Source organism: Salvelinus namaycush, chromosome 15 (genome assembly GCF_016432855.1).
Source record: "Salvelinus namaycush isolate Seneca chromosome 15, SaNama_1.0, whole genome shotgun sequence".
NCBI classification, from domain to species: domain Eukaryota; kingdom Metazoa; phylum Chordata; class Actinopteri; order Salmoniformes; family Salmonidae; genus Salvelinus; species Salvelinus namaycush.
In genome coordinates this window covers 30,524,833-30,596,921 of record NC_052321.1, presented here as the reverse complement: position 1 = coordinate 30,596,921, position 72,089 = coordinate 30,524,833, and the positions used below count along the sequence as shown (strand labels likewise).

General features: G+C 43.0%; 1 protein-coding gene across 1 annotated transcript; it reads right to left on the bottom strand.

The window, feature by feature from the left end:
* Window positions 1–17,840: 17,840 nt before the first annotated feature.
* Window positions 17,841–68,185, bottom strand: LOC120060040 (leucine-rich repeat and fibronectin type-III domain-containing protein 5-like). The gene is made up of 4 exons (XM_039009103.1): window positions 66,798–68,185; window positions 61,024–61,885; window positions 18,244–18,290; window positions 17,841–18,036 (listed from the first exon to the last, which is right to left on the bottom strand). Exons 1-4 carry the CDS (start codon window positions 68,183–68,185, stop codon window positions 17,841–17,843), a joined length of 2,493 nt encoding a protein of 830 aa, XP_038865031.1.
* Window positions 68,186–72,089: the final 3,904 nt, after the last annotated feature.

The following is a 72,089-nucleotide window of genomic DNA, read 5'->3' as shown; positions in this document are numbered from 1 at the left end:
GCACTAGGCTACTTGATCTGTGTCAGTGTGCATGAGTGTGTCTTTGGGTTTCTTCCTACCTCAATTGCACCACTGTCCTTTGCATCACTCGGACCAGCAGAACCAGAACTTTTAGGAAATAAGTCAGCTAATTTCAGACATTTAGCAGCATCAGCCTCAAGCCCTTTTTTTTGGTCTCTCTACCTTTGTCGGCATCACCTTTCTGTTTTTTTTATGATCCATGATCTTCTGTTCTGACTGGATGGCTGATAGAGAGTCAGAGCGGGCCTCAATCTCTTTGTTGATGCAAGTTTGATTTTGAATGTGAATTTGGACCACGTCAGATCAGCCAATCAGAAAACCGGGCCAGCCCATCTTGGTAAGGGGGGTTGGCCGTTGCCCACTGGCCAGTCAAATGCTCATTATAGATTATTATGACAACAGAGAAATTGTGCAAAAGTCATACAAAAACAGGTCCATGAGCAGCCGGATGTCATTTTTTTATATATGTTAATATTATTATTATTTTTAAATTTGACCAGCCCACCCCAATAAAAAATTGGCCGTCCCTTTTGGCATTTGCCAGAATTTCCAGACAGCCACTTCGCCCATTGAACTCTGCACACAGTGTCAGTGAGAGTGAACCTGATTCTCTTTGTAATGGGATCCTTCACTGGTGAAACATGAACAAATGAAAACACAATACCTCTTGCCTCGTATCTTTACAAGGCATGATTATACACAAGATCTTTAGATATTTAATCATAGCTGGTAAGGCATAAAGAGAGAGAGAGAGAGAGCAGCTAGTGTAGTGTATAAATCAGGATAAATGCGAGCTGCGAAGACACAATAAAGGACAGCATCAAGCTGTTATAATGTTATGCATATCATTTTGTTTAATGGTGGAGGCAAGCCAGGTATTTAAATTGTTTGCATTTTAATGGCTTCGTAGCATTGGCCAAAACAATGAGCTGGGACTGGGATTAGTGTTAGATGGGTATATTATACAGTGCTGTCCTCTGGGGAGCCATTCAGCCCAACGTTATTTGTTACGCATGGCAGATGATTGAGGAAAGTTAAAATACAGAGATAAGTAAATATGGGTCGTTTTATCCTTCAAATTAAGTTTGGTTCGGGGGCCTCCTGTTCTTTCTTATATAATCTGTAGAAATACACAATCTGTTAACGGCTACTGTGAAAAACCATTAAGCCATTACTGTCCCACCTTAGTCATTATTGTAGAAATTAATGCCAGCATATTAATCCATAGAAATATTCTACATATTTAGAGTAATAATCGAAAATGCAATGCAAAGGAAATCCATGGGTGGCTGTACTACATAGTGGCAGTATATGTCAGGAGACATGAGCTACATAGCTACCGTGAAAATGGTCTTACAGAGTCATACATTAATGACCTCTGGAATGGGTAAATGGTTGAACAATAGCCGTATTTGCCAACATTACATACTTAAACCACATAAACTCCCACATTAAGCCGTGGTTTGTCCAGATAGGGTGACAATGACAATGGACTGCCACCGCGATAGATTTGATAACTGTGATAGTGTAGTTAAGCGCAAAACAGCCTCAGCAGGTGACATTACAGTTTTTTACGATTGCTGACACACTACAATTTAACTTTTCCCACAATTAGCAAAACCTTACACTCAAGGAGCAAAACACAAGGCTAGATTTGCACAACTGTAAGCACATTGTCAGCTTCACACTATTTGCAAAACATTAAACACAGTGATTTGCAAAACACTAAACACACTTGTATACATCAGACACAGAAGTATATCATGATGTCACTTCCTTGCAATTCAAAAGCACTGACTGTCAAATTACCACACCTATGAGCCAATCTGTTAAACACAGCCATCAGGTGCACAAACACATGATTGCTAAATTGTAGACACACCAATCAGGTTTAAGCACTATAAAAATGCAGGAGGTAGGTTCACCTGCCTTCAACCAAAATGGAAGGAGTCAGAAGAAGAGTGAGGGTGAGAGGAGGAGTACACAGAGAAGGAGGTAGAGGAAGAGGCAGAGGCCGAGTCAGAGTCAGAGTCAGAGGTCGAGGAAGACCTGAAGCAGGAGGAGAATGTGCACAAAGAAGAAGAGGACCAAACTTATCAAATGACATTCGTGCAACACTAGTGGACCATGTTGTGAACCACGGATTGACGCTGAGGGAGGCTGGACTGAGAGTTCAGCCAAATCTTAGCAGATATACAGTGGCATCTGTCATAACGTCACTTTTCGACAGGAAAACAGGTAAAAGAAGATCTGTCTACAGTTACAGTAATCAGCCGCTTATTGTATGCACCATATCCGCACTTGTGATACCCCTTCCTGTGACATTGTACAGTAAGTTACATGTATTATTCTCTACATAGGATTGAGGGTCGGGAACGACAAGGAGGAAGGGGGCCCATATTCACGCAAGAACAAGAGAGAGATAATAGACATGGTTTTGGCCAATAATGCTATCAGGCTCAGAGAACTACAAGCCAACATTATCGGTGACCCTGCCATTTTCAATAATGTCCATCAGGTCTCTCAGTCAACACTGGCACGCATCCTGAAAAGACATCAGGTTCAAATGAAACAACTTTATCGAGTGCCTTTTGAGCGGAATTCAGAGAGGGTCAAACGGCTGCGGCATGAGTATGTGGAGGTTTGTATTGTTCACTTTAGCACTGTGATGTTGCATACTGCACACATTACTTTTTAACATTGACTGTATACTAGACCTATCCTGAACTACACAATCTTGTCTTTCACTGTATTTCAGGGAGTTTTGCAGATGGATGCTGAGGAAATCCTGCATGAATTCATATACTGTATACTAATGAGGCAGGGTTCAACCTCACAAAAGCAAAAAGGCGAGGCAGAAATATCATTGGCCACAGGGCTATAATCAATGTCACAGGGCAACGTGGGGGTAACATCACCCTTTGCGCTGCCATTTCACAGCATGGGGTTGTCCTCCATCATGCCAAAATGGGCCTTTACAACACACCTCACATTCTCGCATTTTTGGACCGATTGCACCACATCGTCACAGTAGGTAATGAAATGCACCAGATGCAATACACGGTCTTCTGGGACAATGTGTCATTCCACCGCTCTGCTTTGGTCCAGAACTGGTTTCAACACCATCCACAGTTGACAGTACTATACCTTCCACCATACTCTCTAAACCCTATCGAAGAGTTTTTCTCTGCATGGCGGTGGAAGGTTTACGATCTCCAGCCCCAGGCTCAGGTACCCCTCATTCAGGCCATGGAGGACGCCTGTGACCAAGTCGACGGCGCAGCTGTGCAAGGATGGATTCGACATTCAAGACGGTTCTTCCCGCGTTGTCTTGCTAATGACGATATTGCTTGTGATGTTGATGAAATTCTCTGGCCAGATCCAGCTAGGCGAAGAGATAATGTATAGTATGTTTACTGTAGTATTTTCTGTACAATATTGTCAGTTTTTTTCAGATAATGTTTTATGTTTGTTGTTGTTATTTACTGTAATTGTAACCTGTACTGGATACAGTATTTTAAGTTTGTCTGTTGTTTGCTGAGCTAACAGTGTTATGCACACTACTGTAGTAGCATGAAAACTGGGACATGTTTTGTTGTGATTCTCCATGTTGACATGTTGACTGATTTGGGTATATGGAGAGAAATAAATTATATTTTCCTCAGTCTGCAGCGTTGGTCTTGTGTAGTGTTTGTATAGTTGCACTTTCTCTGTGTACTTCATTTACACTACTCTAATCACTGACAATTAGACTTGCTAAAAGTGTTTTAGGTTAGCAACAGCAGTGTGTAACTGGTTCAAAAAGATTGAAGTCATATTAATGTGTGTGTTTCGTATGGTAACAAAATATCATTTTTATGAAGTCGTGTATAGTTTTGACAAAAGTGTTCCATTTTGCAAATGATCTGAAGTGTTGTGCTACTTTGGTGTAGGGTTGGGCTAATTGTGTGTAGTGTTTTGACAAACCGGGCCCTGTTTTCAAAATTGTGCTTAAACAATTGAAAAAAACTGTAATAGGCTTGTTCTGTGACAAAAGTCTGAGGTTTATTGGATTACTATTTGCCTAGTTTCTCTGGCTAGTCACTGTCCGAGCCAGTGGCCTAATTCACACCAGTAACAGTGATGGGGTTGCCTGTGTGTGTGTGTGTGTGTGTGTGTGTGTGTGTGTGTGTGTGTCATTCCATAGAAACGACATCTTTGTCAACATTACAGAAATTTGATCATGTGGAGATAATTATACCATTTAATATGGAATTACAGTTCATTAAATACCAAAGCGCAAATCTAAATAATGCATAAAGCAGCACCTAAAAATGATTCAAAAAGTATACATAGCCTTTGTTAGTCAAAAGTTAATGTGTTAGATGGGCACCATTTTTTTTGCATCCACAGCCGACTGACCAGGCAGGCCACCTCGGACACTAATTAATTAAGCTCTGAATTCATTACTTATTCATGTATGCTATATCAGTGAATGGTAAGCAGCCCTTACCTTTGTCATCCCCGCTTAATTATTTAATATCCATTAATTTGCCTCCCCTGGTTTTTGTCGGACACATGCATATTATCTAGGGTGTGCTGACAGGTGCCATTCTCTCCCGCTGTATAGTAGAACAGAACTGCCCTAACCCAAAGTGTAAAATAAACATGCACAGATAATATCAAACGGGTAATGCAGGTATTAGTATTAATGCCAGTTACCTATTCAAATATGGATGTGATTCAGTATCAGCAATGACATTTATGACAACTTCCAGCTCTCGTCCGAGTCTCGTGTGCTTACCGACCTTCAACAAGATAGAGAGGTAAGGATAGCAGGGGCCAAGGGGGTGACACACTGAAGTAGGAGTCAGTGGAGGAGGGCACCCTTTTGATATCAAGAGCAGACAAGGCTTTTTAAATGTTCTTTAACAGTATAGGACTTCAGGGCATATGTTACAAACACTAGAAAAAAAATAAAAAAGTTTAGGAGTCTGAAAACAAACACTGCCCAGCTTACTGAATCCATCTCCTACCTGCTGGTTGCTGACTCTGTGGCTAAATACAACACTGCCTTGGCCTCCATACTGGATGAAGTTGCCCCTTTGAAAACCTGCCTGGTATCTTTCTCCAAATGTTCTCCTTGGCACTAAGGAGCTACGCTCTCTCAAAGCAACTGGCCATCGTCTAGAACAACAGTATAAGAAAACTGGGCTAACTGTACATGCACATACTGTATGTGTGACAATACAGAGGCGGATGCAAGATGCAAGCAACGATGGTTTAATGAATACAGTTTACAGCAGCAACAGGACAGACAGACTGTACTCAGACGGAATCCGACCCAGGGACTAACGTGTATCTTCCTTGATAGCGTGCAGAGAAATCCAGGGTAGTGTGTCCGGATGGGTAGGAAGGAGCACAGAAGATAATCCACACAGGGGCGACGAGAGAATGAGCACGAACACACGACACAACCTCAGGGAAGAAAACAACGATCTGACAACAAGAAACACAGGTTACAGAACATATAAAGGGGAAGATAATTAATTCCAGCTGGCGCAGACAATCAGGCCAAGATTGGGAACCACGCCCACACAAACACAGGAGAGAGAGAGAGAGAGAGAGAGAGAGAAAGAGAGAGAGAGAGTGAGGCAGTGGATTCATGAACCGTGACAATACCCCCCCCCCCTAGGAACGCCTCTTGGCGTTCCCAGACAAATTTACCTGTCGATTGAAATCATCGATAAGGGAGTGATCCAGAATGTCCCTAGCGGGTACCCAACTTCTCTCCTCCGGACCGTAACCCTCCCAGTCTACCAGGTACTGGAATCCGCGTCCCCTCCTTCTCGAGTTCAAAATCCGATTGACAGAAAAGGTGGTCTCCCCATCAACAAGTCGTGGCGGCGGGGGAACCGGGACCGGCGGGTTAATGCGTGCCTGAAACACCGGTTTTATCTTGGACACATGGAAGGTAGGATGAATTCTCCTATACGCCGGAGGAAGCTTGAGCCGGACCGCCACCGGACTAATGATCCTGGTGACCTTGAACGGCCCGATAAATTTGGTGGCAAGCTTGTTAGAAACGGATCGGAGTGGAATGTTCTTCGTGGAAAGCCACACTCTTTCTCCAACGACGTATACCGGAGGCTTCGACCGGTGGCGATCGGCCTTAGCCTTGGTGCGCGCCCCCACCCGGAGGAGAGTCTCACGGGCTCTGCTCCATACGTGACGGCACCTCTGGATGAAAGCGTGAGCGGAGGGAACAGTGACCTCGGACTCTGTACTGGGAAAGATAGGTGGCTGGTAACCTAAACTACACTCAAACGGAGAGAGACCCGTGGCTGCCACTGGCAACGAATTGTGAGCGTACTCAACCATAGAGAGTTGTTGACTCCAGGAAGAGGGGTTCTTAGAAACCAAACATCGCAACACTCTCTCCAAATCTTGGTTGGCCCTCTCCGTTTGACCGTTGCTCTGGGGATGAAACCCTGAAGAAAGACTGACACTTGCTCCCAGTAACCTACAAAACTCCTGCCAAAACTTGGACACAAATTGGGGCCCCCGGTCAGAAACTACGTCCATCGGCAGGCCATGTAAGCGAAAGACATGATCCACGACCGTTACCGCTGTTTCCTTGGCAGATGGTAATTTAGGCAAGGGAATAAAATGAGCCGCCTTCGAGAACCGGTCCACCACGTTCAAAACAACCGTCTTGCCCTGGGAGGGCGGGAGACCGGTAACAAAATCTAGCGCGATGTGGGACCAGGGTCTCGAAGGGACCGACAGCGGTTGGAGTAACCCATCTGGGGGTCGATTAGAACTCTTCCCAGTGGCACAAACCGAGCAAGCCAAGACAAAACTGTGAATGTCACGAGCCATCAGCGGCCACCAAAAGCGTTGCTTCACTAAAAAGCTAGTACGGCTGACTCCTGGATGACACGCTACGTTGGAGCAATGCCCCCACCGAATAACATCGGACCGACACCCCTCCGGCACAAACAACCGATTAGGTGGGCAACCGGGCGGAGGCTCTACTCCTTCTAAGGCCGTTTTGACCCTCGATTCAACCTCCCATGTGAGAGTGGAGACCACTAAGGTCCCGGGTAGGATGCACTCGGGAGTGGATGGACGTTCGGAATGGTCAAAAATGCGAGAAAGGGAATCGGGTTTGACATTCTTGGAACCCGGGCGATACGAGAGAGAGAAGTCAAAACGTCCGAAAAAGAGTGCCCACCGCGCCTGCCTGGAGTTGAGTCGCTTGGCGGTTCTGATATATTCCAAATTCTTGTGATCGGTCCAAACTATAAAAGGTACCCCCGAACCCTCTAACCAATGGCGCCACTCCTCCAGTGCTAACTTCACTGCCAACAACTCTCTGTTGCCAATGTCGTAGTTGCGTTCCGCAGGTGATAACCGATGGGAAAGGAACGCGCAAGGGTGCATCTTGTCGTCCGAAGAGGAACGTTGGGAAAGTACCGCACCTACCCCCACCTCTGAAGCGTCCACCTCCACCACGAACTGACGCGAGGGATCGGGAGCTATGAGGATGGGAGCCGAAACAAAGCGGCTCTTGAGTTTGGTGAATGCAGCCTCGGCTGCATCGGACCACCTGAACGTCACTCTGGGGGAGGTTAAGGCGGTAAGAGAAGCGACTATCTGGCTAAAGTTGCGAACAAAACGCCGGTAGAAATTGGCGAATCCCAGAAACCTCTGTAGGGCCTTACGGGAATCTGGGCTTGGCCAATCCACCACAGCCTTAACCTTGTCAGGATCCATGCGAATACCTTCAGTCGAGACGATGTAACCTAGGAATGGAACGGATTGTGCATGGAAAATGCATTTTTCCGCCTTGACAAAAAGTCCATTCTCCAACAACCTCTGAAGCACTCGTCTGACGTGCTGAACGTGTTCCTGGAGAGAAGAAGAAAAAATCAGTATGTCATCCAGGTAAACATATATGAACTGATCAATCATATCTCTCAGCACGTCATTGACGAGTGCCTGGAAAACCGCTGGGGAGTTGGATAACCCAAAAGGCATGACCAAATACTCGAAGTGCCCTCTGGGGGTGTTAAACGCGGTCTTCCATTCGTCCCCCCTCCTTCTGCGAACCAAATGATAAGCATTACGTAAATCCAACTTAGTGAACACGGATGCTCCCTGTAACCTTTCAAAGGCTGAGGACATCAACGGTAAGGGATAGGTATTCTTCACTGTGATGTTATTCAACCCACGGTAATCAATGCAAGGACGCAGAGATCCGTCCTTCTTCCCCACAAAGAAGAACCCCGCCCCCGCTGGAGAAGAGGAAGGACGAATGAATCCAGATGCCAGAGAATCAGAGATGTATCTCTCCATAGCCTCTCTCTCAGGAACAGAGAGTGAATATAACTTGCCTTTAGGCGGAGACTCACCTGGCAGTAATTCTATTGCACAGTCATAGGGACGATGCGGAGGAAGAGAAGCAGCACGGGACTTACTGAACACCTCCTTCAGGTCGAGGTATTCAACGGGCACGTTAGACAAATCCACTGCCTCCTCTAGAAACACAGAATCAGACACAGATGAACAAGCAGACACTAAACAGGACTCAAGACATTTGTTACTCCACATGGATATAGAGTTATGACCCCAGTCAACTCTGGGGTTGTGTTGGGTGAGCCAAGGGTGGCCGAGAACTAATGGTGCAAGGGGTGAGTCCATGAGTAGAAATGATAGTGTCTCAGTGTGATTGCCAGAAGTGATGAGTGTGATAGGTTCAGTGGTGTGAGAAATGTTGGGGAGTTCTTGACCATTGAGAGCGTTGACGGATATCTTGTGCGTGAGTGAGGTGACAGGAATCTGGAGTTTGTGAGCGAGCTTGAAGTCCATGAAATTACCCTCTGCTCCTGAGTCCAGTAAAGCTTGGGTGTCGTGCGTGTGGGTGGCCCATCTTAGTCTTACCGGGAGGAGAGTAGATGATGAGGTCTTCTCTGTGGTGACACCACCCGATAGTAGCCTCATACTTACTACCGGGCCTGATCTTTTACCGGACAGGAGTGGATAAAGTGACCCGCTCTACCACAGTAGAGACAAAGTCCTTGGGATCTCCGCCTCTCCCTCTCCTCCCGGGAGAGGCGAGCTCTCCCCCCCTGCATGGGTTCGTGAGCGGAGGCTGAACTGGCCGTGTTCCCGCTGCTGGCATGCCAACCCTCCGTGTCGTTATACGGTCTGTTAGGGCATGCTCGGCGGCCAATACGACTCAGACGAGCGTCGACCCTCAATGCTAGTTCCACTAGTCCATTTAAACTCCTGGGAAGGTCCAGAACATAAATCTCCTTCTGGATCCGGTCCTCCAGCCCATGCAGGAACATGTCCCACTGCGCCTCCTCGTTCCACTGACATTCTGCGGCCAGAGTGCGGAATTGAATGGAGTATTCCGATACTGAACGGTCTCCTTGGCGAAGGTCAGCGAGTAGTCTGGCCGCCTCCCTACCCGCCACGGCCCGATCGAAGACCCTTCTCATCTCCTCGGAGAGTGTCTGGAAAGAGGTGCAGCATGGGTCCTGGTTCGCCCACACCGCCGATCCCCAAAGGGCCGCTTTGCCTGATAGCAGTGTGAGTACGAATGCTACCTTAGACTGTTCACGGTTGAAAGTCCGTGGCTGCAACGAGAAATGCATGGAACATCTCGTCAGAAAAGCTCTGCAATAGTCAGGATCACCTGAATAACCCTCTGGTGTCGGTAGCCGTGGCTCTAGCTGGGAATCCGGCTCTGGCGGGGCGGGTTGAACTGCCGGTGTAGGTGGCGCAGTGAGACCCCCCAGATGTTGTAATTGTTGGGTCAGCTGGGATACCTGCGTCGCAATGGCTTGTACTGCCCGACCTGTGCTGGAGATGTTCTCCTCTTGTTGATCCATTCTCGTGATACTGCGGGAAATGAATTCGGTCAGACTCGTTGAACTCGCTGCATCCATGGTCTGGTCAGATCGTTCTGTGACAATACAGAGGCGGATGCAAGATGCAAGCAACGATGGTTTAATGAATACAGTTTACAGCAGCAACAGGACAGACAGACTGTACTCAGACGGAATCCGACCCAGGGACTAACGTGTATCTTCCTTGATAGCGTGCAGAGAAATCCAGGGTAGTGTGTCCGGATGGGTAGGAAGGAGCACAGAAGATAATCCACACAGGGGCGACGAGAGAATGAGCACGAACACACGACACAACCTCAGGGAAGAAAACAACGATCTGACAACAAGAAACACAGGTTACAGAACATATAAAGGGGAAGATAATTAATTCCAGCTGGCGCAGACAATCAGGCCAAGATTGGGAACCACGCCCACACAAACACAGGAGAGAGAGAGAGAGAGAGAGAGAGAGAAAGAGAGAGAGAAAAGAGAGAGTGAGGCAGTGGATTCATGAACCGTGACAGTATGAAGAGCAACCTCAGCAAGAATAAAAAACGGCGTTTAGGGTGCCGTTGCTGACGTATGACGTAAAGGTAACGTAAGGGTAATGGCGGACTGAAGGGATTTATGTAGAGCACCTCAAGATAAAACATAATATTCGAAATATCTGCTAAATTAGACTAAAATATTAGCACTACTTAATCTGGTGAGTGATAACCTTCAATCTGGACAATAACACAAAACAAATCCTAAAACTAGAGACATTTATCGACAAATATTACGAAAACAGGCAACAACCAAACATGACGGAGAGTAAGACAGGGGAACCGATTACAAAACGAAAACGTGACTCTTCTACAGACACTGATGATTTAATATTCTCACCACCGGGAATGGTAAAGGTCGAAACCGATCTGTTAAAATCAATAAATGACAAACTGGGTATACTTGAATTAGTTAGTAAGGATATAAAAGAGTTGAAGGCAAGCCTAGAGATGAGTGATGAAAAAGCTGCGACATTGGAGAAGCAAACACACGCGCTAAAAGGGACAGTCAATAAGATTGAAACCGAAATGAATGGAATTAAAAAGGAGAACACCGTTCTGAAGGAAACCTTACTGGACATACAAACTAGATCCATGAGAGAGAATTTGGTACTTACAGGTATCCAAGAAAAAGAAGGAGAAGTTCCTGAATCTATAGTTAGAGAGTTCCTCCTTACAGCGCTTCAGATTCCACGCGAAGTTATCGACAAAATCCAACTTGAACGCGTTCACCGCTTCGGACAGAGAGGGCAAAGGTACGAACGCCCAATCGTTGCCAAATTTGCTTCATTTAAAGATAAAATAATGGTTAAAAGCCTGGGTAAAAGACTTGCTGGGACCAAAATTGGCATGAATGATCAGTTTCCGAAGGAAATTGCAGAACGGCGCAAAGTTCTGTATCCAATTTTCAAAGAAAATAGATTAAAAGCGAAACGAGTAGCTCTCGTCGTTGATAAACTATATATTGATAACCAGTTGTTCAGAGACACAAAGACTACTCCATGGTTATTTTAAAAATTACAAAGTTCTCATAGACGAGGGAAATAAACACAATTCAAGCCCGGTTACTGATTGTAACAATACAATAAAAAATATAGCTTTTCTATAAATCTTCACATATAACTAATTGAACACACAAGCACTAATTCAACATAGTGAAGATAAAAACTAAGTAAACAGAAGGCACAGTATGTGTGGATGGTATGGTTTGTGTTTATTTTTTATTTTATTTGTTATGTTTGGAGAGTTGAGTGAGTGAGTAATGAAATGGTTGCATATCCCAGAGCCAATGTATTGCTGTGAGCCGGGTATGAGAGGGCTTTCAATGTTGTTCAGATGATGGATATACTTTTATAATGAATTATACGTCTTATTTATTTATTGTCATATCATGGAGAACTACATTTTTTATTTATTTTTTTATAAATTATATCTAATTATTTATTATCCTATTTTAATGGTACGGTCCATGGCACTATACCCTAGACACCCACCTGAATGACCCAGATACTAAGGAGAAGTCCCTAACTGTTTTATGTGCCCGCTGTAAGCGGTCTGTATGCAGCTAAAATGAGGTCAGAGACCAAGAGCAGCACTGCCCCCTCAAGATTCTGAGCCTGCTTGGCAGGGTTGGTCCTGCAAAGCCAAAGCCCCATAAAGGGAGAGCATAATATACAAGGAAATTCTCAAAGCTGCTAATGAGAACCTTGACGACCTTGTACCTAGCCGGTGGGGATTCCGGTGGGGTGCCCCCACCCAGGCAGTGGCAGTGCTGGCAACACTAGCTGCAGTAACCCATGGGGAGGGGGTCACACTCGGACATTCAGAGAGGGGGTATATTATTGTGGCCCTGGCGGCACAAAATCAAAGTCGGACTGCATGGAGATGCGTGGGGACATGGTCATGACGGGTGGCCGTATTGTGGGTGTTTCAGGAATAAGGTGTACATTTGACCTCCATTATCTAGGATATGACAATGGTAAATAAATCTCTCAATTTTTGCTAATTTTTTGTGCGGTCTTGCAGGCCTTCTCATGCAGCTGCAACTGCAAGTGCATTTGTAAATCATGACCCATCTTGAGTTGGGCTCTGGGATGGTGCAATTGTTGAGAAAGTGAGCTTATGGTTGTGTGGGGGTAAGGGCTGAGTGTGTGTGGGTGTATGTGTGTATCCCACAACTGTTGCGAAGGAAGAAGTAAAAGATGTTAGGGACAATAGAGGATGATCCACAGATATATATAATACAAATCGAGGTGAGGGCAATGGAAATGCATATGGCAATTGATCTTCTTCAATTCGGTAAATGGCACTGTATGCTCTTTTCAAAGAATGGATCCCAGTCGGTTCAGGGCTATGGGATACAGGGGGTCGAGGGTGGTCTGCCGGGCATTGGGATGACAAGCCATCTCGAGATGAGGCCTTTTAGCGGGTGGAATAGTAGGGACCAATTGGAGGTTTACTTAGTAGAAATGCAAATATCATGGTACAACTATATAGACACTCAATCATTAGGTTACTTTTTAATAGTACGTTTACAAAAATATATTCTGATTAAAAGAATGAAAGGTGTGTCTCATTATGGTAAGTGGTGAAATAAGTATAGCCAGTTACAATTGTAATGGCTTAGCAGATAATAAGAAAAGACGATCAGTATTTACCTGGCTAAAAGAGAAGGATTATAATATCTATTGTTTACAGGAAACCCATTCAACAGTTTTAGATGAAGTTTTGTGGAAAAAGAACTGGGGGGGCAAAATATATTTCTCCCATGGGCAAAGAAATTCAAAAGGGGTGATGGTTTTAATTAACAATAATTTTGATCCAAATGTGCAAATTGTCCAAACAGATCCTCAAGGTAGATGGATTATTTTAAATATGTTATTGGACAATAAACAAATATGGCTTGTTAACCTATACGGTCCGAATAATGATGATCCAAGCTTCTTTGAAAATATATATAAGAATTTATCAACTCTACAAGCAACACTAGACTCTATTATTATAGTGGGAGATTTTAATACGGTCTTAAATACCTCTATAGACCGGAAAGGAATTCACACTACAAACTATCACCCTCAGGCACTTAAGGAAATCATGAATGTCATGGATATATTGGAATTAGTGGATATATGGAGACTTAAATACCCTGATTTAGTGAGATATACATGGCGGAGGCTGAATCAAGCTAGTCGTCTTGACTACTTTCTTATACCATTCTCTCTGGCACCAAAAGTTAAAAAAGTGTTGATAGGGGACAGAATGCGGTCGGATCATCACATAATTGGCATATATATTTCTCTTACAGAATTTCCACGTGGGCGAGGATATTGGAAATTTAATCAAAGTCTACTAGATGATAAATTGTTTAGAACTAGGACAGAAGATTTTATAACTGACTTTTTCAGACATAACATAGGTACAGCAGATCCCCTTATTGTATGGGACACTTTTAAGTGTGCCTTTAGAGGCCATGCAATTCAGTACTCATCTATAAAACAAAGGGAATTTAGATCAAAAGAGTCCATATTAACAAAGGAAATTGAAGGACTAACAGTACAGTTAGATAGCAATAAAAACGGTACCATAGAGGCACAGAATAAGTTAGAGGAAAAACAAAAAGAAATGGAGGAACTTATTCAAGAAAGATCCAGTGTAATATATTATAAAAATAAAGCGAACTGGATGGAATATGGGGAAAAATGCACCAAATTCTTTTTCAATCTTCAATATAGAAATGCTACCAAAAAAAATGTATTAAAACTTGTTACAAATGATGGAGTCACGCATGATTCACCAAATGATATTTTGAAAGAGGAAGTAAAGTACTTTAAGAATATGTTTTCGTTTCAGGCTCCTCCATCTCCACTAACTGAAACTAATTGTATGGATTTTTTTCCTATTAATAATGTAAAATTAACATCTGTACAGAAAGACTCATGTGAAGGCCAAATTACAGAGGAGGAACTGCTTGATGCAATTGGGGCCTTTAAGGATGGGAAAACTCCAGGGCTGGATGGCATACCAGTGGAAGTATACAAAACTTTTTTTGATATACTCAAAGGACCATTATTAGCTTGTTTTAACCACTCCTATATAAATGGTAGATTATCAGACACGCAACAAGAAGGTCTGATATCGTTATTACTGAAACAGGACCCAAGTGGTATATATAAAGATCCAGTCCAATTAAAAAATTGGAGACCTCTTACACTTCAGTGTTGTGATGCAAAAATCCTAGCAAAATGCTTGGCGCATAGAATAAAAAAAGTTTTGTCAGATATTATTCATCCTAATCAGACAGGTTTTTTACATGGACGATACATTGGAGATAATATAAGGCAAGTACTGGAAACAATAGAACACTATGAAATATCGGGGACACCAGGTCTGGTTTTCATAGCTGATTTTGAAAAGGCTTTTGATAAAGTACGACTGGAGTTTATATATAAATGCCTAGAATATTTCAATTTTGGGGAATCTCTTATAAAATGGGTTAAAATTATGTATAGTAACCCTAGGTGTAAAATAGTAAATAATGGCTACATCTCAGAAAGTTTTAAACTATCTAGAGGAGTAAAACAAGGTTGTCCACTATCGGCATATCTATTTATTATTGCCATCGAAATGTTAGCTGTTAAAATTAGATCAAACATTAATATTAATGGATTAGAAATCCGTGGCTTAAAAACTAAGGTGTCATTGTACGCTGATGATTCATGTTTTCTTTTAAAACCACAACTAGAGTCTCTCCACGGCCTCATAGAGGATCTAGATACCTTTGCTATCCTCTCTGGATTAAAACCAAATTATGATAAATGTACCATATTACGTATTGGATCACTAAAAAATACACATTTTATATTGCCATGTAGTTTACCAATTAAATGGTCTGACGGAGATGTGGACATACTCGGTATAAAAATCCCAAAAGAAAGAAATGATCTCACTCCAATAAATTTTTATAGAAAGTTAGCAAAAATAGATAAGATCTTGCTACCATGGAAAGGAAAATACTTGTCTATTTGTGGAAAAATCACCCTGATTAACTCTTTAGTCATATCACAGTTTACCTATTTGCTTATGGTTTTGCCTACACCTAGTGACCTGCTTTTTAAATTATATGAACAAAAAATATTCCATTTTATTTGGAACGGCAAGCCAGATAAAATTAAAAGGGCCTATTTATATAACGAATATGAATTCGGAGGGCAGAAATTATTAAATATTAAAGCATTAGACCTCTCACTAAAGGCATCAGTCATACAAAAGTTATACTTAAATCCAAACTGGTTCTCTAGTAAATTGGTACGAATGTCTCATCCTATGTTCAAGAAGGGCCTTTTTCCCTTTATTCAGATTACACCTGCTCACTTTCGGTTGTTTGAAAAGGAAATAATCTCCAAAATATCCTTATTTTTTAAACAAGCCTTAGAAAGTTGGTTGCAATTTCAGTTTAATCCACCTGAAAGGACGGAACAAATAGTACAACAAATATTGTGGTTAAATTCAAATATAGTAATTGATAAAAAAACTGTATTTATCGAAGAAATGTTTAAAAAAGGTATAATTTTTGTGAATGATATCATAAATAGGACTGGTGGAGTTATGTCACACATGCAGCTAACACAGACATATGGAAATGTCTGCTCTACCCAAAATTACAACCAATTAATTGCAGCATTACCACAAAAATGGAAGAGGCAAGTAGAAGGGGAAAAAAGTAAGGAACTTGTATGTCGGCCCTGTATTAAAGAACATAAATGGTTAAAGAAAAGTGTGATAAATAAAAACATATACCAATTTCATTTAAGGACCAAAAAACTGACAGCTGTGCCATATAAATTGCAAAATAGTTGGGAAGAGATTTTCGATGTACCCATTCCATGGCACATGGTTTATGAATTGATACGCAAAACAACGCCGGATTCAAAACTTCGAATTTTTCAATTTAAATTACTGTACAAAATTCTTGCAACTAATAGAATGTTATATATATGGGGTATACAATCTTCCCAGCTCTGCAGATTCTGTTGTGAGGAGGCAGAGTCATTAGATCATTTATTTTGGTATTGTCCATATGTAGCTCGTTTTTGGTCACAGGTCCAGGAATGGCTGAAGAATTGCAACATTTGCCTAGAACTAACGCTACAGATAGCAATACTGGGGGATTTGAAAAGCCATAGTCAATCAATCAATAATATAATAATTATTTTAGCAAAAATGTTTATTTTTAATTTACAATCTGTAGAAGCTATGAGAATAGGAAGGTTCAAATCTTTTGTGAAGCATCACAGCACAGTTGAAAAATATATGGCAAATAAAAATCCGAAATGGATGATGTTGGAAGATAGATGGGAAGGGTTGAGTGGAACTGAAGGGTGGGACTAATAACAAGATAAACAATGTAGGGCATACGGGATCTGTGAAATGTGTATAGGTGCGGAGCTTTTGTGAAATAGCACAGTTACAAGTGGAAATAAAATTGGATGGACAACAGAAATAGAGGAAGGACTAAGAACAAACAAGAGAGAACTATTATAAAGTAGTCTGTGTCTGTAAAATAGGTATAAGATGTATAAATTGAAGGTAAAAGCAGAAGTGTTTATTAGTTTACTCCAATTGGGGGAGCGGTGGTAGGGTTGCGGGGAATAATAATAAAGGTATATTCTTTAAAAAAGTATGTATGTCTATATAGGTATGTGTATGTATATATGTATATATGTATGCATGCGTGTATGGATATATATATTTACCCAAAAAAATATGGGGGATTGGAAATGATGCAGACAATTACATTGGAAGCAACATTCTTTCCGCAATATTAAGCTGATCCACCCCAAAAAAAAAAAAAAAAAAAAAAAACGGGCCATTATAGCAGCTCGGACATTATATTATTCCCAACTGATCAGCAACGGCAGAAACTTCCGGGAGCTGTTCTCAACTGTGAGCTCCTCCGACCTGTGAACAATTCTGCTACCTCAGCATCCCCAGAACGATGCAAGCAATACCTATTCTTCTTCCAAAGCAAAATTGAAAACATCAATTACACCATCTTGTCCTCTCCAGCCCCGGTAGTTGACCTACCCAGTCCTACATTCCCCACTTTCACCACAGACAGTGCAGCATATGTAACCAAACTGGTTAGGGCAATGATGCCCACCACTCGCTCACTTGACTCTATCCGCACCTCCATTGTCAAGACCTGCTTACCTTCTCTGGTGCCTTTCTTCACAGAACATCAACAGGTCCCTCATCAGTTGATGTGTCCCTCTTCAGCTCAAACTGGCTGCAGTCACACCAGTACTTAAAATTGAACTCCAAAACCATTTGGCCACTAACAACCTACTTGAGCCCTTCTGGTCAGGTTTCAGAGCTAGACACAGCACAGACTGCCCTGCTAACGGTCACCAATGACCTCATGAATGCAGACTCTGGGGCTGCCAGCATCCTCATACTGCTGGACCTCAGCGCAGCATTCGACTCGGTCAGCCACGGCATCCTGCTGGGCCACATAGAGAAGCTGCTGGTCCTGCCAGTCCTGGACTGGTTCAGGTCCTATCTCACTAATCACTGCCAGTTTGAAGCCATTAGTCCTAGTAGGTCAGAGACAGTTGTGGAGACAGGGGTCCCTCAAGGTTCGGTCCTGGGGCCACTACTGTTTTGTATCTACATGCTGCCACTGGGAAACATCTTGAGGAAACACGGACTGGCCTTTTACTTTAATTCTGATGACACTCAGCTGTATGTCTCCATAAACACTGATACTGTCAATGCCACTGCGACTGCACACTGTCAGCTACCTGCAGGACATCGAAGCCTGGATGTAGTTGAGTTTCCTACAGTTAAACTGCAAAAAGATAGAGGACCTCCTGATTGGCACTCGCAACATTCAAAACAACACCAGCAGCTACAGTCTCAATATTGATGGTGTCAAGGTCCTCCCCTCCAGTGAGGTTCGCAATCTGGGTGTGATATTTAATAGTCAGCTCTCGTTTGAAGCCCATATTAAGATTAGACCAAAGTCTAATTTTTCCATCAATGAAACATTATCAGGTTATGACCTATGCTATCACAACCTACAGCTGAGGCCTTTATTTAATCCCATCTGGACTATTGTAATGGCCTGTTTGTTGGTGCATCTGCCAAGTTCTTAAACAGGCTACAACATGTCCAGAACTGTGCTGCACATGTCCTTACCCACACCTCCCCCGCAAGCATATCACTCCATTGCTGTTCAACATCCACTGGCTCCCTATATGCTCTTGCATTGACTTCAAAATCCTGGTTCACACATACCAAGCAATCCACCATACTGGACCCTCCTGCCCCACACGCACCCTTTGCCCCGTCTCCCTTCAGCAGCCCCGCAGCAGACTGACAGCTATTGGTGACATGGCTTTCAGTTGCGTGGCTCTGTGGATGTGGAACACACTTCCAGACACTGTCAGGGCTGCAGAGTCTCTGTCCTCTAAGGCACAGCTCAAGATTGTGCTGTTCAGAAAAGCTTTCAAGGACCCTTTCTAATTCTGATCTCCGGATCTGATGACACCTGTAAATGGATTTGTTTAATGTCTCTGTTCTATGTTCTGTGTTTGATTGTTTTTATTATTATAATAAACAAATAAAAAAAATTGAATTGCACCTTTAGTGTAAGAAAAGCTCTTTATACATTTTATTCATTATTTTTATTAAAAACGTACACAAGACAAGGCCCCCAAAAAATACAAACAAAAAACACACAGTTTGTCTCTCATGGCTTAAGCCTAGTCGTTGCGTTACGGGTCAATTTGAGGTATGGACTCGGCCGCCGGCCACTTCAATGGATACTGAACATGCAGAGGGGAGGAAGCAGAGCAAGGGTAAGTAGTAGGTCATTCTCACGGAATCATTCAGTCTTACTCACAAGGTAATAATTTATCCCTATCTGGGATGTGGCTTGAGTTGCAAAAGTCACATCTCTATGTCATAGCACATTGGTTGGTCTGGTTCGGCTCTGCGCTCTCGGTCTGGGTCCAGGCGGTAGCAGTGGAGGCGGGGTCAGCAGCAGCTCTGTGGCAGTCGTGTTTCCCCAGTAGCAGCTCTGCAGAATTAAGCTCTCAGCTCCGCTGTCAGCATTGGCTCGTTAAGGTGATTGCGCACAGGTGCGCCAGTCCATGGGTTGGCATGTCTCGAAGGAGACCAGACAAAAAGGAATAACTAAATAAATAAATTAGTGAAACACAAAGAAAGAGAACAGCAAACCAAAAGGATCATGCGTAATACAAATTAAGCACACATTAATTAAGGTTACTGCCACTCAAACCAAGTATATTACACAAAAACGCTGATCTTTATGAAGGGCAAAAATAAACTGACTGGAACCTCCCAACATTAAAACATAGTTTAAGTTAAAAGTCATACTTGATTAACATTCAAGTCATTTACTGTAAGTGACTGGCATCTGAATGTTTTTACTTTTTTTATGAACATGGATTGAATACAGTCGGCGACAGGATACATCCCTGTGTTCCAAATGGCACCATATTTCTTATATGTGCACAAATTTTTAATAGGGATAGAGTTCCATTTGGGATGGAGCCTCTGTAAACTGTTGTCTTTACCGGCTGCCTTACCACCTATTATCAGGTCACACTGTCAATACTGCTATATACACTAACCTACTGTGGAAATGGAGAAAAATATTAAACATATTCCCTGCAGCGTAAAACTATCATGTAATAATGTGATAGAGTGTGGATGTGATTATGTTTCTAGTCAGGGAGCTATCCAGCCAAGTATCTCCCCTTTGCCAGGCATGGGTGCAGCCAAACGATAACGGTCTGGAGCCTGAAGGAGGCTTTGTTTGCTTTCTCAGTCTGTTTGTTTGTTTCTGCTGCTGCTGCCTGTCTGCCCAGCGCACCAAACAGGAGATCACTTTTTATTTCATTTTCATCCGCATGTGTGGAAGTACTTCACAGCACAGACACTCTTATCTAGCCGGTCTCTCAATCACAGGAGAACTGAACGCAGAACACAGAATACTGTCTGTCACTACTAGTCATCAAACCGAATTCCATATTATAACACTCACTGATACTGTTTACATTGACATTAGAGGGAAATATTTGATTCCCACCAATAAATTAACATTAACATTTAAATCTGGTCTTGGAAATACCACCATTTCAAATTTACAATGTATTAATGCAATAATGCATACTTGCATGTAATCAAATATTCACAATAAGATACATCTAAAATTTGCATTAAAAGGATCAACATTAGAAAAAAGCAAAAGGCAAAATCATGTTTTCATTTAATTGGGTACCAAAATAAATAATTTTGTGGCTACTAATTCTTAAACACCTAAGTCGTTGGGAGCAGGGGGGGTTGGGGGGTTCTAAGCTGATATATGGAATTGTTTTAAGGTCATACCATGGATCATTTAGCTATTTTAGAATTTTAGGACCCATTTAGGTATAACAACAACAACAAAAAACGATAAAATATAGAATTTGGCCTTTACGACTATAGCCCATAGAAACACATTGAATAACACATTCAAAAAATGTATCATAAGGAATACGGTTTTGAAGTGTCTGTCCTACATGTTGAAGATAAAAGAATGCTCATGGAATCCACTATATATGCAAAAGTATGCGACACCCCTTCATTCGGCTATTTCAGCCACACTCGTTGCTGACAGGTGTATAAAATCGAGCACACAGCCATGTAATCTCCATAGACAAACATTGGCAGAAGAATGGCCTTACTGAAGAGCTCAGTGAATATCAATGTGGCAGCGTCATAAGATCCGACCATTCCAACAAGTCAGTTTGCCAAATTTCAGCCCTGCTAGAGCTGCCCAGGTCAACTGTAAGTGCTGTTAATGTGAAGTGGAAACGTCTAGGGGCAACAACGGCTCAGCTGTGAAGTGGTAAGCCACACAAGCTCACAGAACGGGACCGGTGAGTGCTGAAGCACTTAGCGCGTAAAGATTGTCTCTACCGAAACTGCCTCTGGAAGCAACATCAGCACAAGAACTGTTCATCTGGAGCTTCATGAAATGGGTTTCCATGGCCGAGCAGCTGCACACAAGCCTAACATCACCATGCGCAATGCCAAGCATCGGCTGGAGTGCTGTAAAGCTCGCCGCCATTAAACTCTGGAGCAGTGGAAACGGAGTGATGAATCACGCTTCACCATCTGGCAGTCTGACAGACGAATCTGGGTTTGGCAGACGCAACCTGCCCCAATGCATAGTGCCAACTGTAAAGTTTGGTGGAGGAGGAATAATGATCTGGGGCTGTTTTTCATGGTTTGGGCTGGGCCCCTTAGCAAGTACCCGTTCCAATGTTCCAACATCTAAGCCTTCCCCGAAGAGTGAAGGCTGTTATAGCAGCAGGGATACCAAGGGGTACCATCTCCATATTAATGCCCATGATTTTGGAATGAGATTTTCGACAAGCAGGTGTCCACATACTTTTGTTAATGTGGAGTTGAGAAGGTAAAAAGCTTCAAGTTCCTTGGCATACACATCACTGACAATCTGAAATGGTCCACCCACACAAACAGTTTTGTGAAGAAGGCTCAACAGCGCCTCTTCAACCTCAGGAGGCTAAAGAAATTTGGTAAAGACCCTCACAAACTTTTACAGATGCACAATTGAGAGCATCCTGTCGGGCTGTATCACCGCCTGGTACGGCAACTGCAGTGCCCACAACTGTAGGGCTCTCTAGAGTGTGGTGTGGTCTGCCCAGCGCATCACCGGGGACACACTACCTTTCCTCCAGGACACCTACAGCACCCACAGGATGGCCAAAAAGATCATCAAGGACCTCAACCACCCGAGACACGGCCTGTTCACCCATATACCATCCAGAAGGCGAGGTCAGTACAGATGCATTAATGCTGGGACCGAGAAACTGAAAAACAAACAGTTGTAAATCATTTGTAAATCATTGAGCGCCTTGTGTCACGATCGCAGACTTTAGAGAAACAACAAATGTCGGTACATATAAGTGTCTTATATCGGCTGAAAGATTAAATTCTTGTTAATATAACTGCACTGTCCAATTTACAGTAGATATTACTGTGAAAAAATGCCATGCTATTGTGTGAGGAGAGCTCCTAACAACAAAACACTTTTTTCACTGCGATAGGTTTGATAAATTCACCTCTGAAGGTGAAATGTGTACTTACATTCTGAAATATTGCTCTGATTTATCATCCAATGGGTCCCAGAGATAACATGAAGGGTCTTTTTGTTTGATCAAATCCTTTTTCAGATCCTAAAAAGGTCCATATAGCATACACGATCGATTTTGTATTTCCACTCGTTCCATTTGCAAAGAAAGGAATCTGTGAAAATCAAACCCTAACCGTTGTTTCACCAGCCAAATCACGTTTGTATGTATTTCTCAGAGATCCTAAAACGTAATCAGACTTCACTATATCATTAGGGGTGTAGTATATCCTATAGGACACCAAATTTGGTCAGAGAGCGACGCCTTCATGGCACGCCGATGACGCGGGCGGTCTTCACTTGAACAACTCTAACTTTGTCAAATAAGCACCAATCGGGGTCAAGCCAATGAGCTGGGCTTTACAGGAGTATCCGGAAACCCTGTATCTATTGTAAAATGTAGCTACTAACCTTGTGCGACAGCATCCCTTTCCCTTTTGGACAAAAATTATAAGAATATTCAGAGTTATGAAGTTATGAAAACTGGTTGTTTTGCAAATGTTGAACTTATAATATGGCTACTAATACTGGAAAAGATAAATCAAAGTCCAAGTATACAGATTTGACGATATGCTTGCAGAAAAATGTAATATGAATGCAAATGTCTCCTTCACGATTTGCCCAAATGTACCTGGGTGACTTCACACTAAATGTCATGTAGTTCGCTCATACTTCAAGTTATCCGTCTGAAACTTTGCACATACACTGCTGCCATCTTGTCGACACCATCGGAATTAACCAGAGTGATGGCTAGAACTGGGACCTTTCTCTTGCATTTCAAAGATGGTGGTAGAAAAAAAATATCTGTTTTTTTTTCTATGTATTTTCTTCTACCAGATCTATTGTGTTATATTCTCCTACATTCAATTCACATTTCCACAAACTGCAAAGTGTTTCCTTTCAAATGGTACCAAGAATATGCATATCCTTGCTTCAGGGCCTGAGCTACAGGCAGATAGATTTGGTATGTCATTTTAGGTGAATTTTTTTAAAAAGAGGGCTATCCCTAAGAAATATTATACCACCCCCAGTTACTCAACCCTGCAACTTAGAGGCTGCTGCCATATATACATATTGATATGCAATCACTGGTTATTTTAATAATGGAACACTAGTCACTTTAATTAATAATGTTGACAAATTGCTTTACTCATTTCATATTTATATAATGTATTATATTCTATTGTATTTTAGTCAATACCACTCCGACATTGCTCGTCCTAATATTTATATATTTTTTTAAACCATTCTTTTACTTTTAGATTTGTGTGTATTGTTGTGAATTGTTAGATAATACTGTTGGAGCTAGGAACGCAACCATTTCGCTACACCCACAATAACATCTGCTAAATATGTGTATGTGACCAATACAATTTGATGTAGTGTGTATTTATATATATATATATATATATATACAGTTGAAGTCGGAAGTTTACATACACCTTAGCCAAATACATTTAAACTCAGTTTTTCACAATTCCTGACATTTAATCCAAGTAAAAGTTCCCTGTTTTAGGTCAGTTAGGATCACCACTTTATTTTAAGAATGTGAAAGGTCAGAATAATAGTAGAGAGAATTATTTATTTCAGCTTTTATTTCCTTCATCACATTCCCAGTGGGTCAGAAGTTTACATACACTCAATTAGTATTTGATAGCATTGCCTTTAAATTGCTAAACTTGGGTCAAACGTTTTGGGTAGCCTTCCACAAGCTTCCCAAAATAAGTTGTGTGAATTTTGGCCCATTCCTCCTGACAGAGCTGGTGTAACTGAGTCAGGTTTGCAGGCCTCCTTGCTCAGACACGCTTTTTCAGTTCTGCCCACACATTTTCTATAGGATTGAGGTCAGGGGGTTGTGATGGCCACTCCAATACCTTGACTTTGTTGTCCTTAAGCCATTTTGCCACGACTTTGGGAGTTTGCTTGGGGTCATTGTCCATTTGGAAGACCCATTTGCGACCAAGCTTTAACTTCCTGACTGATGTCTTGAGATGTTGCTTCAATATATCCACATCATTTTCCTTCCACATGACGCCATCTATTTTGTGAAGTGCACCAGTCCCACCTGCAGCAAAGCACCCCCACAACATGATGCTGCCACCCCCGTGCTTCACGGTTGGGATGGTGTTCTTCGGGCTTGCAAGCATCCCCCTTTTTCCTCCAAACATAACGATGATCATTATGGCCAAACAGTTCTATTTTTGTTTGCTGAGCTGCCTTCCAGATTATGTCGATACAGGAATCATTTTCATGTGGATATAGATACTTTTGTACCTGTTTCCTCCAGCATCTTCACAAGGTCCTTTGCTGTTGTTCTGGGATTGATTTGCACTTTTCACGCCAAAGTACGTTCATCTCTATGAGACAGAACGCGTCTCCTTTCTGAGCGGTATGATGGCTGCGTGGTCCCATGGTGTTTATACTTGCATACTATTGTTTGTACTGATGAACGTGGTACATTCAGGCATTTGGAAATTGCTCCCAAGGATGAACCAGACTTGTGGAGGTCCGCAATTTTTTTCTGAGGTCTTGGCATTTCTCCTTTGCCAAGATAACCCATCCACCAGACAGACCAGCCACCTGGACAGCTGATGAAACTGTTGGTTTGCACAACCGAAGAATTTCTGTACGAACTGTCAGAAACCGTCTCAGCGAAGCTCATCTGCATGCTTGTTGGCCTTACCAGGGTCTTGATCTGACTGCAGTTCGGTGTTGTAACCGACATGGGTGTGCAAATGCTCACCTTCAATGGCCACTGGCATGCTGGAGAAGTGTGCTCTTCACAGAATCCTGGTTTCAACTGTACCGGGCAGATGGTGTCATGTCGTGTGAGCGAGTTTATTTGTCTCGTGCGCCGAATACAACAGGTGTAAGACCTAATGTACAGTGAAACGCTTACTTATAGGCTCTAACCAACAGTGCAATTTTTAAGTTAAAAAAAGGTATTAGGTGAACAATAGATAAGTAAAGAAATAAAAACAACAGTAAAAAAGACAGTGAAAAATTACAGTAGCGAGGCTATATACAGTAGCGAGGCTATAACAGTAGCGAGGCTATATACAGGCACCGGTTAGTTGGGCTGATTGAGGTAGTATATATATGAATGTATAGTTAAATTGACTATGCATATATGATAAACAGAGAGTAGCAGCAGCGTAAAAGAGGGGTTGGGGGGCACACATAGCAAATAGTCCGGGTAGCCATTTGATTACTTGTTTAGGAGTCTTATGGCTTAGAGGTAAAAACTGTTGAGAAGCCTTTTGGTCCTAGACTTGGCACTCCGGTACCGCTTGCCATGCGGTAGTAGAGAGAACAGTCTAGGACTGGGGTGGGTGGCGTCAATTTTTAGGGCCATCCTCTGACACCGCCTGGTGTAGAGGTCCTGGATGGCAGGCAGCTTAGCCCCAGTGATGTACTGGGCCGTACGCACTACCCTCTGTAGTGCCTTGCGGTCGGAGGCCGAGCAGTTGCCGTACCAGGCAGTGATGCAACCAGTCAGGATGCTCTCGATGTTGCAGCTGTAGAACCTTTTGAGGATCTGAGGACCCATGCCAAATCTTTTCAGGTTCCTGAGGGGGTATAGGCTTTTTCATGTCCTCTTCACGATTATCTTGGTGTGTTTGGACCATTCTAGTTTATTCAAGGAACTTGAAGCTCTCAACCTGCTCCACTACAGCCCCGTCAATGAGAATGGGGGCATGTTCGGTCCTCCTGTTCCTGTAGTCCACAATCATCTCCTTAGTCTTGGTTAGGTTGAGGGATAGGTTGTTATTCTGGCACCACCCAGCCAGGTCTCTTCCTCCCTATAGGCTGTCTCGTCGTTGTCGGTGATCAGGCTGTTGTGTCGTCTGCAAACTGAATGATGGTGTTGGAATCATGCCTGGCCATGCAGTCGTGGGTGAACAGGGAGTACAGGAGGGGACTGAGCATGCACCCCTGAGGGGCTCCAGTGTTGAGGATCAGCGTGGCAGATGTGTTGTTACCCACCCTCACCAACTGGGGGCGGCCCAACAGGAAGTCCAGGATCCAGTTGCAGAGGTAGGTGTTTAGTCCCAGGATCCTTAGCTTAGTGATGAGATTTGAAGGTATTATGGTGTTGAACGCTGAGCTGTAGTCAATGAATAGCATTCTCACATAGGTGTTCCTTTTGTCCAACTGGGAAAGGGCAGTGTGGAGTGCAATAGAGATTGCATCATCTGTGGATCTGTTTGGGTGGTATGCAATTTGGAGTGGGTCTAGGTTTTCTGGGATAATGGTGTTGATGTGAGTCATTACCAGCCTTTCAAAACACGTCATGGCTACGGACGTGAGTGCTACGGGTCTGTAGTCATTTAGGCAGGTTGCCTTAGTGTTCTTGGGCACAGGGACTATGGTGGTCTGCTTGAAACATGTTGGTATTACAGACTCGGTCAGGGACATGTTGAAAATGTCATTGAAGACACCTGCCAGTTGGTCAGCACATGCCCGCAGTTAATCCGTCTGGCCCCGCAGCCTTGTGAATGTTGACCTGTGGGATAGGCATACCGCTAGCGGGACACCAGCCGACAACATCCGGTGAAATTTCAGGGCGTGCCATTCAAATAAATGATCGTAATATTAAACATTCATGAACATACAAGTATCTTATATCATTTAAAATCTTCAATTCTTGTTAATCTGTCTGCATTGTCCGATTTACAATAGGCTTTACGGCGAAAGAATACCATGCGATTGTCTGAGGACGGCGACCCACATCAACTTATTTTTCAACCAGCACAGGCTTCATAAAATCACAAATAGAGATTAAATAAATCACTTACTTTTGAAGATCTTCCTCTGACTGAAATCCCAAGGGTCCCAGCTACAACATGAATGGTTGTTTTGTTAGATAAAATCTTTCTTTATATACCAAAAAGTCAGTTTAGTTGGCGCCATCGATTTCAGTAATCCACTCGTTCAACATGCAGACAAAGGAGTCCAAAAAGCTACCGCTAAACTTCGTCCAAACAAGTCAAACAACGTTTCTATTTAATCCTCAGGTACTCTAAAATGTAAAAAACTATAATATTTCATACGGAAAGTAGTATGTTCAATAGGAAAGGAAAATTAGTAAGCGCGAGCCCTCTCCCTCACGCACCGAAAGACTGATATTGTTCCGGTGCTCTTCTCACCAAAACTCCAAATTCTTGCTTGTTTTTTAAAAAACAAGCCTGAAACCTTGAATAAAGACTGTTGACATCTAGTGGAAGCCATAGGAATTGCAATCTGGGAGACGGATTTACATAGGAACAATAGGTTTCCATTATAAGAGCCTGGGACTTAAAAAAAAATAATCTGGTTGGATTTTCTTCGGATTTTTGCCTGCTATATCAATTCTGTTATAGTCTCAGACATTATTTTAACAGTTTTAGAAACTTTAAAGTGTTTTCTATCCAATGGTGCATATCCTGGCTTATGGGCCTGAGGAACAGACAGTTTACTTTGGGCACATCAGTCAGGCAGAAATTCAGGAAACTAGAAGTTTTAAAGGTCTTACTCAAGTCAGCTACGGAGAGCGTGATCACACAGTTATCCGGAACAGCTGATCCTCTCATGAATGCCTCAGTGTTGCTTGCCTCGAAGCGAGCATAGAAGTGATTTAGCTTGTCTGGTAAGCTTGTGTCACTGGGCAGCTCACGGCTGTGCTTCCCTTTGTAGTCTGTAATAGTTTGCAAGCCCTGCCACATAAGACCAGCTTCGGAGCCGGGCGGAGTACAATTCGATCTTAGTGCTGTATTGACGCTTTGCCTGTTTGATAGTTCGTCGGAGGGCATAGCAGGATTTCTTATAAGCTTTCGGGTTAGAGTCCCGCACCTTGAAAGTGGCAGCTCTACCCTTTAGCTCAGTGCGAATGTTGCCTGTAATCCATGGCTTCTGGTTGGGGTATGTACTTACAGTCACTGTGGGGACGATGTCCTCGATGCACTTATTGATAACGCTAGTGACTGATGTGGTGTATTCCTCAATGCCATCGGAAGAATCCCGGAACATGTTCCAGTCTGTGATAGCAAAACAGTCCTGTAGTTTAGCATCTGACCACTTTTTTATAGACCGAGTCACTGGTGCTTCCTGCTTTAATTTTTTCTTGTAAGCAGGAATCAGCAGGATAGAAATGTGGTCAGATTTACCAAATGGAGGTCAAGGGAGCGCTTTGTACACGTCTCTGTGTGTGGAGTACAGGTGATCTAGAATTTCTTTCCCTCTGGTGGCACATTTAGCATGTTGATAGAAATTTGGTAGAACTGATTCAAGTTTCCTTGCATTAAAGTCTGAGCGGTTTCCTGTTTGCTTTTTTTCCTTATACAGCTGACTGAGTGTGGTCTTAGTGCCAGCATCCGTCTGTGGTGGTAAATACCTTCTTCGGGGTAGGGGGCAGTATTCGGAAGTTTGGATGAATGAGGTTCCCAAAGTAAACTGCCTGTTATTCAGGCCCAGAAGCTAGGATATGCATATTGGTAGTATTGGATAGAAAACACTCTAAAGTTTCTAAAACTGTTAACCTCACTAGGGTATGTGGGACAGTAGCGTCCCACCTCGTCAACAGCCAGTGAAACTGCAGGGCGCCAAATTCAAAACAACAGAAATCCCATAATTAAAATTCCTCAAACATACAAGTATTTTACACCATTTTGAAGATACACTTGTTGAAAATCCAGCCACAGTGTCCGGTTTCAAAAAGGCTTTACGATGAAAGCACACCAAACGATTATGTTAGGTCAGAGCCAAGTCACAGAAAAACACAGCCATTTTTCCAGCCAAAGAGAGGAGTCACAAAAAGCAGAAATAGAGATAACATTAATCACTAACCTCTGATGATCTTCATCAGATGACACTCATAGGACTTCATGTTACACAATACATGTATGTTTTGTTCGGTAAAGTTCATATTTATATCCAAAAATCCCAGTTTACATTGACGCGTTATGTTCAGTAGTTCCAAAACAACCGGTGATTTTGCAGAGAGCCACATCAATTTACAGAAATACTCATAATAAACATTGCTAAAAGATACAACTGTAATGCATTGAATGTTAGATCCACTTCTCCTTAATGCAACCGCTGTGTCAGATTTAAAAAAAAACTTTACGGAAAAAGCACACCATGCAATAATCTGAGTACAGCGCTCAGAGACCAACACAACCCAAACAGATATCCGCCATGTTGTGTAGTCAACAGAAGTCAGAAATAGCATTATAAATATTCACTTACCTTTGATGATCTTCATCAGAATGCACTCCCAGGAATCCCAGTTCCACCATAAATGTTTGTTTTCTTCGATAATGTCCATCATTTATGTCCAAATACCTCCTTTTTGATCGCGCGTTTAGCCCAGTAATCAAAATTCATGAGGCACGATCACTAGGTGCAGACGAAAAGTCAAAAAGTTCCGTTACAGTCCGTAGAAACATGTCAAACGATGTATAGAATCAATCTTTAGGATGTTTTTAACATAAATCTTCAATAATGTTCCAACAGGAGAATTCCTTTGTCTTCATAAATGCAATGGAACGCAAGCTAACTATCACGTGAACGCGCCTGGCCAGCTCGTGGCTCTCTGGCGAACCTCTGACTCATTCCCCTCTCATTCGCCCCCACTTCACAGTATCAAATCAAATGTATTTATATAGCCCTTCTTAGATCAGCTGAAATGTCACAAAGTGCTGTACAGAAACCCAGCCTAAAACCCCAAACAGCAAGCAATGCAGGTGTAGAAGCACGGTGGCTAGGCAAAACTCCCTAGAAAGGCCAAAACCTAGGAAGAAACCTAGAGAGGAACCAGGCTATGAGGGGTGGCCAGTCCTCTTCTGGCTGTGCCGGGTGGAGATTATAACAGAACATGTTCAAATGTTCATAAATGACCAGCATGGTCAAATAATAATAATCACAGTAGTTGTCGAGGGTGCAACAGGTCAGCACCTCAGGAGTAAATGTCAGTTGGCTTTTCATAGCCGATCATTAAGAGTATCTCTACCGCTCCTGCGGTCTCTAGAGAGTTGAAAACAGCAGGTCTGGGACAGGTAGCACGTCCGGTGAACAGGTCAGGGTTCCATAGCCGCAGGCAGAACATTTTAAACTGGAGCAGCAGCACATCCAGGTGGACTGGGGACAGCAAGGAGTCATCATGCCAGGTAGTCCTGAGGCATGGTCCTAGGGCTCAGGTCCTCCGAGAGAGAGAAAAAAAGAGAGAAAGAGAGAATTAGAGAAAGCATACTTAAATTCACACAGGACACCGGATAAGACAGGAGAAGTACTCCAGATATAACAAACTGACACTAGCCCCCCGACACATAAACTACTGCAGCATAAATACTGGAGGCTGAGACAGGAGGGGTCAGGAGACACTGTGGCCCCATCCGATGATACCCCCGGACAGGGCCAAACAGGAAGGATATAACCCCACCCACTTTGCCAAAGCACAGCCCCCACACCACTAGAGGGATTTCTTCAACCACCAACTTACCATCCTGAGACAAGGCCGAGTATAGCCCACAAAGATCTCCGCCACGGCACAACCCAAGGGGGGGGCACCAACCCAGACAGGAAGATCACGTCAGTGACTGAACCCACTCAAGTGATGCACCCCTCCTAGGGACGGCATGGAACAGCACCAGTAAGCCAGTGACTCAGCCCCTGTAATAGGGTTAGAGGCAGAGAATCCCAGTGGAGAGAGGGGAACCGGCCAGGCAGAGACAGCAAGGGCGGTTCGTTGCTCCAGAGCCTGTACAAGGTTCTAAAGACTGTTGACATCTAGTGGAAGCCTTAGGAAGTGCAATATGACCCCGCAGACACTGTGTATTCGATAGGCAAAGAGTTGAAAAACTACAAACCACAGATTTCCCCTCAGGTTTTTGCCTGGCATATGAGTTCTGTTATACTCACAGACTGTTCTACTCATATGAGTTCTGTTATACTCATTAACAATAAGTTAAGCTTTTAAATAATGTCTGACACTTGTATTTTAATGAATGTTTAATATTACGATTTTTGTAATTTGAATTTGGCGCTCTGCAATATCACTGGATGTTGGCCAGGTGGGACAGTAGCGTCCCACCTACCCCAAAGAGGATAAACAGCCACGAAAGTATAGATGGAAACTTAAATAGTGTGGTCTGCAGTTTATCATAAGATGCTCTACTTCTGGTGAGCAAAATCTAGACTTCCTGAGGCCCATTGTCGTGCCATTCATCTGCCGCCATCACCTGATGTTTCAGCATGATAATGCATGTCCCCATGTCACATGGATCTGTACACAATTCATGGAAGCTGAAAATGTCCCAGTTATTCCCTGGCCTGCATACTCACCAGACACGTTACCCATTGAGCATGTTTGGGATGCTCTGGATCGAGGTGTATGACAGCATCTTCCAGTTCCTGCCAATATCCAGCAACTTTGCACAGCCATTGAACATGAGTGGGACAACATTCCACAGGCCACAATCAACAGCCTGATCAACTGACTGATTTCTGATCCACGTCCCTACCTTTTTTCTAAGGTATCTTTGACCAACAGATGCATATCTGTAATCCCAGTCATGTGAAATTCATAGATTAGGGCCTAATGAATGTATTTCAATTGACTGATTCCCTTATATGAACTGTAACTCAGTAAAATCTTTGAAATTGTTGCATGTTGTGTTGATATTTTTGTTCAATGTAGTTTGTAGGCCAAACATTTTGGATGCTACAGATGTTTTGGATTTTCGGGATTTCTCCTTGGCAGAACTACAGTGCTGTAGTTCTGCCATTTTCCACCGCAGATGCAAACGGGCGACATATATCTCTAGTTTTACCTGATGGGGATTTTTAAATTATGTTTCTTAGATTGACACACCAGTTTTGAAATAGTCTTTCAGCTAGCTCTCAGTGCATGCCTGTACTCTGTGTGGATGAGGAGGCAGTGTATGTTTTATTCATTTGCTGTAGATCTTACCGCTGGCATAGATGGGGATTATCGGAGTATGTTCATCAGTAACATGGGAAATCTCACACACAGAGCTCCACAGGGGTGGCTCTGCTTGTCAGGTTTGCTTGGAGGAGGTTGAGATTGTACATTCAATGACTCCTCTTGTATCTCCCCAGATTTGTTTTGTAAAGCATTTTTGATTGTGACATAAGTCTATATTGCAAGCAGGGCTCTAAAGTGCGCAGAAATATTTTTCTGTGCGATCGGGAGTTTTATTTTGGGAGCCACAGTGCGACTAGGAGAAAAATTCCAAGATAATAATTGTTGTAATGATAAGGCTTAGCTGTACTGTTGTTTCTGAGTGCCCTAAAGACAATAGCGAGTGCAGCTTTGATAGCGTCATGGTTGCAATATTACTGCAGTGAAAACGGCTTGCTTCTCAATGGGAAAATAGTGCTTTTACACAATGTAGAAACCTAATATTCCCCAAATTACTAATTTCAATGACATGTATTCATGTCAAATTTTTGCTTTTATATTAAACAAATGTCTTTGCAGTGTTACATATTAGTTTATTGGGCACAACACATACTTCAAAAGTAGCTAGAGTTCATACAGGCCCAATATAGGCTATATTTCAATCAATTAATAAAGTCTAATTTAATTTAATTTAGAGTCCTGATTGCAAGTGTTTCTTATTTTTTTCCCTTTCTGAATGAAAAAGGCTATGGTGCTGATTTATTCTATTTCTCTCTCCCTCTTTCCTTCTCTCTGTCGCTCTCACTCTCTCTCTCTCTCTCTGCAGTGTAACTCTTGGAAAGCCCCTTGCCTTATTTTCATATGGCTCAGAAAGTCAATAGTTGTGCTCAATCAACATTTCAAAAGTGAGTTGCATTTCTGAAATAATTCAGAGGACCCTGACTTCTTAACAATTAATGGCAGAATCATACAACTCTAAGTGAAAGTGGTGATGTTTGAGATCAACATACATGGACACATGTTATTCTGGAAGAAATATTTACAATGACTATTGAGAATATACTTTATGTCATGGTTGAATACATTGGAACAATGTAAAAAAAAATGTAATATTTACAGCGTTGTCTATGTATAATGAATGGTGATACATTTTCCAGTATGTGACATGTATTCAGTAGCATCCAGTGTGCTAAAACAAGCTATTTGTAAACTACGTTAATATTGTCAAATCTGTTGACTGTTTCTCTGGTCTTGAGTGTCTCAGGCCAGATGAGGTCTGCCATCAAGCCAATTAAATATTACATCTACTTGCCTGTAGGAGTGTTATCCATTTTTATTCAATTTCAAGTTTGAGGCGGAAATACTAAAGCCTATCTGTGCATCTCACTACCTTTAAGCAGCTGAAGGAAGACCGTCATTACGATTCCCAGCAGGGTAAATGGAGAACGATTAAAATAACTGTCGTATTCTTAATTTCCCGCCTTTCAGAAAAGTGAATTGGACCGCAGTGTTGAGTTTTGTTCAGTCATAGAACAAAAATGGTCAAATATTAGCCTCCCAATGCCTGCTTTCTTATGCTTTCATTAATTATGAGACTGCATTTAATGAGAAAAAATTATTTGTTTCATCTCTGTGGCAGGAATGAGTGATTTAATTTTAGATACCGTACCTCTGGGACATAGTCATAATCAACACCAAACACAAAATGAGGCCTCAGAGCTGGAACGTACTTTCCAAACTAGCTAAGGAGAGTGTGGTTGTAACATTTAGAAGTAACAGAACTGCAGAAATTGTAGAATGAAGGGAAGCAACCACAGTCCATACAACATATTCAGCACTCATAATCATCTTTGCTATCACTAATATCTGACTGTGAATGCTGGAAAAGCTCAGCTACTTCAGCTTTGCATAAAGGTTTCATAATTTGAGTCTCATGCAGCTCCCTATTCTGCAGAATATCTAAAAATGAATTCTCTGACAGGCAATTGATTTCCGAAGTCAGGCTTTCTGCTTTCACATTGTTTTGGGTTTCCTTTGAAAATGAGCAAGATGGCCAGAAGTTCCCAAAAGATACCGGTATTTGCATAGTGCACACCTGCAGTTCTTTCTCATGGATTCCTAAAGTGCTTACTCTTGCCCAAAAATTGGGCAACTTCAATAAGCAGAAAAAGCTACTAATAATGGCCCGGTGAAGGTTCTTTACTGCCTTTATGCCATAAACTCATAAGATAATGAACAAGGTAGCCAGTTTACTTCAAGTAGGCTGAATAACATTATTTTGTTAGAGCCTCCCTTTGATCAACATCTGTGACTAAATAGGTAAGGCATTCAATGCCATCCTTCCACGTATTATCCAAACATCCACTCATTCTGCCCCACCAACATTTCCATGCTAAGATCGCCACTGAATGGGTATTTACTGGGGTTTTACATGGTTGTTGATGTCTTTTTTCCTTGTTGTTTCCTGTTACTTTCCGGTTTTTATCCTGTTATTTCAGCACTGTAAACCAAACCCACTTCAACAACAATGGCCAGTGGAAAACCAAAGTCCTTAGTGACATTTTCTGTAACACTGAACTACTAGAATTCGCCTTGTTTGCATCAGAGGTTTTCTTACTGTAAGTATATCTGTTTTCCTGTGGATGTTTGTATGTCATCCAAGTCAAGAAAGTGGTTGAATTACAGTTAAATCAAATAACATGTTTGAACAATACATTAAAGTGAATTATTTATCAATTATGTTATTTGTTTTATTCCTATTGAATATACCTTGTTATAGAAGAAGAAAATATTTTTCAACAAACTTTATTTGTCTCCAGTACCCTCCATTTTGAGCTCATGGACAAAATGTAACTAGGATTGATTCCTCTGATCCTGTGGGAGAGTAGTCTGTTATCGCATAACTCTTCCTTGATAAGACTGAACTTTTGTTAAAACCAAAACAAACTAGTCAACGTACGACCACCGACAGTGTTTTGGACTAAAGCCTTGATTTGCCGATCTGAAGATATATAGTTTGAACAGTACTTTCATTACAGGCCTGAATACATTTGAGCAAATACGATAACAGCAAATTCTCAAAACAAGTTATTGTTTTTCTCATGTTGAGACATTCTGTGTCTGTCGCTTCAAACCCCATTTTCCTTATTCATCTCTATAGTACTAAAAACCCAGAAGGGTTCTCCTTTGTAAGCTCTAAGGGGATAAAGTGTCAAACAGATAGAGCAAAAAACAAATGACTAACTGCTTAATAGGTCATGCAGCCATGCCACTTTGGAATTAACTACAGTGTCATATCATGCAGCTAGCTTGTCCTTTTAAACTCCTCAAGCACCTGTGTGTCAATCTAAGTAACATACAATAATAAAAAAATCAAAATCAACATCAGTTTTGCATGGGCTGCGTCTTAATCCACCACATCCACCTATGTCAGCCTTCCCCATCTGTGTTGGAAGCTGGCTGAGCTACAGTGGTGTTTGTCAGACCATGAGACATCCCGAAAATTGGTCTGTAGCATCCGGATGGTTTGGCCTACAATATGACCACTCTATGCAAAGATGAGAATCTCACGAACATGATGATGTTCTCCGTTTTGCTCTATGCCCCCCCCCCCCCCCCCATGTGCCACGGGACTTGTCTGAAGGCAACCCATACAAACGAATGGAAGTACGGAGGTAGTTTTGTGGCAAAAAAAATAAGGGGTTAAGCCTCCCAAGTGGCGCAGCGGTCTAAGGCACTGCATCACAGTGCTTGAGGCGTCACTGCATTTCAGTGCTTGAGGCGTCACTACAACCCTGGGTTCGATCCCAGGCTGTATCACAGACGGCCATGACCGGGAGACCCATGAGGCGGCGCACAATTGGCCCAGCTTCGTTCGGGTTAGGGGGGGGTTGGCCGGGTTAGGGGAGGGATTTCCTTGTCCCATCATGCTCTAACGACTCCCTGTGGCAGGCCGGGCGCCTGCAAGCTGACTTTAGTCGCCAGTTGTACAGTGTTTACTCTAAAACATTGGTGCGGCTGGCTGGCTTCCGTGTTAAGCGATCAGTGTGTCAAGAAGCAGTGCGGCTTAGCAAGGTCGTGTTTCGGAGAATGCAACCTTCGCCTCTCCCAAGTTGCAGCGATGGGACAAGACTAACTACCAATTGGATATCACAAAATTGGGGAGAAAAAGGGGTAAAAGTATGAACAATAAAAAAAAAAATAATAAGAATTAAAAAATAAGTGGTTAAATATGTGCCCAAAGAAACAAAAATATTTCCTGAGCTTTTTTATCTCCTAGATATAGGACTGACACTTCAAAACCTTATTCCTTATGATTTTTTAAAATTGTATTTTTTGCCATTTATGCATGTCTAAGGGCTAATAAAGCTCAAATTCAATATTTTATCAAATAATACAAATATATCATAATTTGATGCCTGAAGGGGTCCTAAAATTCTAAATCAAATAGCTAAATTATCAAGATTTGGCTTTGATTTGAAGCCAGGAATTTAGTGACTCAGGTCATCAGAGGTGTGAAATGTACACAACCTCTGGGCATGGCTTTGGCTAATGGTGCGACTCTCTCTGTGTGTGTGTGTGAGTGTGTGAGTGTGTGAGTGTGTGAGTGTGTGAGTGAGTGAGTGAGTGAGTGAGTGAGTGAGTGAGTGAGTGAGTGAGTGAGTGAGTGAGTGAGTTTGGAGATTATCTGGAAATCATTACACCAAAGCTGAGGAAACAACAGTTCAATTGACACAAGACTGAATTCAATCATTACACTGTTGATTTTATGTGCATTTGACATTTACTGTACTTTTCACCGCATATGTCAACAACGAAATCTGAAAATACTCAGGATACATTCAGTAACATTGAGGAACTGACGCAAGCACACTTGCTTCAGTCATAGTTTATTGTTTTAAACACAGCCCTGCATCACCACCATCACACAATTATGGTTGTTTACACAGTCCAAAAAACGGTCCATTACTAGCTAAATTATAAAATAGGATTTTACAGTGTTAGGCTTTCACAAGGTACTTCAGATAAACAGATAGTTATTTTGGTGCTCATAGAATGGAGTTTTGAGTGCATTCAAGTGTGGGCTACAGCAAATGGTCTTACCAATATGACAAACATAGGTTCAGTCTGTTCAGAACAACCTAGGGTATGATTTAGCCAATTAGCAGGATGGATGGCGCCATCTTCTTGTGCTGCTTGGTGGTCACGTTTTAGAACAGCTTTAAGTTAAATCCTATACAGCACTGTAAATCAGAGACCCTGAGCTCTGATGTCATATAGCATTTTACTTTACAGCCACTGTGTTCCAATTGAGGTGTTTATCAGTGACCAAATCTGTTATTTTAAACCCATTATGGGTAAGAGGGTAAAGGGCTACGTAAAGTATTGCTGAAACTCTATGATCTGTGGAGGTTATTGACACACGTGATCCATGTGATCCTCCTTACCGTGGTTCAATGTAGCTCTGTCTCCTTGATGATGTATTATTTACTCTTGATTGAAGCTGTCACAGAGATGACTTTTCTGAGAGCCCTCAAGTTACTGTAGTCTTCTCCTACAAGAGTGATGTATGGTGTTCACTGTCAGTATCTGACCCTTCGCTCTCTCCTGGCCATGTGACTAGGATGTGACCGTAATAATTACACTATAAACCCCACTTGTACTGAGTGATGACTGACAACCAAGTTAGCGTAATCAAAACTGATTTAATATCTAGGCTGTTCTCAACATGAAATTAACTACAGAGGCCCTCAATGATCAACAGTTAACCACATAGTATATCCTTACACACCTCTGTTATAGACATTCGTAAAACATTTGTTTTATGAATACAAAGAAATACTACAAAATGTGTATTTAATTTTAAAACATACAATCTCCCTGAAGAGAAGCCGGTCATCATCACATTACATTCAGTCATCCAGCAGACACTCCCATCCAGAGCGACCCACAGGTGCAAACCGGGTCAAGCCCAAGGGTATAATGACAGATCCCCCACCCAGTTGAATCGGTGACCCGAACCAGCGACCTCTCGGCCACCAACCCAAGCTCCTAACCGCCAGGCCACCAACCATCCAAGATCCCCTCAAGAACTGCCCTTCAACCATCCAAGCCACCGTCCCCCTCCAACCAAAACCACCACCCACCCAATGCGCCAACAACCAACAAAAATAACAAAAGAGAAAAAAGACAAAAACAAAGGACATAAAGGAATTAAAAAATCTAAACAGCAAAGCCAACTGTGTGGGTGTGTGTGCTTGTGTGGCACTATTTACATGTGTGTATGTGTGTCCATGTAAGTGTGTGCGTTTGAATGTGAGTGTGTGTGTATGCATGTGTATGCACATACAAGCGCTTGCTAGGCATCAGCCTCAGACAAACAGGCATTTTCTTGCTCTCTTAGAGATATTGTCATCATCATCTTAGTCAGTTTTGTGCTTTTAAAACAATGTAATGCAATAAACAAATAAATGGGGTATTCATCTCTTGGGTACTGACGTCCACATGTCCTGAAAATATCATTCCTATCTCATGTGAGTAAAGGGTTCGCAAACTGCTGACACTTAAAAGGCTGGGAAAACACAATGAGCTTAAAATATATGGGTTCTAGGGAGAACCATTTTTGGTTCCAGGTATAACCCTTCTGTACTCCAATTAGAACCCTCTGTGGAAATGGTTCTATCAATAAGCCAAAAGGGTTATACCTGGAACCAAAAAGGGTTCTTCAAGGTTTCTCTTATTAGGACAGCCGAAGAACCCTTTTAGGTTCTAGAGAACATGTTTTTTCTGAGTGTAGTAATGTAGACTAATGTCTGTACAGCATTACTACCTTTTCCGTTACTACATCCTTTGATAGAGGTCAGATAATTGAAAATGCAATATTTAAGCAAAATGTTGTATAATTTACTCTTAGAGGTTTTACAATATTTGGCACATTAGTGGGACCTACACTCTTAGAAAAAAGGGTTCCAAAATGGTTCTTCAGCTGTCCCCATAGGAGAACCATTTTTGGTTCCAGGTAAAACCCTTTTTGGTTTCAGCTAGAACCATTTGGGGTTCCATGTAGAACCCTTTCCACGGAGGGTTCTACATGGAACCCAAAACGGTTCTACTTGGATCCAAAAGGGTTCTTCTAACTGGAACCAATAAGGGTTCTTCTATGGGGACAGCCGAAAAACCCTTTTAGGTTCTAGATAGCACCTTTTTTTCCCGAAGAGTATAGCTTCTACATCATGATACATGTGGTCTGGATCAGTGGTCAGTAGGATGATACCATGGAGTGTCACTTTGTGTTCACAGTAGTCTGTGAATGTTGACATCATAATTATGTACAACGGAACGACGGAACGACTTGATTAGCGTAGTGTTAGCTAGCTACATAGTTGTCTTTGCTGTCCTTGTATCCAAGATAATTGTGTAGTTTAGAGAAATTTACAGAAATTGTCGAGGTTACCTAGCCAGTTAGAGGTTACCTAGCCAGCTACACTTTCAAACAAAGTCAACAACGCAGCCACTGCTAGCCAGCCTACTTCACCAGCCAGCAGTACTATATCATTTTAGTCAATAAGATTTTTTTTTTTTTTGCAACGTAAGCTTAACTTTCTGAACATTCGAGACGTGTAGTCCACTTGTCATTCTAATCTCCTTTGCATTAGCGTAGCCTCTTCTGTAGCCTGTCAACTATGTGTCTGTCTATCCCTCTTCTCTCCTCTCTGCACAGACCATACAAACGCTTCACACCGCGTGGCCGCCGCTACTCTAACCTGGTGGTCCCAGCGCGCACGACCCACGTGGAGTTCCAGGTCTCCGGCAGCCTCTGGAACTGCCGATCTGCGGCCAACAAGGCAGAGTTCATCTCAGCCTATGCGTCCCTCCAGTCCCTCGACTTCTTGGCACTGACGGAAAAATGGATTACCACTGATAACACTGCTACTCCTACTGCTCTCTCCTCGTCTGCCCACGTGTTCTCGTACACCCCGAGAGCTTCTGGTCAGCGGGGTGGTGGCACTGGGATCCTCATCTCTCCCAAGTGGACATTCTCTCTTTCTCCCCTGACCCATCTGTCTATCGCCTCCTTTGAATTCCATGCTGTCACAGTTACCAGCCCTTTCAAGCTTAACATCCTTATCATTTATCGCCCTCCAGGTTCCCTTGGAGAGTTCATCGATGAGCTTGACGCCCTGATAAGTTCCTTTCCTGAGGATGGCTCACCTCTCACAGTTCTGGGTGACTTTAACCTCCCCACGTCTACCTTTGACTCATTCCTCTCTGCCTCCTTCTTTCCACTCCTCTCCTCTTTTGACCTCACCCTCTCACCTTCCCCCCCTACTCACAAGGCAGGCAATACGCTTGACCTCATCTTTACTAGATGCTGTTCTTCCACTAATCTCACTGCAACTCCCCTCCAAGTCTCCGACCACTACCTTGTATCCTTTTCCCTCTCGCTCTCATCCAACACTTCCCACACTGCCCCTACTCGGATGGTATCGCGCCGTCCCAACCTTCGCTCTCTCTCCCCCGCTACTCTCTCCTCTTCCATCCTATCATCTCTTCCCTCTGCTCAAACCTTCTCCAACCTATCTCCTGATTCTGCCTCCTCAACCCTCCTCTCCTCCCTTTCTGCATCCTTTGACTCTCTATGTCCCCTATCCTCCAGGCCGGCTCGGTCCTCCCCTCCTGCTCCGTGGCTCGACGACTCACTGCGAGCTCACAGAACAGGGCTCCGGGCAGCCGAGCTTTCACTCCCTCCTCTCTACATTCTCCTCTTCTGTCTCTGCTGCTAAAGCCACTTTCTACCACTCTAAATTCCAAGCATCTGCCTCTAACCCTAGGAAGCTCTTTGCCACCTTCTCCTCCCTCCTGAATCCTCCTCCCCCTCCTCCCCCCTCCTCCCTCTCTGCAGATGACTTCGTCAACCATTTTGAAAAAAAGGTCGACGACATCCGATCCTCGTTTGCTAAGTCAAACGACACCGCTGGTTCTGCTCACACTGCCCTACCCTGTGCTCTGACCTCTTTCTCCCCTCTCTCTCCAGATGAAATCTCGCGTCTTGTGACGGCCGGCCGCCCAACAACCTGCCCGCTTGACCCTATCCCCTCCTCTCTTCTCCAGACCATTTCCGGAGACCTTCTCCCTTACCTCACCTCGCTCATCAACTCATCCTTGACCGCTGGCTACGTCCCTTCCGTCTTCAAGAGAGCGAGAGTTGCACCCCTTCTGAAAAAACCTACACTCGATCCCTCCGATGTCAACAACTACAGACCAGTATCCCTTCTTTCTTTTCTCTCCAAAACTCTTGAACGTGCCGTCCTTGGCCAGCTCTCCTGCTATCTCTCTCAGAATGACCTTCTTGATCCAAATCAGTCAGGTTTCAAGACTAGTCATTCAACTGAGACTGCTCTTCTCTGTGTCACGGAGGCGCTCCGCACTGCTAAAGCTAACTCTCTCTCCTCTGCTCTCATCCTTCTAGACCTATCGGCTGCCTTTGATACTGTGAACCATCAGATCCTCCTCTCCACCCTCTCCGAGCTGGGCATCTCCGGCGCGGCCCACGCATGGATTGCGTCCTACCTGACAGGTCGCTCCTACCAGGTGGCGTGGCGAGAATCTGTCTCCGCACCACGTGCTCTCACCACTGGTGTCCCCCAGGGCTCTGTTCTAGGCCCTCTCCTATTCTCGCTATACACCAAGTCACTTGGCTCTGTCATATCCTCACATGGTCTCTCCTATCATTGCTATGCAGACGACACACAATTAATCTTCTCCTTTCCCCCCTCTGATAACCAGGTGGCGAATCGCATCTCTGCATGTCTGGCAGACATATCAGTGTGGATGACGGATCACCACCTCAAGCTGAACCTCGGCAAGACGGAGCTGCTCTTCCTCCCGGGGAAGGACTGCCCGTTCCATGATCTCGCCATCACGGTTGACAACTCCATTGTGTCCTCCTCCCAGAGTGCTAAGAACCTTGGCGTGATCCTGGACAACACCCTGTCGTTCTCAACTCACATCAAGGCGGTGACCCGTTCCTGTAGGTTCATGCTCTACAACATTCGCAGAGTACGACCCTGCCTCACACAGGAAGCGGCGCAGGTCCTAATCCAGGCACTTGTCATCTCCCGTCTGGATTACTGCAACTCGCTGTTGGCTGGGCTCCCTGCCTGTGCTATTAAACCCCTACAACTCATCCAGAACGCCGCAGCCCGTCTGGTGTTCAACCTTCCCAAGTTCTCTCACGTCACCCCGCTCCTCCGCTCTCTCCACTGGCTTCCAGTTGAAGCTCGCATCCGCTACAAGACCATGGTGCTTGCCTACGGAGCTGTGAGGGGAACGGCACCTCCGTACCTTCAGGCTCTGATCAGGCCCTACACCCAAACAAGGGCACTGCGTTCATCCACCTCTGGCCTGCTCGCCTCCCTACCTCTGAGGAAGTACAGTTCCCGCTCAGCCCAGTCAAAACTGTTCGCTGCTCTGGCACCCCAATGGTGGAACAAACTCCCTCACGACGCCAGGTCAGCGGAGTCAATCACCACCTTCCGGAGACACCTGAAACCCCACCTCTTTAAGGAATACCTAGGATAGGATAAAGTAATCCTTCTAACCCCCCCCTCCCCCTTAAAAGAGTTAGATGCACTATTGTAAAGTGGTTGTTCCACTGGATATCATAAGGTGAATGCACCAATTTGTAAGTCGCTCTGGATAAGAGCGTCTGCTAAATGACTTAAATGTAAATGTAAATGTAATTAGCCATAGATCAGAGATCATTATGCCCGCCTTAGTTAATGTCCATCACTAACGTTACATGCCATGCTAGACAGAGAACTTTGTTCTGTACCTGTCCTGAGGAAAGGGTGAGGGTCAGTGGGCATGTATTACTAAAGGATGACAAGTATTGTTCCTTCCTGCTAAATTCCACTATACACCTGCTCACAAGCCAAGTCCCGTATTAATTATAGCTCTACACTGCCATCCAACACGAGTGCACACACACACACACACACACACACACACACACACACACACACACACACACACACACACACACACACCAGCCAGTCACTGTGGCCGCTGAAGGCATTAGCATCAGACACTCTGTTGTAACATTTGGGGAACAGTGACTCCTCCTGCCATGAAACACAGCGATTTGTTGGTGATAGCGGATACATTTGATAGCGGATACAATTCGGGAAAATGAAATTAAAATAAGCAAATTACAAAATAGGAAAGTTGGGTCTGAGCTTGCAAAACATCAGCCATCCAGTACAGCGCCATCTTCCACCTTCCCTTACTTCCAGCTACATCTAGTCTCACATACAGGGACAGACTGACTCTGGAGACTAACTGAAGCCTGGACCTAAAGGTATGGGACGCACAGAGGAGACATCATACCCTCAAGAATGTCCCCTGATGAAATGTAATGACAAATTATATTATACTGCATGAGTGATTTAATGTATCATCCCTTACATGTCTTTCATTTTAAACCAACACTTATAATCAATCTTAAATCCATAAATGGAATGTTTATTTATTTTTCTCCCAATGTGTCATCACTTCAAAAGCCCTGTGTCCAGTCCTCTGGGGTCTGAAGTCAAACACTGAATGCCTGGTTTGTGTCAGATGAATGAATGCTGTGGTTTATTTCAATTTGGAGCACATTGGTAATCACCCCCTCCGACTTAATCCTCCCTCCCTCTTAACCCTCCCTTCCTCTTTGCCCCCTTCTCATCCCAAGCTGACACGCACTCATTAGGAAGGCATTCTGGACAACAGTGGAGGGAATAAATAATGATGATATGGCTTGTTATGCTGAAAATGTTTGCAAGGCCAGGAGGTGTGGGTCTTTATATGTGCCTGTGGAGAGAGAGAAAGAAAATGGAGAAGAGAGAGGGAGAGACAGAGGGAGATACAGATAGAGGGAGATAAACAGACACACAGAGAGAGAGAGCGGGAGTTGCACGTGTCTTTTCTCCGCCCTGTCTTACTGTGTCCGATGGTGGAGGAGGAGAAGAGATCCTTACAAAGCTACTTACAATTAAGTGTTTAGTACTTAAGAATGCCAGAGCAAGGTCAGTAAAGTTGTGAAACACGGCAATTATTGTCACCATTGGGTGATTCACTGGTGCACTGATAGGAACAGTCAGATCTGCCATATTCCTGTGAAATTTGAGGTGCACGGTCGTGGGTGGAAATTGTCCAATGCGAGGATGCAGACTCCTGTAGACTCCCGTGCATCCCTGAACACTTGCATGATGGAATTTCTGGGATAGTAAATTCCCAGTTATGCATTAATACGCGTATATGCGTATTCTGGTCATTTTGATGTATAATTTAAATGTTTCGACCGAGTGACAAATGTGTGAGATTTTCTCATTCAAATGAGTGTAGTCAAGCTAAACTAGCTAACTTTGTACGTAGGTTAACAAGATGTCACAGATATTTTTTTATTTCTGTTATAAACGTTTGTACATATCAACAACACTAATGATATGTATTTTTGTATCTAATGGTTGCATGCTAATTGCTAACCACTAACGTTATCTAGCTCAGCACAAGGCACAAGCTAGCCTACCATTTCTCCCTACAAGATAGATACTTTTAGCTTTTGTTGTTGTTGGCTAGCTTTTCATGGGGTTTTGTTATTTTTAATACACAGGCCTCTTCTATAATGTGTTTGTACTGTTGTACAAACTGTTTTGGCTCATACAATGCATTGGTGTCTATTTAGTGGTTTTGCACATCAACATCTTTAGCGATAAACTAGCTAACACTAGCTAGGTAACTAGCCAACTAGCTAAATAACTAACTAACTATCTACTATCTAACCAGGTTCAAACCATGATGAGTCATACAAACACACTTATTTAGCAGTGTTGGGGAAAGTTACTTTTAAAAGCAACTATTTACTTTAAAGAGACTTGCAACTTTACAACGTTACTTACTATGGAAAGTAAAAAGTTAGCCATTACATTACTTTTACGTTACCAAAAACAGAAAACCCTCTTAAGATGTGTTGGTCATCTTTATGCCTAGTAGAGGGTGCACACTACCTTTGAATGGCTTATAGCCTACGTTCCTATCACTCTGGGCTATACCAACTCATGTAACAATGACAGACACAATATCTCCTTAATAATACTTGAAATAAATAGTTTTGTTGAGTTATTTACACAAGTAAATACATATGGGGCAGGCGTGCAATCCGAAGAACACCATCCCCAACCGTGTAGCACAGGGGTGGCAGCATCATGTTGTGGGGGTGCTTTGCTGTAGGAGGGACTGGTGCACTTCACAAAATAGATGACATCATGAGGAAGGGAAATTAGGTGGATATATTGAAGCAACATCTCAAGACATCAGTCAAGAAGTTAAAGCTTGGTCGCAAATGGGTCTTCCAAATGGACAATGACCCCAATGGCTTAAGGACAACAAAGTCAAGGTACTGGAGTGGCCATCACAAAGCCCTGACCTCAATCCTATAGAACATTTGTGGGCAGAACTGAAAAGGTGTGTGCGAGCAAGGAGGCCTACAAACCTGACTCAGTTACATCAGTTCTCTCAGGAGGAATGGGCCAAAATTCACACAACTTATTGTGGGAAGCTTGTGGAAGGCTACCCAAAACGTTTGACGCAAGTTAAACAATTTAAGGCAATGCTACCAAATACTAATTGAGTGTATGTAGACTTCTGATCCACTGGGAATGTGATGAAATAAATAAAAGCTGAAACAAATCATTCTCTCTACTATTATTCTGACATTTCACATTATTAAAATAAAGTGGTGATCCTAACTGACCTATGTCAGGAAATGTCAGGAATTGTGAAAAACTAAGTTTAAATGTATTTGGCTAAGGTGTAGGTAAACTTCCAACTTCTACTGTATAAAACCAATTGGGCACAGTGAAAGGAGAGCTCAAATAACTTACAAGGACAACTGGCTACCAACCTGTTTTACAGATACAAACTGGGGGCAGAGAGATTCTATGTAAAACTTCACATTTTGCACTTTTGGTGCCATTTCCTTTATGTCTATGGTGAAGATGGAGTTGGAGTAATGTCCATTTTTATTAACTGAGCTTAACTTGTTAGCTATTAGCAGTGGTCACTCGGGGCACTACCAGGGGGCAAACGGGGCACTCGCATGAACCCGATGAGCCATCTGAATCGTGCAAGTCGCGTCAGTCAAGATTCAAGGACTAACCTCTGTCCTTTAAAACAAATTAAAATATTTAACCTTTATTTATCTAGGCAAGTCAGTTAAGAACAAATTCTTACTTACAATGACGGCCTGTCCTTTTCTTCTGTCAATTCAAAATAGTTTGACTCTGCCATCCCACTAGCTATCTAGCTACCAGCCAGCTACCCACTACAATGTTCATGCAAAAACAGGAAGGGCGCAAACCGCAGGGAACATAACCTAGGGGGAGGGATGTTCAGAAATGGCGCCGGAGGAGATAGCTACCGTTTAACGGGCTCCTAACCAATTGTGCTATTGTGTGTGTTTTTCTGCGTTATTTGTAACTTATTTTGTACGTAATGTTTCTGCCACCGTCTCTTATGACTGAAAAGAGCTTCTGGATATCAGGACAGCGATTACTCACCTTGTACTGGACGAAGATTTTTCTTTAACAAGTAGGACGCGAAGACACCCGACAAGGCCCAAGTCCTGGTCATTCGCATAAAGAAGAGACGGCGATATCGAGGACGTAGGTCGGGGTGCCTTGTAAGGATCGGACGGCGAGTGCGTAATCCGCCTCTACCATCAGTCCTATTAGCCAACGTTCAATCATTGGATAAAAAATAAATGGATGAGCTCCGATCAAGAATATGTTACCAACGGGACATTAAAAATTGTAATATCTTATGTTTCACTGAGTCGTTGCTGAACGATGACATGGTTAACATACAGCTGGATGGGTTTTCCGTGCATTGGAATGATAGAACAGCTGCCTCCGGTAAGACAAGGGGTGGTGGTCTGTGTCTATTTGTAAATAACAGCTGGTGCACAAAATCTAATATTAAGGAAATCTTGAGGTTTTGCTCACCTAAGGTAGAGTATCTCATGATAAGCTATTTACCAAGAGAGTTTTCATCTATGTTTTTTTAGCTGTCTATTTACCACCACAACCCGATGCTGGCACTAAGACCACACTCAACGTGCTGTATAAGGCCATAAGCAAACAAGAAATTGCTCATCCAGAAAAGTCCCCGGCCCTCCTGGTGGCCGGGGACTTTAATGCAGGTAAACTTAAATCCGTTTTACTTAAGTTCTACCAGCATGTTACATGTGCAACCAGAGGAAAAAAAAACTCTAGACCACCTTTACTCCACACACAGAGATGCATACACAGCTCTCCCTCGCCCTCCATTTGGCAAATCTGACCACAACTCTATTCGCCTGATTCCTGCTTACAAGCAAAAACTAAAGCAGGCAGTACCAGTGATTCGCTCAATACCGAAGTGGTCAGATGACACAGATGCTAAGCTATAGGACAGTTAGCACAGACTGGAATATGTTCCGGGATTCTTCCTATGGCATTGAGGAGTACACCACATCAGTCACTAGCTTCATCAAAAAGTGCATTGATGAGTCGTCCCCACAGTGACCGTACGTACGTACATACCCCAACCAGAAGCCATGGATTACAGGCAACATCACACTGAGCTAAATGGTAGAGCTGCCGCTTTCAAGGAGCGGGGCTCTAACCCGGACACTAGTCATAGGCTGTTCTCTCTGCTACCACACGGCAAGCACCAAGTCTAGATCCAAAAGGCTTCTTAAAAGAATCATTAAAAATAATTGGGGAATCATCCAAAGTGATACGCTACTACGCCAAGTCTTTACTGAGCCACCAGTCATATGCTTTAAGAGATGTCCTACCCTAAATTACAAATTAGTCCACAGTTATCTTCCAGGTGACTCTCAAAAAACTTGGCTTGACTACAAACCCAAGGGCTCATTTAAATGTAACCATTGCAACCATTGCAGAAATATTGCACAGAAGAAGTATTTTGTTGACACAGCTTCCAAAATGGAGTATTACGTCAAGCATTTCATTAACTGCTAAACCACTCATGTCATCTATAGATTGGAATGTCCACAGTGCAAGGTGTTCTACATTGGACGTACAAAGACACGCCTTCAAGACCGCTTAGCGGAACACAAGTACGCCATACGGGTAGGCAATGAAGACTACCCCATGGCAAGGCACTACAAGTCCTTACACCATGGCAACCCTGCCTCCCTACAAGCTATGGGTATTGATCATATTCCGGCCTCTATTAGAAAAGGGGACCGTCTTAAACAGTTAAACCAAAGGGAAAGTTTTGGGATTTACAAACTACAGGCCACTAAATACCCGGTTTAAATGAAGATATGGATTTCTCACCCTTCCTGTAGGGTTGTGATAGGTCCATTTGCTGTCATCTAGTGGACATTTTGCTCAATTGCCCTCAGTTATGTTTAGACTGTTGTTGTTCATGTTTTGCTGTGTTCTAGTGTACTATGGAATATATTGCTTTCTTATTCTTGACACTTCTCCCAGTCATATTTAAGGTTAGAACTACCTTTCTAAGTGTCCTGATACTTCTAGCTTGGAGTTGTATTTTTATGATAACATAGCTACAGTATTTCACGTTTTAATGTGTATAGTATTGCTTACTAGGTGTGTCCAATCAATTTTGTAACCACTCCCTCTTCTAATTAGGGCTAATTGGAAAAGCTGTTCAAAAGAGGACATTGTATTATTTTTTTGTACTCCCTGACGAAGGCCATGCAGCTGAAATGTGTCGGATTTAAAAAAAAAAACGTTGTTTCTATTGAACATGCCATACTAATAAAGGCATTTTAATTAATTATATGAAGAGTGCCTTGGTCCTCTTTTCTTTTTCACATGACAGGCCACTTGGAGTTTGCCAAAAGGCACCTAAAGGACTCTCAGACGATGATAAACAAGATTCTCTGGTGTAATGAAACCAAGATTGAACTCTTTGGCCAAAATGTCAAACGTCACGTCTGGAGGAAACCTGGCACCATCCCTAAAGGGAAGCATGGTGGTGGTAACATCATGCTGTGGGGATGTTTTTCAGCGGCAGGGACTGGGAGACTAGTCAGGATCGAGGGAAAGATGAACGGAGCAAAGTACAGCAAGATCCTTGATGAAAACCTGCTCCAGAGCGCTCAGTACCTCAGACTGGGGCGAAGGTTCACCTTCCAACAGGACACCGACCCTAAGCACACAGCCAAGACAAACCAGGAGTGGCTTCGGGAAAAGCCTCTGCATGTCCTTGAGTGGCCTAGCCAGAGCCCGGACTTGAACCTGATAGAATATCTCTGGAGAGACCTGAAAATAGCTGTGCAGTGACGCTCCCAATCCAACCTGACAGAGCTTGAGAGGATCTGCAGAGATGAATGGGAGAAACTCCCCAAATACAGGTGTGCCAAGCTTGAGCTTCATACCCAAGAAGACTGTAGGCTGTAATCGCTGCCAAAGGTGTTTCAACAAAGTACTTAGTAAAGGGTCTGAATACTTTAATAAATGTAATATTTGTTTTTTATTTGTAATACATTTATTTTAAATTCTAACAACCTGGTTTTGCTTTGTCATTATGTATTGTGTGTAGATTGGGTGGAAAACAACTATTGAATCAAAATGTGGAACAAGTCAAGGGGTCTGAATACTTTCCTAATGCACTGTAAGTTGTAATATGGCTTTTTACTGGCTTGGCTTTCCCACTGATTTTCCCCACAGACTGCTACTGGTTCTATATTGGTCTAGGAGAGTAGAATGAAAACAGACTTTGAATTCCACACCCCTGGTCTAGAGTGGCTGCTATAGCCCCCGTAGTTCCATTAATCACCCATTGCTGTACTTTGTTGGAACACTAATTTCCTATGTATCAGAACTGCATTGACTGTTTTACTCAAAATAACAGTTATCATGAATTTGCTACACATTTGGCAGAAATTATGTTTCCTATTCTAGTCCATATGCCTGTAGCTTTGCACTGGCAGTATCACATGCAAAACTTGTAGCATATATTTTTGATTATATATTGAATAAAAATATAAACGCAACATGTAAAGTGTTGGTTCCATGTTTCATGAGCTGATATAAAAGATCACAGAAATATAAAAAAATACATTTTCCAAAAAAGCGTATTTCTCTCATTGTGTAAACAAATTTGTTTACATCCCTGTTAGTTAACATTTCTCCTTTGCAAAGATAGTCCATCCACCTGACAGGTGTGGCAAATCAAGAAGCTGATTAAACAGCATAATCATTACAGGGGTGCACCTTGTACTCAGGACAATAAAAGGCCACCCTAAAATGTGCAGTTTGGTCACACAACACAATGCCACAAGTGTCTCAAGTTTTGAGGGAGTGTGCAATTGGCATGCTGACTGCAGGAATGTCCACAGAGCTCTTGCCAGATGTTCATTTCTCTACCATAAGCCGCCTCCAACGTCATTTTAGAGATTTTGGCAGTATGTCTGAGACCAGCCACCTTGACAGCTGATGAAACTGAGAGGTATTTGTGTCTGTAATAAATCCCTTTTGTGGGGAAAAACGGATTCTGATTGTCTTGACCTGGCTGACTAGTGGGTGGGCCAAGCTGGATGACTCCTGTCAGTACTGTGCTTGATTCTTTTAACAACACATTTGTTTATCTTAGAATTTTGAATAGACTCGTACATATTCGTCAATATGCGATATGCACCCCATCCCCCTTTAACATTAGAACCACTAAAGCAGTCATTTTGACTGCTTATTAATTATTTATTTATATTACTCCCCATTCATCCTTAACTTTTCCTAAATAAGTCTATATATCACGCTGTCGATGTTAGAATCTTAATATCACACACAGAACTAGAGTTATAACCAGTTTTAAGAAGGCATGTCCTTTTTTGGGAAAGGTTTTCCCCATTTCCCCTCCTTCTCCCAACAGCCTTAAAAAGCCTTAAATCAGCATTTTATAGATGATTGCAGTTTATTTGAAAATGTTCAAGATCTAAATGAGCCCCCTGTGAATTTACCTGACACCCCTGTGCACTCCTTCGTCAGGTTCTCATTCTCATCCTTCTCTGTTTCAGAAGTGCGTAAAGGCCTAAAAGAAATTGATAGAAAAAAATCCCCTGGCCCTGATGAACTAGACCCCCGCCTCCTACACCTAGCTGCAGACATCATTGCTCCCCCTTAACATGTATTTTTAACCTCACGCTTGATGTTCTGATGATCTTCTTAGGGCTAGGCGTCCCGTCAGCGGGACACCTGTCGACAATTTCCGGGTGAAATTGGAGGGCGCACAATTCAAATAAATAATCGTAAAAATGATGGATATTAAACATCAAGGTACATACAAGTGTCTTATATCGGTTAAAAGCTTAAATTATTGCTAATCGAACTGCATTGTCCTATTTACTATAGGCTTTACAGCGAAAGCATGCCATGTGATTGTTTGAGGACGGCACCCCACATCAACATATTTTTCAACCAGCACAGGCTTCATAAAATCCCAAATAGCGATTAAATAATCACTTACTTTTTGAGAATCTCCCTCTGATTTGCAATCCAAAGGGTCCCAGCTACAACATGCATGGTCGTTTTGTTAGATAAAATCCTTCTTTATATCCCAAAAAGTCAGTTTAGTTGGCGCCATCGATTTGAGTTCAACATGCAGACAAAGGAATCCAAAAAGCTACTGCTAAACTTTGTTAAAACAAGTCTAACTACGTTTCTTTTTAATCCTCAGGTAACCTAAAATGTAATTATACTATAATATTTCATATGGAAAGAAGTATGTTCAATAGAAAAGTAAAATTAGCAAGTGCTAATCGCGCGCCCACAGACTGATTTCCAACTGTGACTCCCAGGACCAAAACACAAAATTCTTCCTTGTTTTGGAGAAAACAAGCATGAAACCTTGAACAAAGACTGTTGACATCTAGTGGAAGCCATAGGAATTGCAATCTGGGAGCTGGAATTGCATAGGACCCATAGCTTTCCATTGTAAGAGCATGGGATCTCAAACAAATAAATTCTGGTTGGTTTTTCTTTGGATTTTCTCCTACCATATCAATTGTGTTACAGTCTCATACATTATTTTAACATTTCTACAAACTTCAAAGTGTTTTCTATCCAATGGTACCAATTATATGCATATTGTAACGGCTGATTTCCTCCTCTTCGTCTGAAGAGGAGGTGTAGGGATCGGACCAAGACGCAGAGTGGAAAGTGTCCATGATTTATTAACAATAAACTGAACACTACACGAAACAAAATAACAAAAGCGAATCAAACCGAAAGACAGTCCCGTGTGGCACGAACACGAACACTGACACAAAATACAAACACCCACAAACACACACGTGAACCCCGGCTGCCTAAGTATGATTCTCAATCAGGGACAACGATTGACAGCTGCCTCTGATTGAGAATCATACCAGGCCGAACGCACAAAACCCCAACCTAGAAAACAACACATAGACAACCCACCCAACTCACGCCCTGACCATACTAAATAAATACAAAACAAGAGAAAACAGGTCAGGAACGTGACATAACCCCCCCCCTCAAGGTGCGAACTCCGGGCGCACCCCCTAAAACTCTAGGGGAGGGTCTGGGTGGGCGTCTGTCCGTGGTGGCGGCTGTGGCGCGGGACGTGGACCCCACCTTAACAATGTCTTTGTCCGCCTCCTTACTTGCCCCCGTGGCCTCCTCCTAACAACCACCCTCCATGTCAATCCCACTATACCAAAGGGCAGCACCGGACTGAGGGGCAGCACCGGACTGAGGGGCAGCACCGGACTGAGGGGCAGCACCGGACTGAGGGGCAGATCCTGGCTGGCGGGCGGCTCTGGTGGATCCTGGCTGGCTGGCGGCTCCGGCGGATCCTGGCTGGCTGGCTCTGGCGGATCCTGGCTGGACGGCTCCGGCGGATCCTGGCTGGACGGCTCCGGCGGATCCTGGCTGGCCGGCTCCGGCGGATCCTGGCTGGCCGGCTCTGGCGGATCCTGGCTGGCCGGCTCTGGCGGATCCTGGCTGGCTGGCTCTGGCGGATCCTGGCTGGCTGACGGCACTGGCTGCTCCTGGCTGGCTGACGGCACTGGCTGCTCCTGTGTGGCGGACGGCACTGGCTGCTCCTGTCTGGCGGACGGCTCTGGCTGCTCCTGTCTGGTGGACGGCTCTGGCTGCTCCTGTCTGGCGGACGGCTCTGGCTGCTCAACACAGACGGGCAGCTCTGACGGCTCGGGACAGACGGGCGGCTCTGACGGCTCGGGACAGACGGGCGGCTCAGATGACGCTGGGCAGGCAGGCAGCTCAGACAGCGCTGGGCAGGCAGGCAGCTCAGACGGTGCTGGGCAGGCAGGCAGCTCAGACAGCGCTGGGCAGGCAGGCAGCTCAGACAGCGCTGGGCAGGCAGGCAGCTCAGACGGTGCTGGGCAGGCAGGCAGCTCAGACAGCGCTGGGCAGGCAGGCAGCTCAGACAGCGCTGGGCAGATGAGAGACTCTGGCTGCGCTGGAGAAGAGGAAGGCTCTGGCAGCGCTGGACAGGTGGGAGCAACTGGAGAGAGAAAACGGAGAGACAGCCTGGTGCGGGGGGCTGCCACCAGAGGATTGGTACGTGGAGGTGGCACCGGAATTACCGGACCGTGAAGGAGGACACGCGCTCTTGAGCACCGAGCCTGCCCAACCTTACCAGGTTGAATGGTCCCCGTAGCCCTGCCAGTGCGGCGAGGTGGAATAGCCCGCACTGGGCTATGCTGGCGAACCGGGGACACCATTTGTAAGGCTGGTGCCATGTACGCCGGTCCGAGGAGACGCACTGGAGACCAGATGCGTTGGGCCGGCTTCATGACACCCGGCTCGATGCCCAACCTAGCCCTACCAGTGCGGCGAGGTGGAATAGCCCGCACTGGGCTAAGCACGCGTACTGGGGACACCGTGCGCTCCACCGCATAACACGGTCTGACCAGTACGACGCCCTCTCACTCCACGGTAAGCACGGGGAGTTGGCTCAGGTCTCCTACCCGGCTTTGCCACACTCCGCGTGTGCCACCCCCCAAGAAATGTTTGGGTCTGACTCTCGGGCTCCCAACCGCGTCGCCGCGCTGCCTCCTCATACCAGCGCCTCTCTGCCTTCGCTGCCTCCAACTCTGCCTTGGGACGGCGATATTCCCCTGGCTGAGCCCAGGGTCCTTTGCCGTCCAGGATCTCCTCCCAAGTCCAGGAGTCCTGGGTTTTTGGCCGCTGCTGCTGCTGCTGTTGCTGCCCTTTTCCACTCCGCTTGGTCCTTTGGTGGTGGGTGTTTCTTTAACGGCTGATTTCCTCCTCTTCGTCTGAAGAGGAGGTGTAGGGATCGGACCAAGACGCAGAGTGGAAAGTGTCCATGATTTATTAACAATAAACTGAACACTAAACGAAACAAAATAACAAAAGCGAATCAAACCGAAAGACAGTCCCGTGTGGCACGAACACTGACACGAAATACAAACACCCACAAACACACACGTGAACCCCGGCTGCCTAAGTATGATTCTCAATCAGGGACAACGATTGACAGCTGCCTCTGATTGAGAATCATACCAGGCCGAACGCACAAAACCCCAACCTAGAAAACAACACATAGACAACCCACCCAACTCACGCCCTGACCATACTAAATAAATACAAAACAAGAGAAAACAGGTCAGGAACGTGACACATATCCTGGCTTCTGGGCCTGAGTAACAGGCAGTCTGTCAGGCGGAATCTCTGAAAAAAGTACCCTAGCCCTAAGAAGAAAACCCCGAAGTTATGGAAATCTGCTTTTGTACTGCCTCTCTTGAAAGGTTGAAATCCTTCACTACTTGACAACTATCGACCCATATTAAAATTGTCTATACTGTCTAAGGTACTGGAGTCCTTAGTTAGTAGGCAGCTGATGGCCTACCTCAAAGAAAACAATATCTTAAATGGAACGCAATCAGGTTTTAGGTCTGGCCACAGCACTGTTTCAGCAACATTCAAGTTTTTAAATGACATCCACTGTGCTCTTGACAAGAAGTTACATTGCGTGTCTTAATTGATTTGTCGAAGGCATTTGACACCGTGGACCATGCTGTGTTGGTGCAAAGGTTAAAATGTTGTGGAATTACTGGTCATGCTCTAGATTGGTTTATAAATTACCAATCAAATTGTACTCAATGTGTAATGGCGGATGGTTGTAAATCTTAGTCCATAGAGTTGTGCTCAGGTGTTCCACAAGGTTCTATTTTGGACCCACTGTTGTTAATTTTGTGTATCAACAACATTGGGGATCATATTGAAACAGAGGATGTTAATTTTTTTTCAGATGATACTGTTCTTTATTCAAGTGCTTGTAGTTTATCTTTAGCTTTTGAAAATTCCCAAAGAGCATTTAACACCATACAACAGAATCTGTATGATTTGAAGCTGGTTCTGAATTCGGGTTAAACAAAATGAATGGTATTTTCAAATGCCAGGCATGTTACTAATCATGTCATTGCTACATTGGATGTACATACTATAGAGCAAGCCAAAGTGTACAAATATTTGGGTGGATGACAACCTGAGCTTCACTGTTCATGTGGAGAACTTGATAAGGAAGCTCAAGCTAAAAATAGTTTTTCATTACCGGCATAAGGCTTGTTTTTCTCTGGAGGCCAGGAAGGAGCTGGTACGATGTACATTACTGGCGGCTTTAGATTTTAGTGATGTTATATATATGCAGGCCTAAACCACTACCCTGAGAGCAATAGATTCAGTATATCATGTGTCCCTCAGGTTCATTCCCAATCAAAAATGTCAAACACATCATTGCGATCTGTAAAGCGACATTGGCTGGTCAAATCAAATTTAATTGGTCACATACACGTGTTTAGCAGAAGTTATTGCGGCTGTGGCGAAATGCTTGTGCTTCTAGCTTTGACAGTGCAGTAATATCTAACAAGTAATATCTAACAATTACACCCAATACACACAAATCTAGTAAAGGAATGGAATTAAGAATATAAAAAGGTCATCACTGGTTGTCATTGACCTTGCGTCGGCTTAAACACTGGTATACACTGATTTATAAGACCATATTGGGTAAAATACCACTTTATCTCTGTTCCTTTTTAATCAGGTCAGTAAATAAATATAAATTACGTTCCTATTCTCGTTTGCTTTTAACAGTACCTAGAATTAGAACAGGTCATGGTAGAAATAGTTTTAGTTACTCAGCTCCGAGGTCCTGGAATTCTCTTCTGAACATTTTAAAATTTGATTATCTAGTCACATTGGTGGAGTTTAAACACTTGGTTGATGTAAATATCATAGAAGAGTGTAATTGTCTTTAGGACAGCTGTTTTTTAGTTATGACATTTGTGTTTCTTTACATAATATGTAATTGTTGTACTGTATGTGTGTCTATAGTTTTGTTCAATGTTGTGTTAGTTTATGTAAGTTGTTTTGTCTGAAACTTTGTTCCCCATGCTGTCATATCAACACTTATATTTACTATAACGCCATAATTGCTTTTGAGTTTCACTATTAATCAAGGCCACTTGGTGCTTATAATGATGTTTAGGCTACTGATGTTTTCATCATTTGACCGCGTGTCTTGACCATGCGTCTTGGTGGTTGTGGTATTTTTTATATATTATGTCCTTATAATATTAAGCTGTTATTGTGTTCCAAGACATACTGTATGCTTTCTGTTTCACAGTTGTAACAAAGTCACTCCACAAATAAAATTGATTGAACACTTGAAATGTTATGTTTTTAGTTTTTATAGTTTTTACATATAGCCTACAGTTACAATAACTAATGGAAATGCTATTGTTTTATTTAAAATAAAATAAAAAAATAGGCCTTCATGAACCAAATTATACGTTGTTCTATATCATATATGAGATTAATTAATTACACTTTTACGGGGGTCTGTTGGGGGGTCTGTTGGGGGGTCTGTCGAGGCCCAGTGATTCTAGTGATAATAGCTGTGATAGGAGAAACGTGAGGACGGATCAACAACATTGTAGTTACTCCACAATACAAACCTCATTGACAGAGGGAAAAGAAGGAAGCCTGTACAGAATAAAAATATTCCAAAACATGCATCCTGTTTACAACAAGGCACTAAAGTAATACTGCACAACATGTGGCAAAGCAATTATATTTTTGTTCTGGATACAAAGTAATTTTTTCGGGCAAATCCAATACAACACATTACTGAGTACCACTCTCCATATTTTCAAACACAGTGGTGGCTGCATCATGTTATGGGTGTGCATGTAATTGTGAAGGACTGGGGAGTTTAAAAAAAATGATGGAATGGAGCTAAGCACAGTCAAAGTCCTAGAGGAAAACCTTGTTCAGTCTGCTTTCCACCAGACACTGGGAAATAAATTCACCTTTCAGCAGGACAATAGCCTAAAACACAAGGCCAAATCTACACTGGAGTTGCTTATCAAGAAGTCTGTAAATGTTCCTGAGTAGCTGAGTTACAGATTTGACTTGAAAATCTATTTGAAAATTTGTATTTTGTATTTATCATGGATCCCCATTGGCTACTGCAAAGGCAGCAGCTACTCTTCCTGGGGTCCAGCAAAATTAAGTCAGTTTATACAATTTTAAAAAATTACAATACATTCACAGATTGCACAACACACTGCGTGCCCTCAGGCCCCTACTCCACCACTGCCGCATATATACAGTACTAAATCCATGTGTATGTTTGTGTATAGTGCATATGTTATTGTGTGTGTGTGTGTGTGTGTGTGTGTGTGTGTGTGTGTGTGTGTGTGTGTGTGTGTGTGTGTGTGTGTGTGTGTGTGTGTGTGTGTGTGTGTGTGTGTGTGTGTGCATGTGTCTGTGTCTATGTTTGTGTTGATTCGCAGTCCCCGCTGTTCCATAAGGTGTTTTTTTTATCTGTTTTTTAAATCAAATTTTACTGCTTGCATCAGTTACTTGATGTGGAATAGAGTTCCATGTAGTCTTGGCTCTATGTAGTACTGTGCACCTCCCATAGTCTGTTCTGGACTTGGGGACTGTGAAGAGACCTGAAAAGTGTTATCTAGCAATGATCAACAACCAATTTGACAAAGCTTGAAGAATTTTGAAAAGAATAATGGGCAAATGTTGCACTATTCAGGTGTGGAAAGCTCTTAGAGACTTACCCAGCCAGACTCACAGCTGAAATCCCTGGCAAAGGTGCTTCTACAAAGTATTGACTAAGGGGTGTGTATACGTATGTATGAATTAGATATTTCTGTATTTAATTTTCATAAATATGTCAACATTTCTAAAAACATGTTTTCACTTTGTCAATATGGAATATTGTGTGTAGATCGATGTGAAAAAACCCCCATTTAATTAAGTTTGAATTCAGGCTGTAACACAACAAAATCTGGAACAAGTCAAGGGATATGAATACTTTCTGAAGGCACTTTATCTGTAGTTTTTCCCATATATTATTACCTCACTTTTGTGTACCTGTTGACATTTATAGGCATGGTTTGCAATTGCATTATATAGCTATAGCCCAGTAGAATGAAATGTTTAAAGATTTTGCAAAATATTTACCCGGAGTTCACTCACCTTTCAAGTCTTTGAGTCAACATACACTACTGCTTTGATGTAAGAGAGAGAAGACCAATGCAGAAAACTTAGTGAATTGATACACATGGGAGCATGTAAGAAACCTGACATTATACTCATCCCAGCAGGCAAATCTGGTTGAAATGAAATAATTAAAACAAATCGATTATTATATAGTTGTAATGACTTCATTTCATCAAGTATTCATTCAACAACACCAATAAGTATGACATAGGTAACATGCAATGTATGTATAATGTTGAGTGTGCAATGTGCTGTGCTTATTTTGTATACAGCAGTACTGTGTCTAAGACAATTTCCCCTCGGGATATTAAAGTGATTTCTATTCAACCTATCCTATGTCACTGAGCACATTATTCAGTAGCATTGTTCATCAGGCTCAAGCTCAGGTATCTGGGTTTCGTGTGGAATAATTTATTAACCCCTTCCTGAATTGTACTAAAACATGTAAATCTTTTTTCTACTGGTACAGTACATGGCAGGCTTAGAGCTTCGTATATCTGGCATCAGATTGATTCAAATCTCCTGAGGTGGAGTCCTTGGCTACCGTGAGTGAGAAACATCAAACCTGCACGTCAGTTTCCATGCTACATGAATGTAAGCGTTATCTAATAAAATGGATTGGCTACTAAAACATTGACTTGAGTCCCCATACATCAGTAGTTATTTTCTATCAGCCTTCATAAATTCATTTGAATTAATGTGCCAGTAAAATAAGCATGCCTACTGTAGTATCATGTTGCAATAAGTGCAATTTTCTTATCTTGGTATAGATAACTCCATATGGATTCTGTTAGTGTTTCACCTAATGGTGGGTCCCGTCTGAACCTTTTAGGGCTGTGGCTAAAGACTACAGATTGAGTCTTAACATTTGCTTGGTTTATCTGGTAGGTCAGAGGAAAATTTTGACAAGCTTTGTGAACACAAAAAAGTTTGGGGACCACCGGGTTAGGTTACATTGAACATTATTGAATTGTGTAGGTATGGTAGGGCTTGTCTGAAAATATACCTGTCTGGGATGAAGAGATTAGAAATGTATTTACCAACGCAAAACCAACTTGTTTCATTTTTATTTTATTTTACACAACATAACACAGCAGATGTTGTTTCTCTGTACAGGGCTTTTTTGTGCCTTAAAACAAAGGCAATATCAATGTCACTGAAAAGAAAGCTGAATAGTTCTTTAAAAAATATCAATTTATTAAGAGGTCCAGTAACAAGTCTTTGATAGTTGTTTTTTTGTGTTGTCTCTATATGCAGGTCATTATTTCCCTGTAATAGAAAGGCGTTTTGTGAAATCTCTCATGTTCCTCTCGATCCCAAATCCCCTGTCAGGGACAACTGAAATCCTATTGGTGCTCCTTGCAAGAGGAAAACTGTAATGCAGAGGAAGGCACCAATGCCCTTCTCTTGTCACAACAACAACACTGGGTGTATGTACTGTATAACTGGTGTGTTGGATTTATTTTTCTACATTTTTTGTATGGGTATGAAAACACTGCATGGACTGCCGAGCACTGGGCTCCGAGCTGCTGGAGATTCTCCACATCAGAGGAGAACATTGATGAAATTCTGATTACTACAAGGCAAGCATCCGTTTTACTATTGGTTTTAGAAAAGGAAAAGTAAACTGAAACGCAAAAAAAATCTAAAGAATCAAAAACAAATGTCCCCACACACACACATTCAATCACACACATACATACAAACAGAACAGTCACACAGTACTTTCTAGAATCCACTCTGAACTGGAAAAGGTGGCCTTGCCACTGTCTATATTTTCCTGTTGAAGTAGCATCCCATTCATGGACATACTCCGCTTAGACCACATATTCCCAAGTTTTGTTACCCCAATGTAGCAGTGGTGCTTGGACGAGTCATCGTTTAGAGAGTACCTACGTTTGGCCCTCACCCCTTCCACCGGTAAGGTCAGGTACTTGGAGGATGGTCTGGGGTGTGCGCGTCTTAATATGGGCGTGTCCTTGATGCGTGAGTAGGGTAGGGGGGAGTGGGATACCGGGGCGGGGGGATGCTGCAGAGCCGTGGAGTTGTTGCGGTTGGTGTTCTGGGTCTCAGCGTTGGGGAGGGCCTCTATCTTGGGCTCAGGTGTGACAGAAGCAGTAGCGGAGGGCTTTGGCGCAGGCTTGCGCTTTGGCTTCAGAGACCCTGAGGAGCCAGGCGTGTTCCAGCTCTGGCTCACCAGAGAAGTAGCAGTGGAGCAGTCTGGGAGAGAGGTCTCAGACGAGTCTGTCAGAGTGTCTGGCGCGTGCCCAGCGGCCTTTATAGACCCTCCACCCCCTCCCTCTGACCCCGACCCTCCCATGGCCTGTTTGGACACAGAGGGACTGACGGTGCACCCCTGAGACTGCGCCCCATTGGTCTGGGAGTGGACGTTGGTGACCAGGGTGCCTTTGCCCGAGTCACTGGTGTTGCAGACCTTATAGCGGATCATCAGGATGATGATGAAGACGAGTACAGAGGCCACGATGATGCCACCGATGATGATGATCATGGTGCCTCCCAGGAACTGGGACTGCATGAAGTGACAGCGCAGGTACTCAGACTCGGTGGTGAACTGGATGCAGCCCACCACGCGGGTGGCGGTGAGGGAAGTGATACCATCGTCGTATATGGCCAGAACACACAGGTCATATGACGTTCCAGCAGCCAGGTTATTGACTAAGAAGTTTTTGCTCGTGGGGGGAATCATTCTGAGAGGAGAGAACGACAAAGGAAAGATATCAATGTGGATTCAAATAAAAGTTGTTATAAGGACAGCTCATGTCATTCATGCATGATATTTTCTTACCAATTGTTCCAAATGTGCTTCTGCTGTTGAGAAGCATTTTCCTATATTCTTAAAACAATACTAGTTGCTGCATTTCCAAAAATATTGTTTAACATATATCATTATCCCAAAATGACAATGCTGTGTTTCATTAATCAAAATGAATCTATTTTTGGAGAGTAATGAATCCTAACATTTTCAAAGGCAACATAAACAAGTAACAACGTCAACATGTTATACCATGTGTGTGTGCAATATTCCTGTATAACATTAGACAGCATACATTGACTGGGTGAATGCTAATGTCATTCATACTCCTGAACATCGTTTGGCCTTGAATGTACCAACCCCATGGTACTTGCCTACAGAGCAGCAAGAGGACACTGCCCTTCCCTACCTTCAGGCTATTCTCAAACCCTACACCCCAACCCGAATACTCCGTTCTGCCACCTCTGGTTTCTTGGCCCTCCCACACCTACGGGAGGGCAGCTCCCACTCAGCCCAGTCAAAGCTCTTCTCTGTCATGGTCACCCCAATGGTGACCCGGAAGCTGGTACAGCAGAGTCCCTGCCCATCTCCCGAACATCTGAAACCCTACCTCTTCAAAGAGTACACTACATGACCAAAAGTATGTGGACACTTGCTCTTCGAACATCTCATCCCAAAATCATTGGCATTAATATGGAGTTGGTCCCACCTTTACTGCTATATCAGCCTCCACTCTTCTGGGAAGGCTTTCCACTAGATATTGCAACATTGCTGCAGGGACTTGCTTCCATCCAGCCACAAGAGCATTAGTGAGGTCGGGCACTGATGTTGGGTGATTAGGCCTGGCTCGCAGTCAGCGTTCCAATTCATCCCAAAGTTGTTCGATGGAGTTGAGGTCAGGGCTCTGTGCAGGCCAGTTAAGTTCTTCCACACCGATCTCAACAAACCATTTCTATATGGACCTCGCTTTGTGCACCGGGGCATTGTCAAACTGTTGCCACGAAGTTGGAAGCACAGAATCGTCTACAATGTCATTGTATACTGTAGTGTTAAGATTTCCCTTCACTGAAACAAAGAGGCCTAGCCCGAACCATGAAAAACAGCCCCAGACCATTATTCCTCCTCCACCAAACTTTAAAGTTGGCACTATGCATTGGGGCAGGTAGCGTTCTCCTGGCATCCGCCAAACCCAGATTCATTCGTCAGACTGCCAGATGGTGAAGCGTGATTCATCACTCCAGACAACGCATTTCCACTGCTGATGAGTCCAATGGCAGCAAGCTTTACACCACTCCAGCCGACACTTGGCATTGCGTATGGTGATGTTAGGTTTGTGTCTGGCTGCTCGGCCACAGAAACTCATTTCATGAACTCCTGACGAACAGTTGTTGTGCTGACATGGCTTCCAGAGGCAGTTTGGAACTCAGTAGTGAGTGCTGTTACTGATGACAGACGTTTTTTTCGCGCGGTGCGCTTCTGCACTCGGTGTTCCCATACTGTGAGCTTGTGTTGCCTACCGCTTCGGGACCGAGCCGGTGTTACTCCTAGATTTTTCCACTTCACAATAACAACACTTACAGTTGCCCGGGGCAGCTCTAGCAGGGCAGAAATGTGATGAACTGACTGGTTGGAAAGGTGGCATTCTATGACGGTGCCACGTTGAAAGTCACTGAGCTCTTCAGTAAGGCCATTCGATTGCCAATGTCTGTCTATGGAGATTGCATGGCTGTGTGCACTATGTTATACACCTGTCAGCAACAGGTGTGGCTGAAATAGCCAAATCCGCTCATTTAAAGGGGTGAATACCAGTAACTACTGTATCCTTTTTCTTTGTTGATTATGATTTTGCTACACTCAAACCCATATGGAACTGATTGCATTGCCAAAGCAATGAAATTAATTGAATCATATCATGCAGAAAACTTAGACCATAGCAGACACTGATTATACAAAACTTTAAGAACACCTGCTCTTTCCATGACATAGGCTGACCAGGTGAATCCAGGTGAAAGCTATGATCCCTTATTGATGTCACTTACTAAATCCACTTCAATCAGTGTAGATGAAGGGGAGGAGACAGGGTAAAGAAGGATTTTCAAGCTTTGAGACAATTGAGACATGGATTGTGTATGTGTGCCATTCAGAGGGTGAATGGGCAAGACTAAATATTTAAGTGCCTTTGAATGGGGTATGGTAGTAGGTGCCAGGGGCACAGGTTTGTGTCAAGAACTGCACCGCTGCTGGGTTTTTCACGCTCAACAGTTTCCTGTGTGTATCAAGATTGATCCACCACCCAAAGGACATCCAGACAACTTGACAAAACTGTGGGAAGCATTGGGGTCAACTTGGGCCAACATTCCTTTCGAATGCTTTCGATACCTTGTAGAGCCCATGCCCCGACGAATTTAGTTTGTTCTGAGGGCAACAGGGGAAGGGGGAGTATATATTAGGAATGCGTTCTTAATGTTTGGTAAACTCAGTGTACATTGTCAAGAAAATGACTGTGTTAAACTCTTAAAATGTAAAACATAAAAACAACACTTCCACTGATGTATTTACCATTAACATGTACTGAGCCTGAGGGTCTCAAACCAAGATAACTTTATGTAGGGGGACTTCACGTGGAGGTTGACCTCCCTGACATTCACCAACAGGCAATGGTAAAGTGCCCTACTAATAGTTTTGAAAGCCATGGCACTGTGGAAAATAGCACAGCACAGTCATCGAAAATCCATCCCGCATTGTCATCGAAAAAATAATGGAATATCTGTATTCTTTTAGTTTGAATCCATTTACAATCACGTGAGACAGACAACGTAAAATGTCAACAATATTGTTATGTTAGCCTGAGTGTGTTTATTAGATATGCAGTACAATGGAAATTGGAACCATATCATTTCAATAAAGTGGTTTATTTTATACCTTAAGCAGATCTGAGCCAGGTATTACCTGTTCCACAGGGCCTTTTGCTGGCTAAAATTGCACGAGTTGGAGTGCTTTAAAAGAGGCTCATTCTCCTGATTTGTTTGCACATAAAACTTGTCACACAATTTGTTTGATGCCCAGATTTTTTTATCACATCCTCTTTGAGTAATGCATAATGTTGAAAGGGAAATGAGTGTGTGCAGGTGAAACAACAATGGAGAACACTACAATAAAACTGAAAAGGCCTGTGCTTGTAGGATATATTGACAGGAGATATGCTATTCAAATGGTCAAGGTACTCCAGAGACCTATGGTGATCCTCAATATCAACACAGGTCTTGTAATAGGGAATAATGTGGCTTTGTAGATGTGTGAAGCTTTTAAAACACTTTTTTTTTTTTGGAGCACCAGCAGCATATCCACCTGCATCCCACTGCTGGCTTACCTCTGAAGCTAAGCAGGGTTGGTACTGGTTGGACCCTGGATGGGAAACCAGATTCTGCTGTAAGTTGTGTTGGAGGGCCAATAGGAGGCACTTTTTCCTCTGTTCTAAAAAAATATACCAATGCCCCAGGGCAGTGATTGGGAACATTGCTCTGTTTAGGGTGCTGTCTTTCCTGACTCTCTGTGGTCACTAAAGATCCCATGCCACTTATTGTAAGAGTAGGGCTGTTAACCCCGGTGTCCTGGCTAAATTCCTCATCTGGGCCTCATACCATCATGGCGACCTAATCATTCTCAGCTTCCAATTGGCTCGTTCATCCACCCTCCTCTCCAGTGTAACTATTCCCCAGGTCATTGCTGTAAATGATAGTGTTCTCAGTCAATTTACCTTAAAATAAGGGTAAACAATGTATTGTAATACTGTCCAGATTAAGCAATGCACAACCTGAAGATAAGATGATGTTAGAAACTCCTTTAAAAGAAGCCTGGTGTTCACCACTCTCTAGATGCTGCTGACAGCCATTACACACATTACATATTCCTCTGATAAGTGATTGATTTCCATTCATGCCTATACAAGCAAGTAAAATGTGATCCTTCTCTATTAGATCATCACAAAAAAGTGACAGATATACAGTACTTGTTAATGAACCGAAGAACGTTTGCTCTAGCCCATTGGAGTTACAGCTAATTGTTTGTTATTGAGACCGAATCAATTTATGTGTCCATTACAGTGCCAGTTAATTGTAGTTCAGACTGAATTAGTTTGTGTTGAACTGAGTAAAACGGGCCATTTCACTGACGACCTCGTTGAAATCTAATAACCTCCTATTCACATCACAGAGAATACATGGCAGTTATGTTAATCTCTGCTGCTTCACAATGCAGAGTTCAGCTCATCTTAATCAATATGAGATCATGATCCCTCTGTCACACGGCCCGCCTGAGTCCATTTGGAGGTTTTGCTTTGCAGGGGTTTTACTAATAAGTTTAAGGATTACAGATTATCTAAAAAAAACAAATGTAATAACATTGGGATTTTATATAAATTATCTTTTTGTTTTTTTAATTCCAATTCCATTTATATATTTATTTAGTTTTTTTTTTTTTTTTAAACGCTTCACAATTAAGAATCAGCTACTAGCTAAACAGCTTTTAAATCTCATATCGTGGCTACTGTAATGGCTTAGCAATTGAAACTTGTTTTGGTTGTTTAGTTTATTGCCTTGCTTAGTTAGGATGGCTAGGATGATTAGGATGATTTTACAAACAAGTGGTTGAAAGCCTATAAAACATACTTTTGTGTTTGCATAGTGTGTGAACGTGATTGAGATGAATCTCCATCGAAAACATACAAAACATCTCTGAACCTAAACTATAAGTGTACTTGATGATTGAAATGAAATCCATTAGGGCCATTACGCATTTCACCACACAAATCATACACAAATAATTTGAGGGGATTGAATGGAACCTACCTGTAAACAAGAGAGTCATCATAACTGCCATTGTACTGAATCTGGAACATGCGGATCCCAGGTATATTCCTCTGGAAGTTGAACTTGATGAGTGCCGTGGAGGATGTGGCCTCAGCGATGACCACTCTCTTATCCGGACTAGTTTTGGTGTCTCCAGTGTGGTTGCTGCCATTTGCCCCAGCCCTGGTGGACGTGGAGATGTCTGAAGAGCCAGGGTCAGGCTCCTGGATGTTGTTGGTGCTGTTGGAGATGTGTGGGAGTTTGATAATCAGCAGCTCAACAGTCTGATGTGCCTCACCCGCCGGGTTGGACGAGATGCAGGTGAAGGATCCTGTGTCCTTCACAGTGCTGATCAAAATGTCCAGGGTGCCATTCGTGTAGACCAACGTCCGGGAGGAGTTCGACACCAGCTTCCCCTCTGGAGAGATCCAGTGTATGGCAGGCTCAGGGTCCCCCCTGGCCTTGCACCTCAGGGCCACCCTCTGGCCCTCCAGCACCCTCATCTCGTGGGAGTACCGGGTGATGAGAGGAGGTTCACACAGGAACTCCTCCTCCGGGATGGACCAGAAATAGCGTCCAGAGAGGTGCTGCGGCGATGCGCATGTCTCCAGATCATCCTCTCGACTCAGGCGCCTCAACCACAGCAGCTCACAGTTGCAGTGCAGTGGGTTCCCGCCGAAGCTTAGTGCGAATGAGGAAGGGTTCATGATCCCAGACGTGGCCAAAACCTGGGCCCGCTGGAACAGAGGATCTGGAGGAAGCTTCTGTAGCTTATTTGAGGTTACGTCCAAGCGGTTGAGCTTTTGGAGAAGAGAAAAGGTCTCCTCAGGAATGTAGTCGATCATGTTGTGGTCCAGGCTGAGGGTGTGGAGGCTCGTCATCCTCTGGATAGCCTCCCAGGGGATGGACTCCAAGTTGTTGTAGGACAGGTCGAGTTCCTCCAAGGCCAGCAGGTCATTGAAAGCCCCCAGGTGGATCAACGTCAGCTGGTTGTTGTTGAGGATCAAGTGGTGCAGCTTGGACATGCCGCTAAAGGTGTCATTGGATATCTGGGTCAGACGGTTGCTGTTCACGTGCAAGGCGCGGAGGTTCTCCAGGTCAGCAAACGCGTGTGGCATGATGAAGCTAATGGTATTCCTTGACAGGGTGAGGTCCTGCAACCTGGTCATGTTGGCAAAGTCTTTCCTCTTGATGCTGGTGACGAAGTTATCTGCCAGCCGTAGCTCCACGGTGTGCCTGTCAATGTTCGGGGGGACAAAGAGGAGACCTTTTTTGGCACAGAGGGTTGCAAGGTTGGGAGATAGTATTTGACAGACACAGCGCTTCGGACAGATCTGGGCCTTCACTGCCATTCCAATAACCAACAGACAGACCAGCAGTTTTTCCATTGTAAGTCAGGTTCAAACACCTGCAACATAAGACAGAGAGAGGAGAGAAAAAGAGAATTTATAATTTGAACTGGATCATGACATTCGCCACCAGAAATTACACCAGCAGTGACACTAATATCTTGAGTAAAGACGCTCTGAGTTAAATTCCACCCGTCTTGAACACTTATCAGTTCCCAGTATAATGGGGCCATTTAGTAAGAAATACCCAGGGGTCAGAACTGGTTGAGATGTCAGTACAACTAGAAACTGGTTACAAAAAAGTCAATATGACGTAATTTCATGTCCCTCTGTGTATCCTCTGTGACTTCTAAGAAGATTTTAACCCACTTAATTCAGACATTTATCTAAGTTTTAACCATCATTGCAAAGCCCTAGTTATTTTGTTGCTATGACAAAGTAATTTAGGAAGATTATTTATTTCATGTGATTAGTAATTCATTTTAAGGAGAAAAAGATCTCTTCCTCATTTTTGAGGTCAACCCTTTTATGTGATCTGAACTCTCATTTTAATATGTTGAAGAAAAAAAAATATTATAAAAGAAACATTGAATATCTGTCAAATCATAGTGTAAAAGCAGGTGAGCTAGTTTGACTCTTTTTGGCCATTTTCTGGTGTTTTGTGGTGGAAAACTGAGTGGGTCAAGTATAACACATCAACCCTAATACCCAAAGAAATGTTTAAACAATCTCACATTTTTTGTGAAGCTTGCATTCAATTGCCCTTCCCTGTTGTACACAACAAGCTTCCATTCCCCCTGTCACAAGGGGATTTATGGATGATTTAAGATGAGGTTGTCAATCCTACTTTATTTGGCACTTAATAGGCACTACTATAGTCATTTTTGTATTTAACCTCTTGAAATGGGAAAAATATTTTTCTGAAGTTGAACATGTGTTCTTTATGACAGAATGTTAAAATTAGATGAAATAAAACATTTTTTACCACGTTACACTACTCAAAAGGCACCTAATAGGTGGAACGACAGAGCTTTTTACTTTTAAACACATCCCTTGCTGTTCTCCTCTCCTCCATACCCAGAATGAGTCATGCCATCCCTGTGTTGGGTCACTTACTCAGCATTACAAGTGTGTGGGGGTGCAGAACAGAGGAGCTGTTTCATAATGCTTCAGCAGCGGACTGCGGACTGCAGCGGACATATCTGACACGTGGGAAGATATCACCGCTGTAATTACACTGAGGAAAGTATGTAATGAGAAGATAAGTGTCTCGCTACTCACTCAGCCTGCCTGCCTGCCTGGCTTCACAGGAAGGATGATGGGCAAATTAAATAAAATCAATGTAATGAGGTTGAAAAAACCTGACAGGAGAATTTTATTTTGTGCTGTAGAGGGAATGTGATCATGTCGACATAACGGTCTATCATCATAGCCAGCCAGAGCATACATGACACGGAAACATGTTAAAACCATAGGCTTGCCTAACATATACACGTGGTATATGATTACCTCCCGTTTGATGGAAAAGGCCTCATTTAGCCTATAGGATGATCTGGCACAACATGTAATTTCGATTAAGGAGAATAGGTACTCGTCACATGACAGGCTACTAATAACATGACAGGGGCCCTTGAAAGGTAGGTACAGAGTCAATATATGTATCCCAAATGGCACCCTATTCCATGTATAGTGCACTACTTTAAACCAGGGTCCATAGGGCTCTGGACAAAAGTAGTGCACTGCATAGGGAATATGGTGCCATTTGGGACACAATGAATCACATGACATGCAGCTCCAGAGAAAGGCTTGCATGGCATGGCAGCCTGTGTGATTTTCTAATCACGGGGGGTCTCCAGAGCACACAGGAAGGTCATAGCACCACAGGGTAATGAAAGCAACACTGCTGCCCACTGACAAAGCAGACAGCAGGATCATGTTCATTACCAGACTGTAATTTTTTAACATTGATTTCTCTTTCAGGCTGTACATACTGCTGTTTGTGTTTGTGTGGGGGGACCAGAAATAAAAAGGATGGAGGGAGGAACGAGGAGGAAATAAATATGATATTGTAATGGATTTATGTGCATTGGATTACAAACAAAGAATGTCACACCCATGCAAATATACCCATGAATGTAAATTAGTAGCTATTTATACTAAAGGCTAAAACCTCAGTGCAATCTCTAAGTGACAGCTACGTGTGATGGTTTATACACAGAGACAGAGAACCTTCAAAAAGCACTTTTTGATGAATCTCCAATTCCCTATTTAGTGCATTGCTTTTGAACAGGACCCATAGATTTCCATATACACTGCGGTTCAAAGGTTTTGGGTCACTTAGAAATGTCCTTGTTTTTGAAAGAAGAGCACATTTTTCGTCCATTAAAATAACATCAAATTGATCAGATATACAGTGTAGACATTGTTAATGTTGTAAATGACTATCATAGCTGGAAACGGCAGATTATTTATGAAATATCTGCATAGGCATACAGAGGTCTTATCAGCAACCATCACTCCTGTGTTCCAATGGCACATTGTGTTAGCTAATCCAAGTTTACAATTTCAAAAGGCTAATTGATCATTAGAAAAAACCCTTTTGCAATTATGTTAGCACAGCCGAAAACTGTTGTACTGATTAAAGAAGCAATATAACTGGCCTTCTTTAGACTAGTTGAGTATCTGGAGCATCAGCATTTGTGGGTTCGATTACAGGCTCAAAATGGACAGAAACAAAGTGCTTTCTTCTGAAACTAGTCAGTCTATTTTTGTTCTGAGAAATGAAGGCTATTCCATGCGAGAAATTGCCAAGAAACTGAAGATCTCGTACAACGCTGTGTACTACTCCCTTCACAGAACAGCGCAAACTGGCCCTAACCAGAATAGAAAGAGGAGTCGAAGGCCCCCGGTGCACAAATGAGCAAGAGGACAAGTATATTAGAGTGTCTAGTTTGAGAAACAGACACCTCACAAGTCCTCAACTGGCAGCTTCATTAAATAGTACCCCCAAAACACCAGTCTCAATGTCAACAGTGAAGAGGCAGCTCCAGGATGCTGGCTTTTTAGGCAGAGTTCCTCTGTCCATTGTCTGTGTTCTTTTGCCCATTTTAATCTTTTCTTTTTAATGGCCAGTCTGAGGTATGGCTTTTTCTTTGCAACTCTGCCTAGAAGACCAGTTTTATTGCCTCTAATCAGAACAACAGTTTTCAGCCGTGCTACCATAATTGCAAAAGGGTTTTCTAATGATCAATTAGCCTTTTAAAATGATAAACTTGGATTTGCTAACACAACGTGCCATTGGAACACAGGAGTGATGGTTGCTGTTAATGGGCCTCTGTACGCCTATGTAGATATTCCATTAAAAATCAACCGTTTCCTGTCATTTACAACATTAACAATGTCTACACTGTATTTGTAATCAATTTGATGTTATTTTAATGGACCAAAAAATGTGCTTTTCTTTCAAAAACAAGGAAATGTCTAAGTGACCCCAAACTTTTGAACGATAGTGTATGTAATATACTGTAGTTCCATACCACCATACTTCTATTACTTCCATTACTTGTTGTTTTTGACTTGACTCTTTTATTCTTACTATTGACATTGACTACATTAATGTACTGCATTTTTGAGGGCTCTAGCACGTAAGCATTTCGCTGCACCTTTTATACCTGCTGTCAACTGTGTATGTGACGAATAACGTTTAATTCAGTTTGATTCGATTTAGTAAACATCATTTTATCTGTGCTACAAATCTCAGGAAGTGACTACTTTTCGGAAACTATTGGATTGACTGCCTTCAACTGATGGCAGGGCTGTATCTGGAACGGCATGTTGAAGATAGAAATATAATGAATAGAGCACAAAATCTCCTATACTATTCCAATCTATCTGACAGTCACATTTGACCTACACATTCTCTTAAATGTCCATTGCCCCAGGT

Bases quoted from the DNA above. Each gene is read 5' to 3' on its own strand.
- LOC120060040 (XM_039009103.1), bottom strand. From the start codon at position 68,185: ATGGAAAAACTGCTGGTCTGTCTGTTGGTTATTGGAATGGCAGTGAAG. The intron at 18,291-61,023 runs GTAACAAAACTT...ATCTTTTTGCAG, and splicing joins AGCACCACTGCTACATTGGG to TTTAACTGTAGGAAACTCAA. The intron at 18,037-18,243 runs GTAGCTGACAGT...CTGACCTACTAG, and splicing joins CAGGCTTCGATGTCCTGCAG to GACTAATGGCTTCAAACTGG.